Genomic DNA, 71,921 nt, shown 5'->3' on the forward strand with positions numbered 1-71,921 from the left:
AAGATATGGCTTGCCCGGAATGGTAGTTTGCAAGTTTTTACTTAGCTCACCTGTGATATAGCGAAATTGCGAATATCTGTCGGACTAAAATATTTTCCACTGCACTCCACTGCAGCTGTTTGTGATGTCAACATGTAGTCGCTGTAAACAACAGCAAGGAATGCTGCATTTATGCCATGCTGCAGAGAATTCCACCCACTTATCCACACCAGCCCTCCTGCATTGAGAATATGATGATACAGTGAAACTATGCACAACAGCACAAGTGTAACACATATTACAATAAACATATTATGACATTCTCTATGCCGATAGCGAACATGAAGTGCACTCATAGTGCATAATGCATAAAACATCCCTACATGGACTCATAAAACCAAATCAAACCAACAGAAATTTCAACATACCGCTAGTCCTACTACCAGTGGCTGACGGAGAATCTGGTAGAAGCCCGCAAATGACAGCCTCAGCAGTGTCTCTGTACATTTTGAGTCCACTGTTTTCAGCATTAGATATCTCTTTGGATCCAAAGAAATTTACTCTTGACAAAAGGATCTGCACAGAATAGACAAGAGCACTTAAGGTACTTACTTATCCTTGTAAGAAAGAGCGAATTCTAAAGAAACCATGCTGAGGTAATAATTCACATGGTTTAGTTCATGCAAACCTGTGTCCCTGGGAGCTTGTCATCCCAGCTGAACCATGTTGGCCTTCCCCAATCAGCATAATCTTTCCCGTTCTGCACAGTCACATAACTGAGATATGTCTGATCTCCTGTAGCATGATAGAGCCAACTCGCTGCCCAGAGGAGCTCATCAACATAGCCAGTAGAATTATAGTACTTCTGAAGCTTTGGATAGGTGTCGCTGGCGATGCCTTTATAAGTATCAGCAAAAGTAAATAACTTCTGGGCATGTTGAAGAAGTGAATCAGAATATGTAGTGTCACTGGATTTGAAAACCATTGATGCTGCGGCCATGGCTGCAGCTGCCTCAGCGGCGATATCTGACCCAGGGTTCTTTGGGTTAATCTGTGTGAGCGGCCTTTTCTCAGTCATCGTTTCTGGCCTTTGCCAGCAGTCGTGATCTAGATCAGGATCACCAACCTACAAGGCAACAACTTTTCAAATGCTGGTTCCAGTGGTTAAACGAAAAGACAGTCGTGCATCCATTGCTGTTCTAAAGTTACACGAATTTATCAATGCCTGAAGCTGAAACTGGCTACCCAAATGATGGTTCCTTGTTAGATGGACAAACAGGAATGAAGTGATTCAGTTGCCTAATTTATTAATGAGATCTGATTTCACTGAATTGTCGCTTAAGCTGAATGATTTACCTTAGCCTACAGCCTGTAGTATACAAAGCATTATACTTCACGGAAGAGATTGTTTGATATTGTATTCTATGCTTCAGTATGACATGCAGTTTACACCCTGTCCAGTATTTCTGACTAAACTCAGTTGACTGAAACACTTGAGATCCCCTAATCAAGGGCCTCTTAACTTTATATGGTTTTAAGGTTAACTGGATAAAGTACAACTCAAATTTAGCTTTAAAAACATATGTCTACCACATAATGAAGGAATGCAGCTATAAAGACAAAAAGAAAAACGCAAGGACGGGAAGGAAAGGAACATTTGGTTTGCCAAGGATCACAACAAATGTGTCATTTTGAACGTATGAAGCAGACAACTAAAGTGGCTCCTAAACATTAGGTGTCCTGAACATGACATCTCACCTGGACTCTTGTTTTCCTACCTACCGAACTCTCACCTCTACTGAACTGCCATCAGATAGATCCAATGAAAATATCCCCACAATTAAATCCCATTAACCAAACAGTCGTCCTAATTCCCAAAATTTTGCCTCAAACCATTTACCTACAGGCAAACAAGTACAGAACATTTCTAACCTGAATGTAGAACACGTTGTCGGTAGGATGTGCCGCGATGAGGAAATCGGTGACCCACCGGAGCGCGTCAAGCGCGGGGTCTAGCTGCTTAGCGGCGGTCATCTGATCCCCGTACTCGAGCACGGACCACGCGAGCACGGTCGCCGTGAACGCCATGGGGAAGGTGAACTTCATATGATCCCCGGCGTCGTACAGCCCCTTGGAGAGATCCAGCTTGGCTTCTTTCCCATCGTTGAGCGCAGAGTCCCCCCGCCACGGGATCTGGTTGTCAACCAACTTCCCCGCTGCAGAACAGAACAGGGATTAACAAGATTTTCTGGGATGGATCAGAGGTACTGAAGCAGCAACGATTGGTGATTTTGCTCAGCCGACATCTCCGGCATAGCATCAGAGCATGGGATTGCCAGAGTAGCAATTTCCAGCAGCTAAAGGAGCAGCACTGATATCAGAAGCAACTGATTTCACAGCTGGATGAGAAAATTTGAGTGGAATCTGCGAGGCAGCCCGCATTACCAGCAACATCAACTGATAAGAAAAGCATACAGCTTTTCACAGTAAGTGGAGAGGCCACCCAAATTAGCAAAGAAAATCTAGACCGGCACCAATTTCGGAGGCAACAGCCAGCACGCAATTCCTCAGCTTATAGTCCACCAAAGCACACCAGAGGCAAGCGGAGCCCGACGCACCGACCAAAAACATGGATGCCTGGAGCAATGCCTCGGCACGGGATCACGGCGGCGGCAATGCAGGGACGGCGCAGCGGAACTCACCCTTCTGGACCTGGAAGAACTGGAGCGCGACCCCGAGCGCGTCGCCGTACTTGGAGTCGATGTCCCCGGGCGGGCCCGGGACGGGGAGCGGCTTGGGCGGGCGGCTCCGGCCCCCTCCGCCTCCCCCGGGCTTGCGCTTCATGATGGCCACCACGGCCGCCGTGGCGACGAGCGCCAGCACCAGCGCCACGATCAGCCAGCCGCAGCACCCCTTGGTCCTCGACCCCATCTCGCCCTCCCTCCCTTCCTCCTATCGCATTCGCCGCCCGCTCAAACCTCCTCCGGCTGCTCGCGCGCGTCGAGAGAAAGGGCCGCTGCTCTCGGCGTGGCGTACGTCCGCGCGGGAGGAGAGGGGAGGGAGCTAGCCCGTTTGCCGGTGCTGGAGCTGCGGTTAACTAGGCTCGCTCGCCGCGCGGCGGATGGGGGCGGGGCGGGTTGGTGGGGTGAGGTGAGGTGGGGTGGGGTGGCAGGGACCGGGAGGTGGGGGGTGGGGCGCCCGGTCGCTGGCGGCGGGGCCGGGAGGGTTTGGTTGGGTGTGTGGGCCGCTGCTGGCAGTGGGGGCGCCGGAGGGTGGTGATGGACGGCACGGGGGACGCGTCGGGTGGTGGTGAGGGGTCGAGCACCGACAGGGGACCTCACTCGTCCGGTAACGACTGGTGACGAGTCCGGCGTGTGGCGTGTCTGTACACCAGCCCAGCACAGTACATGACACGCTAAGAAATGGGAAAACGAAAGTGCGCATTAGAGCAACTCCAACGCGCGTCCACCGTCGGTTTGGGTCGGCCGACCGCTCGGCGTCATGTCCGTTTGAGATTTGAATCGACGGTGCGTCCAACGCGCTCATGTCCGCACGTAAATTTTGAAAAAAAAGCCCGCAGCCATAGTTCATGCAAGCGGACATGTCGTCGCCCGAAAGTCCAGCCGGCATACAATGTCTGCTTCAGAAAAATACCACACAGTTCGGTTGGCGCACTTGCCAGCGGCCGGCACATATGTCAGCACACAACAAAGGGCGGGAGTTCGACAACACCGTCACGGCCTGTATTCATGCCAGCACACTTGCCATCATACAAAAAGGATGACGCTCGCCATCACAGGTCACTTGTCGTCGAACTTGAGCAAGTCGGCATGCATCTTCTCGAACCACAACCTCTTCCTTGGCGACATGGTCTTGAGATCCATCTTCAGGATCTCCACCCCGGTCATCATGCTCGCAAAAGCCACTTCTTTCGCCTTAATCTTGGCGTTGGCGGCATCGGTCTCTAGCATCTTGGCTTGCTTCTCCGCCTTCGTCTCTAGCATCTTGGCATTCCGTCGAACAAGTTGCGTCTGCACCGCAGCACGTCGGCTGGCATGTGTCGCGCACGTTTCCTCACGCCTCCGAATGACGAGCCACCGGCCACCAGTGTGGCGCTGAGGTCGATAGGCGCGGGCGCGGGCGCGGGCGTGGAAGGCACCACCACGCTCACCTCGGGCGAGCACTCCCCAGAGAGGCGGGAGGCCTGCGGGTAGACGTGGAAGCCAGGTATCCGCTGCGTCGCCGACGCGCGGGGCGAGTCAAGCAGCACCATCCGAGGAAACGCGGATGAGCCAGTGCTGGCCGCGGCGACGGTGTCGTTGACGAGGCAGTGCTGGCTAGGGTTTGAGCCTAGCATATATAGCGCCTCCCTCGTTGTCGCCGCGACGCGGGCATTGGTGACCTCCTGCTGCGCGGCGGCGACAACGGCGCCGCCGCGATGGCTTCGTCCCTCGCGTACGCCGCTTGCCTCCGTCCCTTTCTCTTCGCCGACTCCCTTGCCCGTTGTTCGGGCGTCAACGTCTTCTTCGGCTTGGGCGCGTCGGCGGTCTTGCGGGGGGCGCGAGGCTTGCCTTTGCCGGAGGGGGCGGTCGTCATGCCGGACGAGGCGAGGGAGGCGAGGCCGGCGGCGGCGTCGAGATCGTCGTCCATGGCGGGCGGCGGGAGCGCATGCGGGCAGGAGGGTTTTGGGGGGAAATGGTGGAGGCTGCCACCGACCAACGGACCAGGGGAGGAGAAGACGAGCGCGCGCGCGTCCGTCTGGTGTCTGCGCCGAAGCAAATCCGGCTCAAAAATGGGTTGAAAATGGGTAGGCAGGCGGACGAAAACCGGATCGCGTCCGTTTGGTCAGCGCATTGGGCCGACTTTTCAGTCTGCGCCGACCCAAACGGACGCCCGCAGACAAAATGGGTCGCCCCGTTGGAGTTGCTCTAAAGTGTAAATACGAAAAATAGCATATCTTTCTAAAACAAATTAGTAGTGTTATGTTTTTGTGTGTCATGTTCTTAGAGCAACTCCAATGCGCTGAACTATTTCATCTGCGCGCGTCCGTTTGGGTAGGCGCTGACAAAAAAGTCGGCCCTACGCGCCGACCCAAACAGACATGCGTCCGCTTTTCGTCCGCCTGCCGACCTATTCCCAGCCCAAATTTGGATCTCATTTGTGTCGGCGCGGACACGCGGCTCGCGCACATACTCCTCCCCATGGCCTGCCAGTCGGCGATACAACCCACCCTTTTTTATCCCTTCCCCTGCATACCCTCTGCCCGTGCACAAATCCTTACCCCTCCCCCCACCACCGCCCATCTTACCCGGCCACCTTGCTCGCCAGCCCCCTCCCTTCTCCTCCCATTACATCCACCGGTTTTGTGCCTCCCTACGGCCGGTGCAGGGCGCGGAGCCCTAGATCTGCTATGGCGGGATTTGGCGCATCTTGCTTGCCGGATTTGCCGATTCCAGCCGCCGGCGAGTGCGTCTTGCCATGGATTGGCCGTGTACCAGACCACACAACCTCGGCAGTTCCTCTACGCCGCATGCAGGTGTTGAGGCCTCCTCTAGCCGCTCGGATCTACCCCCGTCGTCGGTTCGCCTCCAAAGCCACGACCGACATTCGCCCTAGTTCGGTGCTGGCCCAGAGGCTTGCCGGGTCAACGTTGCCGCTCATAAAAGTGTGATGATTGCCCGCGGCAGGTCGTGCGCCGAGTCTCTTCGACGCCGGAACATCCCCAATGGGTGTTCATCAAGTGCAAAAATGATGGGGCACGTGCTTATGTTGGTTCGATTTTGTTCTCGGTTTCGCATAGTTTAGGTAGCTTTATATTTGCTTAAATTTGTGTGGAGGAGAAATGCAAGTTTTGATTTTGGGAGGAAGAGTACATCAATCTTTTGATGGAAAGGAATTTGCTAGATGTCCGTGAACTTGTAGCTAGAACTGAAGCTAGAATCGAAGAAGAAAGAAGTTGTGAAGCTCAAGAATCCCCAGATCAACAATGAAAATATAGAGAAGATATTAGTCCAACTAGTAGAAGTAGTTATGAAAGTTGAACATCTTTTAAAATGTCTAATTGTGGTTTTTGTTTTCTTTGGTCTTGCTCCCGTAGCAAAGAATTGGTATAATGCATATATCAAAAATGTGTTTGATGAAATAAAAAAATGTTGAATGGCAATCAAACATACGTGTACTGGATATAAACAGGAGGCATGCATGCCGTGAGGACGAGAAATGCGTTGGCGCGTTGGGCGCACCGCCGATACAAACGCAAAAGGGGCGGACATGCCAACCCAAACAGACAAAAGGTAGACAAAATCACCGTCCGTTTGGGTCGGCGTATTGGAGTTGCTTTTTTGTAATTACTCCCTCTGTAACTTAATATAAGACGTATCATCGCCGAAAGGCCTGAAATAAATATTAAAAATAAGAGCATCAATATCATTTTAACTCGGTGAGATGAAGATACCACTATCCTCCTATAACCATCCAATCAGGTTGGTTCGCGTGAAGGGAGGCCTTTTGATGGAGTTGGGTGCTCTACTGATTGTATTGAATCAACAAGATATAATATAAAGGATGTATTCTATTCACTCAAAATGAAGCATCAAGTGAATGCAAAACATCATACCCGCCCTTTCATATAGTTAGGATGCGCACAGCCAACATAAACGCAGAGACATAAAAACACGCCAACAAATAGCAAAGCCATACAAGACCAAAGCTATGTTAAGCGATGAAAAAAGGACTCAAGCAATCAAAACAATGACCAACAAACTACATCGACGACCATATCCGCACCAACCGTTTCTTGAAACCACAAGGGCAGATGAAGTTTTTCAACAATAACGCCTTCAAGAAGGGAACGCCGCTCAAGCACCGCCGTCACTAGACAGATTCTAGGTTTGGATTTGGTGGCGCTTCTTGAGTAATCATGTGGCGATTTCGTGGGACTACTATCTTTGCTCTACACTCTGCTCAATAATAATTAATAAAAGATGAATGTGTACATCGTAACGATTAGAGGCCGAGGTTCTAACCCCCTTTTTGAAATTCTTTTGATGAAAACGGAAACCATAGTAGTCCCACGTTTAATAGCCAACTCCCAATGACGAGTGTGATGTGTAATCTGCATTCACCAGAAAATAGTTGCAGAGCAGGCGATGCCCAAAATAACAGTGTAAACTTTTTCTGAAAAAGAAGTATGTGTACATACACTGACAAAGAGACATTCCTTCATGATGTATTTTGTACCGTATTTGATTTCCAGCCGTCTCATCCATATACCACCCCTCCTACACGTTCCCGAATACTACTACATGCGGCTGGACCGTGGCGCCATCATGCTCGGCCTGCGTTAGCTGCAACATCCATCACGAGGTACATGATTGCTATCTCATGGCGCGCGTGAGCGTAATCGCGGTTACGGGGCTGGGCAGGCTGTAACACTCGTTGCTTCCGATCCAATCCAGCATTAGGTGGCGATGGAGTGCCATGATGGTGCTTGTCTGGCTGAGGAGGCACAGGAAACCAGTGAAATTATCTGCGCCGATAACGTTTAACGAACGGGAGAACATGTGACCCAGAGACGATCCCCGGTGAGCCCGGACGCAGGTCTCCGGGTGTGCTGCCACTTGGGGTATCTCGTGGCGACTTACACCCAAATTAAAAAATGATGGCGCGTGCAGCGTCAGATAGTTTGCTTAAAGCAGGCGGCAGTACTAGCACTAAATATTATTTTTCCACGCGAGTAGAGAGCATCGATCTGATCCATCACCCCGTTCAAAAAAAAATCTGATCCATCATCCTAATAAACTAAGCCTAAGCTGGTCTTCCAAGCCAATAGTAAACTGAGGCCGATCGACGACGGGTTGAACAACCAAGGGTCGATCTTGCCGTTGTGTATGTGCAGACGCCTACCATATGGCGTGTTTTAGCACAGAAAAGTTTAGCATCTGGAGATGGTGGTGCAGCCTGCAGACCCGGGAATTCTCTTCATCTCCTTGCCACCCTCTCTGAAAGCTACCATTAGCGATCCCGGATACGTGCAAGCAACCACCATTAGTCCATTACCATACCTGCTGCCGCGCAGTGCAGGCCGCACCGAACCCATGCATTACTGGCTGTGGTACGAGCAGGGTTGGACGGAAAGAGGCTGCTGCTGGGTTTCTTCTTCTCCTCACCCTTGGTGATGCGATACGATGCCCTTACTGGTGAGGTGTGTGAGTGTGAGCAATGATGTCTCACCTCACCTCGTCCTCGTGGTTGTTGGCCTGGACGACGCCCTAGCTAGGTGGCTTGGCTTCACCAAGGATCATTATCTTTTTCCGTACAAACAGAATGCTGCGTACCACCGTTGATGAGGGAACCAACCCAAGAATAATCCGCGCGCGTACGCATTCCGTGCGCGACAATGGTGTCAAGGGAGCCAACTGTATGGACCAAGGGGGGTTTATGACTCATCCGTAAAAAAAACACTTATGCACCAGTGTTCAACAGCTCATAATTTCTTACCTGGATTTTTTTTTTGCACTCTCTGTGTGTCACTTGAGCATCGGTGCAGCACAACTGCTCATAGTTACCTGTCCCTGGCATCTTCTTGCACGGCTGCACCTGCACCTCTGGATGGTTCACGTCCCAATCTAGAGAAATATTCTCTGTGTGGTAATCAGCAAAAGCAAATTCCGCAGACCAACAAACGTGTGTTAGAATAACTTGTACGTATATATGGTGTAAGTCTAAACCGTATATACATCATAGGGATATAGATGGTGTGCGTTGTATCTTGGTTAGTTAGGTTGTTGTGATCGATCCTTATCCCTGTATAGATGACTTGAGGATCAATCCACGACCTAACTACCGAATCTTGTAACCCTAGTCTATGGCTATATAAACACGCAATGCGTTCTTGCTAGGCATATGCTTAACCGCATCTTTATATGGTATTCAGAGCCTACCTCCTCTAAAAGCACATCCTCGCAAGCATGTCTTCCTCGAGCTCTGTCGCCGCCACCGCAACCACGCTCATCTCGATCGCCGATAGGCTCCATCGCTCCAACTTCCTTGCATGGCGTGCGCAGGCTCTTGCGGCCATTCGCGGCGCGCAACTCATCTCCTACCTCGACCCATATCGACAGGAGCCAGCACCCAAGCTTGCCGATAAGGACGGCAAGCCCACTGATGCACCGAACCCAGCATATGAGATCGCCAAGGCCCAGGACTCCCAGGTTTTAAGTTTTCTCTTCAGTTCCATCTCACCTCATGTGATGGTTCAGGTCGCGCATTGTACCTCGGCAGCAGCAGCAGCATGGACTGCGATCAGGGAGATGTTCATCTCCCAAACTCAAGCACAGGTCGTGAACACAAGGCTTGCCTTGTCCATGACCAAGAAGGGCAACTCCACCTTACAGAATATATCGGGCGCATGAAAGCGCTCGGTGATGAGATGGCCTCAGCCGGGAAACCTCTCGGCGACGACGACGACATGGTCTCCTACATCCTCGCCGGGCTTGACTACGACTACATGTCATTTGTCTCCTCGATCTGTGCCAGAGCTGATCCCATCAAGGTCAGCGAGTGAGGGAGTCCTGGATTAGGGGGTATCCGGACAGCCGGACTATATACTTTGTCTGGACTGTTGGAGCGTGAAGATACAAGACTCAAGACTCCGTCCCGTGTCCGGATGGGACTCTCCTTTGCGTGGAAGGAAAGCTTGGTGATCCGGATATTACATTTCCTTCTTTGTAACCGACTCCATGTAAACCCTAGCCCTCTCTGGTGTCTATATAAACCGGAGAGTTTGGTCCTTAGAGGGACGATCACAATCATAATCATCATAGGCTAGCTTCTAGGGTTTAGCCTCTACGATCTCATGGTAGATCAACTCTTGTACTACTCGTATCATCAATATCAATCAAGCAGGAAGTAGGGTTTTACCTCCATCGAGAGGGCCTGAACCTGGGTAAACATTGCGTTCCTTGCCTCTTGTTACCATTAGCCTAAGACGCACAGATCGGGACCCCCTACCCGAGATCCGCCGATTTTGACACCGACATTGGTGCTTTCATTGAGAGTTCCTCTGTGTCGTCGCTACAAGGCTCGATGGCTCCTTCAGTCGTCAACAACACGTTCCAGGGTGAGACTTTTCTCCCCAGACAGATCTTCGTGTTCGGCGGCTTCGCACTGCGTGCCAATTCGCTTGGCCAACTGGAGCAGATCGACAGCTACGCCCCTGGCCACCAGGTCAGGTTCGGAAGCCTGAACTACATGGCTGATATCCGTGGAGACTTGATCTTCAACGGATTCGGACCTGTGCCAGGAGCGCCGGATAGTCACGATGAGCACGGCTTAGACCTGCTGTCGGACAATGCTCGGGATATCACCCCTACAGGAGCCCCGGACCTAAATCCGGAGCAGATCGCACCGCCCGAGGATGGGTGGATGGACCCCGCCCCGCGGGCCGCACACTCATCGGCGGTAGAGCCGAACATAGGCCTTACCCCCAAAGAAGCCTGTGACACCGGACCCCCGGACTCATATCCGGCTGTAGGTTCCAGCCCGCGCACTCCTGAGCCCGCCGAACCTGGTTGGGCTCCGACAATGGAGTTCACCGCCATGGATATCTTCCAGCACTCGCCCTTTGGCGACGTGCTGAACTCGTTAAAGTCTCTCTCTTTGTCAGGAGACTCTTGGCCGAACTATGTCCGGCTCGAGTGGGAAGCAGGCGACGAAGGAATTCGTTGCCCACCCACCACCCACTTCATTGCCACGGTCGATGACTTAACCGACGTGCTTGACTTCGACTCCGAAGACATCGACGGTATGGACGACGATGCAGGAGAAGAACAGGAACCATCGTTCACGGGGCGGTGGACAGCCACCTCCTCATATGATATATATATGGTGGACAATCCGAAGAAAACCAATGGCGACGAGGCAATGGAGGATAACCCCTCAGGGAGGAAAGCTAAGCATGGACGTCGTCAATGCCGCTCCAAGCCTCGCCACAACAATACTGGCACAGGAGACGAAAACAATCCGGATGGTGCCCAAGATGAATACAACCCTGATCAGCCTGCCTTTAAGCAGGCCGGAGTAGCCACAGTGGGATACTTGGAGAGGAACAACTATATGCCCTCTTCCGAGGACGAGGTAAGCCTCGGCGATGCCGAATTAGGCGTGCCTGAAGACCCCGTGGAACAAGTCCGCTTCAAGCGACGGCTCATGGCCACTGCGAGGAGCCTGTGAAGGAAGCAACAACAACTCAAATCCGACCAAGATTTGCTCGTGGACAGATGGACCAAGGTCCTGGCCACAGAAGAATACGGACTTGACTGCCCCGACAAAGGGCACACATGGCATAATTTGCTACCTCAACCTAAGAAAGAGAACCCAAGGCACATACCCCGATGTCAACATACCACCACGGTCCAAGACAATACGAAGGATACACGAGGAGGCACCCTCAAGCCTCGGCGCAATCATCATAAACGTCAAGTCAGGGAAGTTGGTGCCGAATTCAGCGGTCCCCAGTCTGGTTAGCAGAAAAAGAAAAGCTCAGGCCCATCCGGCCCAGGCGGCATACTCGATCAACCATGTGAAATTCATGGTACCCCCAGAAGGGCGGCCAAGCATACCAATAGAGAATGCAGGATCTTCCAAACAAAACGGCCGATCTTGTGCCGGAAACAATAAAGGGAGGTCTCGAAAAACAAAGGACCAGTCAAACATGGTGCAGACGATCCCCTCACAGTACAAAAATACGACCGATCGTCTCTAATCACATCGACCGTCCGGACAACACCAGCCATAGCAATTCTATTGCACTCACTATCTACCCAGTAGCTTGGGGGCTCCATTTTACAAGAGCCCCCACAGGCATACAACTATCAATAACATCTCCTCAAAGATGCAAGGTGCAAAGGCCAAGTTTTAACTGACCCACTATACTAACGGTTGTCTTCGGATCACCAAACAAATACCACACCAAAGAATAAGTCTTCGGCATTATCCCTTTATATAGTAATTACCACATACTACCGGGACGAACCACGTTGGCTAGATTCAACGAGGCAGAACATCAGGCCAGTCCCGCGTGACATAGTCACAGTTATGGGCAAGGTCGAGGTCCACCCTTAGAGTGGAAATCATATCGCCGCTGGAATAGCGAGTCGTGCCTATTTATCACATTTTGATTTGGCAGCCAAACACCCGGACACGAATTGAGGAATCCGCACTACTTTACGGCATGGTTCAGCTACGCTCCGCTCAGGCACCCGCGGTCCAACCACAACGGTATATGCAGCCGCCCTTAAGCATTTTTCTTTAGGGACTAACTTTGGCGCAGAACAGGACTGGCGATGTGGAATCATCTCGGACGCACAAGGCAGGCAGTCCGGATACACCTCAGATCCACCCACAGCCTCCTCCAGTCCGGCCATGACAGGTTCTGCCAAAAATACTCCTTTTCATAAGCATACACCGAACTCATATGCATAGACATGTCATTTTACTACAATGCGTAGACTTAAATAACACTTACCGGCCGTCGTTTCTCATCGACGCCTCTTTGTCAAAAACGGCACCCCCGCCTTGTGTTATGCCCAATTATGCCAGGGGCTTCATAGTACGGCAATAAAGTCCGACCACCTTTCTCGGTCGCTCGGCACCCCGAACTTATAGCACTATATGCATCAGCTCTGAATCATGTCTTGGGTCATTGGTTGGGTTTGCCCGGCTCCCATGTTTTGGTACCTTATGTTCCGCCCCATCGGCTAAGGTAGTGCTGGGAGAACTACTGCGATTGTGTCCCGGTTCTTCCGGATGAGCACCTCAGTAGAGAAAGCCAAAAACTGACTATCATGATACAGCGAGAGCTGGTCAGCTGTTCGAGAGGTTGTAAAATCCTTAAAGCTTTATTCCGCATAATGCCATTATAAATGCAGAGTGCGACGGATCGGTCTTCCGACCAGGCGCCGATAGAGCCCCTAGTTCGGCCTTCCGAACACTAGGGGCTGCACCGACCATACTCGAATTCCTATGGCTAAGTGAGAGTGATAAAGCCCTATAGTCCGATTGCCTGGTTCATGGTGAGGAACACCTCCTTAAAAGGACCCAACCATGGGATAAAGAGTGTTCAGGTATGTCCCGAACACCCCCGTACTTTTCACGTGGGGGCAGAAGCCGACGACTGGCCAACTCTCAGGATGTACATACACTAAACAACCGCACAGGAAGAACAAAAGTTCAAACAAAACAGGCAATATATAATAAAAGTACCATTATCCCACATTACAAAGAACGACACGACTGCCTTCAGGGAAATATAATGTCTTTGGTACACTTATCCGCCACAAGATGAGCTCCTTTTAGTACACCTTCATAGTACAACTTGGGCTTGCGGTTCTCCTTACCCTCCGGCGGCCCCTCAGTCATCAACTTCTCCACATAAGGCTTCCCCCAATGCACCTTTGCACGGGCAAACGCCATGCGCGCACCCTCTATACATACTGATCGCTTAATGACATCAAGCCGAGGGCAGGCGCCAACAATCCACTTCACGAGTCCGAAGTAACTGCTTGGAATTGGCTCCGCGGGCCACAGCCGGACAACCAAGTTTTTCATGGCTAGTTCGGCCGCCTGGTGCAGTTCGACCAACTGCTTCAGCTGATCGATAAAGGGCACTGGATAATTCGGCGCCAAATACTGCGACCAGAAATCCCTCTCCGCAGACTTCTTCTCCTCGGTCCGGTAGAATTGGGCAGCATCTGATATGCTGTGAGGCAGATCCGCAAACGCCCCTGGAAAAATAAGAATTCAGTTCATCGCTTAGAGTTCCTCCCATTATCATGTAAAAATGGCCATGAATACAAAAGGCCTTACCAGCCGCAACCTTTCGGACCTCCTGAATGTCCCGCAAAGCACCTCGAGCTTCTTTCTGAGCATCCTCCGCGGCTTGGAGAGCTCGGGCGAGTTCGGATTCTTTCCCTACTAGACTCTGCTCCAAGCCCTCGCTTTTCTTCACGGCCTCCAAGAGCTCTCGCTCAGCTTCAAGGACCCTGGCCTCGTGCTTCTCACGAAGAACCTGTTCGGCGACGGCCTTATTGTCGGCTTCAGCCACAGCCTTTTTCAGTGCCTCAATTTCGGCACTCGCCCCTAGAGCATACAATGCAAATATCTTAATTAGGCACAACTTCTACTTTGTGCTCTACTTAGCACAGGGTTCCGGCATACCTTGCTTGTCCTCCAACTGCTTCTTCATGTGGCCAAGTTCCCCTTCGGCCCGTTCCAGACGCTGCTTTAGTTCGGACACCTCCGCACTATGAGCGGCAGACGTTCCTGCGGACGCCTGTTTTCAAACAAAGGGATACACGTCATTAGCTGAGTCTCCTGCAAAAATGGAAAATTTTGATCCCCTGTTCGACTCTCTTCCGTCGGACAGTGTATCAGGGGCTACTACTCATATTATGACAATTCCTCAAAGGTTTCTTAGAAAACATACCTCAAAGCCCTTTATAAGACTAAGGCAGGATTCGTTCAGTCCGCTCGCAGCGGACTGAATCTTTTCAATCACCGTGCCCATGAGGGCACGATGTTCATCGACGATAGACGCGCTTCTTAGCACTGTCGATAGGCCGCCCGGCTGCCCTGCTTGGGCACAGGCCACTGGCGGAATAGGCAAGTCCCCCGAAGGCGGCTGCTTACCCAATCCCGGAGCTTTAAAAGTCTCCAGGACTATGTCCGGCTGGGGTCCGGACTGAAGATCACCCCCGCCATCGACATGCATAGGAGTCGGTGCTCCCGTGTGTCCGGCCCCAGTGATATGCCCCCGTGGTCCAGGTCCCGCTGAGACGACACCTCGGTGTCGCACCTAGGCTTCGGGGAAGGGGCCTCCGGAGGCGTCTCGCTCGCCAGGGCATCTGAGCTCAGCGAATCCTCCGATGAGGATCGTCCGGTGTGGGACCTCGCCGGGCTGTACGAAATATGGCAACAGTTAAAAATACTATACCCGAACAACCCCAGACGCATATGCATGTTCGGATTTCGTATACTTATGACTTTTCCAGGGGCTGGACCCTGGGATCCCACTCCGGGCTGCTATCAGCAGCCGTGGTGGATGCCTCCAGGAGGGAGCCTTTCCCCTCTTCGGTGATTCGGCCTCCAGGGATGAGGAAGTCGTCCTCTTCTTCCCACCCCCTGCGGGAGGTTCGTCCTCCTCCGCCTCCTCCTCTTCGTCTTCAGAAGAAGGATGGTCGCTGGAGTCTTCGGATTTTGTGTCCAAAGCATCGCAGCGACGGAGGCCGCTCCGGGTCTTTTTGACCTTCTTGGAGGCCTCTTTCTTTGGTGCCTCGTAAGACGCTAGGACCAGCATCTTCGTCAGAAGAGGTCCGGCCGGTTCTTCTGGCAGAGGGGCAGGACAATGTATCCTCTCCACCTTTTTTATCCATCCCTGGGGTTATGATAAAGCATGATAAAAGTTTCCCCCTCAGGACATGCCAACTGAAGCATGAATGGACAAGAGCATAGCAGTAACTTACCGAACTTGCAGAATGGGATAATTGATACCCACGATCCTCGGTGGAGCCCGGCCATGATTTGCCGGACTTAAAGAGCACCTTCCAGATATCCTTATGGGAGGAATCATAGAGCTCCCGAAGGGTCTGGTGCTCAGTTGGGTTGTATTTCCACAAATTGCAGGCTCGACGCTGGCAAGGGAGAACCAAGCGAACTAACATCACTTGGACTACATCAACGAGTTTGACGTCCTTGTCGACCACACTCTGGACGCGCGTCTGGAGCAATGACAGCTCATCGGACGAGGACCAGTTCAGGCCCTTCTTGGGCCAAGACGTGAGCTGCAGTGGGGCTCCGGATCTGAACTCAGGAGCTGCAACCCACTTTTTGCCGCGCGGTTCGGTGATATAGAACCACTGCTGCTGCCACTCCTTGACGGAGTCATTGAAGGTGCCCGTCGGCCATATAACTTTGGGCATCTTGCTCACCATGGCGCCGCCGCACTCGGCGTGCTCGCCACTCACCACCTTGGGCTTCACATTGAAAATCTTCAGCCATAGGTCGAAGTGAGGCAAAATTCGGAGAAAAGCCTCACACACGACGATGAACGTCGATATGTTGAGGAAAGAATTGGGAGACCGATCATGAAAGTCAATCATGTAATAATACATAATACCGCGAACGAATGGGTGGAGGGGAAACCCGAGCCCGCGGACAAAATGAGGAAGAAACACGACCCTCTCGTGGGACTCCGGAGTACGGACAATCTGTCCAGCCGGTGGAGGATGGTGACCGATCTTCTTGGCCAGGTACCCGGCCTCTCGGAGCCTCTTGATATCCTTCTCCTGGACGGTAGAGGCCATCCATTTGCCTCCTGCTCCAGATCCGGACATCTTCGGAGAACCTCTCTTCGGTGGAGAAGAAGAGTGCTTGGGCGCTAGGGCTCGAGCAGAGTGGAATGGACTAGCAGGGGGAAAAGGCGTGGGTAGAGAAGGAGAGATCTTATCTCTTTTATAGGGGTGGTGAAGCTTTTTTGCGCCTCCCCACTTGCCTAGTGGAACCCGCTCGTTCTCCACTCGCCGTAATTAGCGGTGCGTTTGGGTTACCCGTACCCGTATTGATGATAATCCTGTAATAAGGGGACACGATCTCTGCTCCGGCAAGACATGCAGAGGAAACCGCCTCGCGATATGCGCTGAGGCTGGTTGTGGAAAAATGGTTTGAATAATGACTCGACCGTAGTATCATGTCGCTTTGTCTAAAGTTGTCAGCAGGTTATATTTTGTTAAATATCATCCTCTCTACAGTGGTATGTGAAGATCATCTTGCAGATCCGGACACGGTCTAAGTGTTCGATAAATACTTTGGAGTATTCGGAGATGGAACCCGCCTTGCAATGCCGACGACAAAACTGCGCGCCGGACTCATCGCCATTGAAGCCTGGTTCAGGGGCTACTGAGGGAGTCCTGGATTAGGGGTATCCGGACAGCTGGACTATATACTTTGTCCGGATCGTTGGAGCGTGAAGACACAAGACTCAAGACTCCGTCCCGTGTCCGGATGGGACTCTCCTTTGCATGAAAGGCAAGCTTGGAGATCCGGATATTATATTTCCTTCTTTGTAACCGACTCCATGTAAACCCTAGCCCTCTCCGGTGTCTATATAAACCGGAGAGTTTGGTCCTTAGAGGGACGATCACAATCATAATCATCATAGGCTAGCTTCTAGGGTTTAGCCTCTACGATCTCGTGGTAGATCAACTCTTGTACTACTCGTATCATCAATATCAATCAAGCAGGAAGTAGGGTTTTACCTCCATCGAGAGGGCCCGAACCTGGGTAAACATTGTGTTCCTTGCCTCCTGTTACCATTAGCCTAAGACGCACTGATCGGGACCCCCTACCCGAGATCCGCCGGTTTTGACACCGACAGCGAGCTCTACTCCCAGCTAATAAGCTTCTAAAGCAGGCAACTCATCCTCCCACTCCTATGCAAATGCTGCTACTCGCGGTGGTTGCAGTGGACCTGGTCATGGCGGCGGCTCGGTGGTGTCCGTAATGGAGGAGGCCGCAATGGAGGTGTCCGTGGCAATGGCGGCGGCGGGCGTGGCCAAGGCCGTGGCGGCCGTGGCATTGGATGGGACACAATGACCTCCTTGAAGTCTTCTGTCAGATCTGCTCCAAGCCCAACCACACCGACATGGAGCGAGTGCTACCGTCGCTTCAACATCGCCTTCACCAAGGACAAATCTGCAGGCGCAATCACCAACTCATCTTCATATGGCGTTGACACCAACTGGTACGTCGACACTGGAGCTACAGAATACATCACCGGTGAACTAGACAAGCTGACGATGAGGGAGAAGTACACTGGCCACGATGAAATAGCTGTGCCAAACGGTGCAGGTATGAAAATCAGCCATATTGGTCAAGCCTATATTCGTACTCCTACTCGCAATCTTCATCTAAAAAATGTCTTGCATGTACCACACGCCACCAAAAACTTGATCTCTGCTCATCGTTCATCTCGTATAATGAAACCTTCCTTGAAACTCATCCTTATTTCTTTTTTATTAAGGACAAGGAAACGAATAAAAATCTTCTTCACGACAGATGTATGGGTGGCCTCTATCCCCTCTCATCATCATCATCATCTCCTTTGAGTGCGGGCATGTAAGCTTTTGGCGTCACCAAGATTTTTTCATCAAGGTGGCACAACCGATTAGGTCATCCAGCGTCGACAATCGTTCAGCATGTCCTTAGGAAGAATAAAATTCCGTTTTCAAGTAGTGAGTTGAATAAAGAGGGAGTATGTGATGCTTGCCAAATGGGCAAGAGTCATCAACTTCCCCATCCAAATTCCAATAGTGTTTCGAATGCTCCTTTGGAGCTAGTATTTTCTGATGTATGGGGGCCTACCCATGATTCCATTAATAGGAAAAACTATTATGTGAGTTTCATTGATGATTTTAGTAAATTTACTTGGATTTATATTCTTAAGCACAAGTCTGAAGTCTTTAATGTGTTCCATGAATATCAAGCACTTGTTGAAAGACTCCTTGATCGTAAAATCATCACCATGCAAACCGACTAGGGTGGTGAATATGAACGATTAGATTCTTTTTTTTGTCAAATAGGCATCATGCACCATGTTTTATGCCCCCAGCCCATCAACAAAATGGGTCTACCGAAAGAAAGCATCATCACATTGTCGAAGTTGGTCTCTCACTTTTGGCTCATGCTTCAATGCCCTTAAAATTCTGGCATGGAGCATTTATAGCTGCCACATATCTCATAAAACGTACTCCTAGCAAAGTCATCAATCTTGAAACTCCTCTAGAGAGATTGTTTCATGAACAAACAAATTATCATGCTCAACGCACTTTTGGTTGCGCCTGTTGGCCGAATCGCTGACCCTTTAATGCTAGGAAGCTTGAGTTTCAATCCAAACAATGCGTATTTCTTGGATATATTAATCTTCATAAAGGGTTCAAGTGCCTTGACATCGCTGCGGGACGCGTTTATATCTCTCGTGACGTTGTTTTTGATGAAACCGTGTTTCCTTTTGCCTCCTTAAATCCAAATGCCGGAGCCCTCCTTAGATCTAAAGTTCTTCTTCTTTATGAAAATTCTGCTTCTGATCATGGGGGTGAAAGTATGGCTGATCCATTGGTTGATTTTCATGCATTAAATCCTGCTATAAATTTTGATGGAAATCCTATTTTTGGCCATGATTTTATGCAGCAAGAGACAGGCATAGAGCACGAAAATGATCCAGGGGCTACAACTGACACTGCCGGCGGAGATCTCGATGATGATTTGTCCTCTAACGCGCCGAATAATGAGGCCGGTGGCTCCTGGAGGCGACAACGCGTCGCCCAATCGCGCAATCGCGTCAGGGCTCGCAGGTGCCAGCGGGACAACGCACTCAGCTGTAGGAGGGCCCAGCAGCAGCGCGGCGGCGTCCCCAAGCCGCTAGATGGCGCGGCCCTCTCCACATACCAGCGGGCCAACGGAGGAGGGCCAGGTGGCCCAACAAGCGCCACGGGCCGAAACCGAGGCGCACAGGATCTACATGGGATCAGGTGCACCCACCTCGGCTGTAGCTGCCCCCGGCAACATCCGCCTCGGATCTGGTGCGGCTGCTGCATCCTCACCAGGATCTTCTGTGCAGCATGCAAATACAGCAGTCCCTGTTGTACCTCAATGCACGAGATCTCAACACGGTATTGCAAAACCAAAAATACATAAAGATGGTACGGTCAGGTATGATAATGGTCAGTTTGTTGGACTTGCTGTCTCTGGAGAACCAAATAATTTGCATGATGCTCTTGAAAGTAAAAATTGGAAAATGCCATGGATGAGGAATATAATGCTCTCATCAGAAATAAAACTTGGTTGTTCTTCCCGCTAAAGGTAGAAATATCATTGACTGTAAATGGGTTTATAGAATAAAAGGAAAGCTAGTGGAGAAATATATAGATACAAGGCTAGACTAGTTGCTAAGGGATTTAAACAAAGATATGTCATAGATTATGAGGTCACCTTTAGTCCAGTTGTGAAAGCAACTACTGTCAGACTTGTTCTATCTATTGCAGTGTCAAACAATTGGAGCCTCCGTCAGCTGGATGTGCAGAATGCATTTCTTCATGGCGTTCTAAAGGAGGAAGTATACATGAGGCAACCTCCTGGATATGAAGTCAGAGGAAAACATCATCATGTGTGTAAGCTTGATAAGGCTTTGTATGGATTGAAACAAGCACCTAGAGCATGGTACTCCAGGTTGAGTGAGAAACTACAAAGGCTTGGTTTCAAGCCTTCAAAGGCTGACACTTCACTTTTCTTTTATAAAAAAGGAAAAATCACTATATTCATGTTAGTCTATGTTGATGATATTGTTGTGGCTAGTTCTTCACAGTCACAGGAAGCAACTATGGCATTGCTTGAAGATCTTAAGAAGGATTTCGCCTTGAAGGATCTTGGTGGCTTACATTATTTCTTGGGAATAGAGGTAAAGAAAGTTAATGATGGCATACTCTTGAGCAAGAAAAATATGTAGCACAAGTGCTAAAACGAGCAGGTATGATGAACTGTAAGATGTCAAACATGCCTCTCTCAACTTCGGAAACACTCTCAAAGGGAAATGATGAACCATTGGGAACCGAAGATTCTACAAATTATAGAATTGTGGTAGGTGTACTGCAATACTTGACATTGACAAGACCTGGCATATCCTTCCAGCCCTGTGAATAAAGTATGACAATTCTTGCACTCTCCTACATTTCAACATTGGACTGCCGTTAAGAGGATTCTTAGATATCTCAGGGGTACTATGAGTACGGGACTGGAGTTTATAAAGTCAACCTCAACGTTGGTAAGTGCATTTTCTGATGCAGATTGGGTAGGTTGTCCAGATGATAGAAGATCAACTGGTGGATTTGTTGTCTTCTTTGGACCCAACCTAGTCTCATGGAGTGCACGTAAGCAAGCTACAGTCTCAAGATCTAGCACAGAAAACTGAATATAAAGCTTTGACCAATGCTACAGCTGAATTGATATGGGTTCAACTCGTACTTGATGAACTTGGCATGAATTCCTCTCCAGTTGCTCGCTTATGCTGTCACAATATTGGAGCTACATATCTTTATGCAAATCCCGTGTTTCATGCAAGAACAAAACACATTGAAGTTGACTATCACTTTGTGCGTGAAAGAGTAGCTAAGAGATTACTTGACATTCGCTTCATTCCCACCGATGATCAAGTTGCCGATGGTTTTACCAAAGCCTTATCATGGCGCTAGTTGGAAGACTTCAAAGGCAATCTCAACTTAGCGAAGTTATGATTGAGAGGAAGTGTTAGAATAACTTGTACGTATATACGGCGTAAGTATAGGGATATGGATGGCGTGCGTTGTATCCTGGTTAGTTAGGTTGTTGTGATCGATCCTTATCCCTGTATAGATGATTTGGGGATCAATCCACGACGTAACTACCGAATCTTGTAACCTAGCCTATGGCTATATAAACACACAACACGTCCCTACTAGGCATACACTTAACCACATCTTTATAATGTGCACAAGTTCAAAGGGGCAGAAGCATACTACCAAAATTCCCACCGCTCGATTCAGTCGAAAATAATAATCCACTGATATCCTAATCAAAGGGACAGCAGAGTGATGATTTCCGTTCCTTCGTGGAATGTCAGCGTTTTGGTAAAGTTGTCCGTTTATGTTGGCAGTACGAGGCGGGGCAAGGTGAGAGCTGTGTGGCCGGGGCATGAAAGCTCGCGCGGCGGCAACCATGGCTAGCTCGGCCGCCCGCGCGAAGGATAGCTCGGTCAAGGGCAGGGCCAGCTTGCCCACGCCGACGACCACACATACAAACTGCTCGAAGAAATGTCCCAGTGAAAATGTTTGAAGAAAGAAGACGATTGATGCTTCAGGGGTTGGTTGGAATGTGGCAGCTGCTTTTTCTGTTCAATACTCACGCCTGAAAGAAGTATCCATCCGTCTTGCAACAAAAGACATCGGTTCTGCTTGCAGGCCCTTCATGGACTCTAATGTGGATATCTGAAATCCTTCCTCACGCTAAGAGCATATTTAGAGTACGGCATGAATAGACGATCAAACATTTTCCCATCATAATTGGCGTTGTCGGTCACCCCCCTCCCCCAGCCTCCCTCGCCGCCGCCTGGCAAGCCGGGGGGCGTTGTTACTCACGATGGAGTTGTGGGATTTTTTTATGTTTTAAACGCATATATTTTAAAATAAATAAAACAATTTAATTAATAAATTTAAAACCATAATTTTTTAAATTTTTTAACATAGTATAAAAAACTGTTACCACAGTTTAAATAGAATATTGATGGACTTTCAAAACAATGTTTGTGCCAATGAAAAAATGTTGCCGTGTTTCAAGCAAATGTATGAAAATTTTTGAAAAATGTTCATACAATTGGAAAAATGTTTGTTTTGTTTTAAAAAACAATTATTGTCATTAAGAAATGTTCAAAGTGTACTTGGAAGATGTTACCGTGTATTTGGAAAAGTGTTTAAAAAAAGATTTTAAAAATGTGCAACATGTATTTGAAAAATGGCCAACGTGTGTCAGAATTGTTTTTCTGGTGTGCTCTAATGTACATGGTGTACTGGGAAAAAAGTAGATATGTGTTGAACAAAATAATATGGATAAAATCCGACAAAGAATCAAAAAGTAAAGCAAAAAAAAGAGAGAAACAAAGAAAACCATAGTACAAAGAAAGAAACCACAAAAATCAATAAGGAAACAAAGAAACCCAGAGTAAATGAATAAAAAATAAATACAGAAAAACCCGGTGAAAAAACAAAAGAAAACAAAAACGAAAAAAAAACCGACACTGGAGCAAACCTACAGCGTACAGCGAGCAACCGTGCTAATGGGCCGGCCCGCTACTCGTCGTCCTTGAGCGATTCCTATTAGGAATCGGTACCGGAGACATATAGCCCTGCCGAGGAGTTAATTGCTCAAAACCACCACATTTGTGGCTAGGGTACTCCAAAATTACCGCTTTTGTCGAAAATCACAAAAGACCACCACTTCTGCGCCAAGTGGATAACAAATCACACTGAATTAATATTGAGTCGTGTCTAACAGCAAAACTGACAGGTGGGACCCATCTGTCTGGGCTGATGTGGCGAAGACTAGCCCTAGTCAAAGTTCGACTGCTGAGGTGGACGGGGGTCCCACTTGTCCGCCTCACACCTCCTTCCTCAAATTACTCACTCCCTCCCCTTCTAACCAGCTCCACCAACGGCTGAGGCCGAGCTGAAGGAGGGGTGCCCTCCGGCAAGCGTCGCCGCTTCGCGCTCGCCTCTTCAGCAAGCCCCGTCCCGTGCCCGCCTCATCCCGTGGCTGAGTGCCCGGATCTCGACGCGAGGATCAAGCCCACCCCATGCCTGCCGGCCTCCCCCGCGCTTGAAGTGTCGCCTCCCTTGCGCTCGACCTTCCTCCGGCGTCGGCCTACAAGCTCCCGCCGGCACCAGCTACCGGATCCACGCCGCAAGGCGTCGTCGCGGTGACTGACCACCTGACACACCTGTCAGGGAGGGCGGGCGGGCTGTGCCTCGACCTTGATGGAGCGGGCGCGCGGGGGCACGGCCTCGCCGGAGCTGGCAGGGGCGCGTGCGTGCGGGGGCTCGGCCTCGCCGCAGGGAGGAAGGGGCACGGGCACGCGGGGGCTTGGCGTCGCGAAGCGGGCAGGGGCACGGGCGCGCAAGGGTTCGGCCTCGCCGGAGCGGGCATGGGAGGGGTGGGGGTGGAGGAGAGGGGGCTCGGCCTCGTCGGAGCTAGCAGGGCCAGCCGCCGCTGCTATTCCTCCACGGCTCTTGTTGGAAGGAAGGAGGAGAGAAGACAAGAGAAGGAGAGGAGAGCTGACAGGTGGGACCCCCGTCCACCTCAGCTGGTCAAAGATCGACTAGGATTAGTCTTTGCCACACCAACGGTCCCACCCGTCAGGTTTGCTGTTAGACGTGCTCAATTTCGAATCAGTGCGATTTGTTATCCACTTGGGGCAGAAGTGGTGGTCTTTCGTGATTTTTGACTAAAGCGGTAGTTTTGGAGTATCCTAGCCACAAATGTGATGGTTTCCAGCAATTAACTCGCTGCCGAGCGCCTCCGGTCCTCAATTTTGCCCCCGCTCTCCCAGGCACATGCAGCTCCCCCAGTGTCGGTCACCGGAGCAATGCCGCCGCCGCGCCGCTCCTACAGGCCGCATCCGGTGATTGAGTTCGCCATGGCGGAGGCGGACTCCATGATCTCCCTGCCAACGGACGTCCTCGACGACATCCTCAGCCGCGTCGGCCCCCGCGATGCCGTCCGCACGTCGGCGCTCTCCTGCGCGTGGCGACGCCGATGGGAGGCTCTTGCATGGCTAGATCTCGACTTCGAGGACGGCCTCGAGCACAAGAGGGCCGTCGACAGCATCCTCCTTTGTTGCCCCGGCCGCGTCCGGCTCTTCCGTGCCTTCATCGACGAGTCCAGCCGCATCCACGACTGGCTCCTCGTCCTCTCCCGCCGGGCCATTGAGATCCTCGACATCTCCGGTTCCCTGACCCTCCCCTCCTCCGTCTTCACCTGCGGCCGGCTCACCTCCCTCCATCTCTCGTACTGCGCCATCCCGCTGCTACCCCGGGGATTCAAAGGTTTGCCAGAGCTAAGGAACCTTAGTCTGCGTAGGGTCGACCTGCTGGAAAATGGCCAGTACCAACTGGAGGAGATCATTGCAATTGCAACCTCACCGCTGCTCGAGGAGCCGACACTTCAGCATGTGGACATCTCTGGTGACTTCAAAAAGTGGATGATTCAGGGGCCTAATCTGCGGTTCCTCCTGAAAGTGCAATCATGCCCTTAATCATATTTTGATGTTGATGACAACATGTATGTTAGGGTCTAATCATGTTTATCAAGTATATCTCAGGATTATGTCCCAAAGACCGTGTGTATGGATCATGACTAGGGACAAAAAGGGTATAATTCAAGAATGAAGATACAAGACATGGACTTTGTTTATGGTTTGTTCTTGAGTATAGGGATCCCACACTATTAAGAGGGGACCGTTGGATCTAGTGAAAGACTTGCTCAAAATGCACAGCTCCTATTTTTTGTCTCCGGACGTCCGATGCTCTACGGACATCCGGTCTCTCTTAGATGTTCGAACGTTCGGCTCCCTCCGGTCGTCCGGTGTTCCTTTAACAGAACCGTATTTACGGATTTCCGGACTCTCCGGTCGTCCGGGCTCCGGATGTCCGGCCCGTCTCGGACGTCCGTGTCCTGTGTACTGGTACGTAGCTCACATATTCACAGTGGTCGGACGTCCGATGACTGTCGGACGTCCGGACTTATTTGTACGACCGGACGTCCGATGTTGTCCGGACGTCCGACCTATCTTGTGCACTTATGTGTCCCAAACGGTCACCTTTTCACATCCACTATATATATTCCTTTCCCTTCCATGGGATAGGTTGACCATTTCACTTTGAGCTTGCCAAGAACACTCTTCACACTCTCTCTCAATCACCTACATCAAAAGCTAGATCCCCAAGTGATTTAGGAGCCTTTGAGAGAAGTTCTCCGATCAAGTGATAGATCCACTCCTTCCCATTCTTTGCACCAAAGGAATTTGTGATTTGAGCAAGTCTTGAGATTTCCCCCAACGTTCTTATTACTCTTGGAGGTTGGAGACTCCTAGGCGGTAGGAGTCTTTCAAAGAGGAATCAACCTTTGTGATTACCCCCGGAAAGTTTGTAAGGGTTTGGAGATCACCCCAAGGTCTACCATTAGTGGTTGAGAAACACCTCTGTGGTGTCTCAAAGGGAGAATAGGGTGAGCCTTCGTGGCATTGGTGTGCCTTCATGGTAACATCCACCTCTCTAATGGTGACTAGCTTCCCTCCAAGGAAGTGAACATCGGCATACATCCTCGTCTCCCGGAGTTGCGGTTATTCCTAACCCTAACTCTCTACTTGTGGTTACTTGTCTCTTTGCACTTACTTACATCATATTGAGGTTGCTTACTCGTGTACTTGTGTTACTTTCTTAGTACTTAGTACTCACTTGCAATTGTTAGGCTCACCTTCATATTCTGCATCATTGCCTAAAATTGCTAAGGAATAATTAGAATTTGTAATTGTACCTATTCACCCCCCTCTAGGTCCATCTCGATCCTTTCAATTGGTATCAGAGCCTCGTGCTCTATTCTTGTGGCTTAACCACCCTAGAGCGAGATGAACCCGGATGGGACTCCCCTGGTTGCAGATCCTATGGATAAAGGCGAGGCTTCTTATGAAGTCAAGTCCTTTACATCTGAGGATCTGGAACGGGCCCTTGCTAAGCAAAAAGAGGAGTATGAGGCTTCTCTTGAGGCCTTGGTCCAACTGAGATTAGCCACGTTATCCACAATGCTTGCACCACTCTCGGGTGGTGCGACTTCGAGGCCAACTGTGCCTACTCCGTCACTTGGTCAACAACCTCCTAGCAATGAACACACCAGTGTTCCTTGGCTTTATGCAAGACCTCAGGTTGAGAAACCAAGATATAATCCTCAAGGCAAACCTCCTTTACTTAGTGCCACTTCCGATTTTGCTTTGTGGAGAGTTGCTATGCAGGATCATCTTCGACATGGAAACGATGAGATGCTGGAGATCTTGGAGTATGGCTATCATGTGGTTGATCCAAAGAACCCTACACCAAGAGAAATTTATTACAAGAATCTCAATGACACTGCAATCATGTGTATAAGGAGAGGTATGGATGAAAAGCAAAGGAGACCGTTCATACGCATCACAAGTGCCAAGGAACTATGGGAAAGTGTTATAAGATCCAAGACTGGCACCTCTACCCTCCGGAGTGCTCAATATGAAATTGCCAAGGGGCAATTGCAAAAATTTTGTATGGAGAAAGGTGAAACCCCCAATCAACTCCATGAGCGCCTCATGACACTCATTGCCGACATTGAGTCATGTGAGTGTGACAAGACACAAGATGGATTCAACATGACTAAGCGATTCCTTGTCGATAAGTTACTTCATGCTCTCGCCCCATATCATCATCAAATGGTGTGGGACATAAGACAACACCATACCTTCAAGGAAATGACTACAAATGACATCATATCCACCTTCCAACTATTTGAAGAGTCAAAGGCAAATGCCACAAAACATGTTGCCATGCATGGTACCCCATCATCAAAGATCAATCTCGCATTGAAGGCCAAGCTTGTATGTGAAGATGAGCAAAATGAGGAAGAAGAAGAAGATGATGATGATGAAGATGGTGATGAGATTGAATCCGATGAGGGTCCTTCATATGAAGACATGGCTCTCTTTGTCAAGAAGTATAGCGCGGGAAAATTCAAGGGAAGATTTCAAAAGAAGAAAGTAAGAAAACGCTACAACTATGAGGAAACCAACCACTTCTCCAATGAGTGCCCTTATGAGAGGAGAGAAGATAAACCAAGGTTTCCCAAGACCTTTCCTAAGAAGAAGTTGCCAAATCCGTTGAACTCCAAGCTCAAGAAGAGAGATGGGAAAGCAATGGTTTCTCAAGAAGAATCCGATCCGGATGATGTTAGTGGTGTTGTTGGAGTTGCTCAAGACTCTCAAAACACCTTGAGGTTAGTAAACAAGAGTGGTGATGTGGTCACCTACAACTACATGAAGGATTACAAGGGCAACGCTCACAAGTGTCTAATGGCAAAGGCCGTGATAGAAGATGGAGAGGACCAAAGCTCTCCTGACAAGGTCAAGGTAACTCCATGATCAACTCCTCCTCTTTTCACTCCTTCTACTCCTAGTGATGAGTATCTTGATGCGCAGGATAGCTATGAGGATGATAATCTAGATGATCCTATGCTTGCTAAACTTAATAAGTTCATGTGTTCCCTCAAAGGAAAGAAGCTCACTATGTTTCGCATGCTTATGGAGATGGTGAGTAAGCACACCATCACCATTAAGGAACTTGAAACCCTCGTCACCGAGGAAAAGGAAAAATGTGAAATCCTTGAGCGGAAAGTCCAATATGAGGAAGCACGAAATGATGAACTATGCTTAAAAATTGGTGCAAATATTGATGTTCATACTAATGATCTTGCCTCCTTGAAAAAGGCTATTGACTCTTGCGGAGAGTTGATGAATGATAAAAGTAAGCTTGTGAAGTCTCATGCTTCTCTCTCTAAGGATTGTGAGCTTCTATCCGTGTCTCTCAAGACTAAGGAAGGAGAGCTCACAGTTCTTACAAAGAGTTTTTAAATGCTCAAACTTACTTATCTTGAGACTCTAGCCAAGGCTTACTCTTCTCCTATTATCAATGTTGATGCTTGTACTACTAACTCTAGTAGTGATCTAGCATGTATTCTTGAGGAAAATCGCTTTCTCAAGGCTCAAATCGAGAAAGGTCTCATGACATGTGCTCAAGGGCAAAAGAATCTTGATGAGATATTGAGTCAACACAATGAGGTGTTTGCCAAAGAGGGACTTGGGTTTAACCCAAGCACAACCAAGAAGAAGACATCCTCTCAAAAGTGCACAACCCCTCTAAAGGAAACATTTGTACGAGAAGGGCACAAGGAGAAAGGTAAGGTTGTGAGTGGGAAGGCCACAAGGGGCATGCCCACTCTAAACAAGCCTAAAGAGTTCATGCCTCCATCCTATGTACTTTGTAAGACCAAGGATGGAGAAGTTTATGCAAAATTTGTTGGTCCTCGAAATGCATTATGGTTCTATGCTATTTGGGTCCCTAAGACCCTTGTGACTAACTTGAGAGGTCCCATTGCAAAATGGGTGCCTCTAACCAAGTCTTAATTGGGTGTAGGTTGACTTCTCCGGTGGAGTAAAATGGGTGATTGATAGTGGATGTACAAATCACATGACCGAAGATAGAAAATTACTCTACGATTTCATGGAAGCTATTCAACCTTTCATGAGCATTATGTTTGGTGGAGGTTCAAAAGGACAGGTACTCAGGTTGGGCAAGGTGGCTATCACAAATGACATGTCTCTTGCAAATGTCATGCTTGTCCAATCCCTTAAATACCATTTACTTTCTGTTTGCCAATTGGCATCTGTTGGTTATGATACACTCTTTGGACTAACGGATGTGAAAGTCTTTAAGAGAGATACTCTTGAAGTGGCCTTTGTTGGAGAGTTGGATGGCAACCTTTACACGGTTGATTTCTCGAAAGAGAGCACATTCCATGCAACTTGTCTAATGGCCAAGGACGACAAGGGGTGGCTATGGCATCGCCGGCTAGCCCATGTCGGCATGAGAAATCTTCAAGATCTCTTAAAAGGGAATCACATCCTTGGACTAACCAATGTCTCTTTTGAGAAAGATCGTGTGTGTAGTGCATGCATAGCCGGGAAGCAACATCAATCGAAGCACCCACCCAAGAACAGTGTGTCTACTTCAAGGCCCCTGGAGCTCCTTCATGTGAATCTCTTTGGGCCTTCATCATGGGATAGTCTTGGTGGGAAAAATTATGGACTTGTCATTGTTGATGATTACTCAAGATATACATGGGTGTTCTTCCTCAAGTCCAAGGATGAGATGAAGATCACCTTCATTGATTTTGCCAAGCAATCACAACGTAAATTTGACAAAGAAATGTTAGCAATAAGAAGTGACAATGGCTCAGAATTCAAGAACTATACCTTGGAAGAATTCCTTAGTGATGAAGGGATTGAGCATCAATACTCAGCTCCATACACTCCTCAGCAAAATGGTGTAGCCGAAAGGAAAAACCATACACTTGTAGAGATGGCAAGATCCATGTTGGATGAATACAAGTCACCGCATAGTTTTTGGGCCGAAGCTGTCAACACGGCATGCCATGCATCAAACCGGCTTTTCCTCCGCACTATATTGGAAAAGACTCCATATGAGCTTCTAACTGTGAACAAGCCAAATGTCAAGTACTTTCGTGTATTTGGCTGCAAATGTTTCATCCTTAAAAAAAAGAGAACGGTTAGGAAAATTTCAATCCAAAATGATCGAGGGCATATTTGTTGGCTATGGATCAAACTCTCACGCCTATAGAGTCTACAACAAATCCAATGGATGTGTTGTAGAAACTTGTGACGTGGTGTTTGATGAATTTAATGGCTCCCATGGGGAGCAAGTTGATCTAAGTGATGCAGGTGAAGAAGATTCATCTCAAGATATTTTGACCATGGGTGTTGGTGCACTTCTTCCTATGGAACAAGAACCTCATGATGATGAAGAAGAAGATGGAAGTCTCACACATCATCAAACTACTTCAACACCCATACCTTCACAAGTTCCTATTGCTCAACCGATGCCCTGAGCCCAAGTAGAAGAAGATGATCAAGTTTCTCTTCATGATAATCTTTAAGAACAAGATCATCATGAAGGGCAAGAACAAGAAAGTCCAATCATTGATGATGAACCTCACCAAATGCAATATGAACAAGAAGATCTTCCTCCACACATTAATGATCTATATGTTGAGGACATGGATGATGGACATGAAGTTGAACCTCGTGAAACCCTTACCTCCATCATGCCTCGAGTGGCCGGTCGTGTTGATGTTGACAAGATTCTCACCGGCATATCGGAAGGTAGAGTCACTCGTAAACATTTGACAAACTCTTGTGCTCACTTCTCGTTTGTGTCTAGTGTTGAGCCCCTCAAGGTACAAGATGCATTGATGGACAACGATTGGCTCGTTGCTATGCAAGAAGAGTTGAACAGTTTTGAACGCAACCAAGTGTGGTCATTAGTCAAGAGGCCACCTACCGAGCAGAACGTCATTGGAACAAAATGGATTTTCAAGAACAAACAAGATGAGAATGGTGTAATCATCTGCAACAAGGCAAGGTTAGTGGCGCAAGGGTACTCACAATTTGAAGGTTTGGACTTTGGTGAGACCTTTGCCCCAGTTGCCCGTCTTGAATCCATTCGCATCTTACTTGCTTATGCCGCTTTCAATGGTTTTACATGGATGTGAAGAGTGCTTTCCTTAACGGTCCTCTACAAGAAGAAGTATATGTGTCACAACCACCTGGGTTCGTTGACCCCAATCACAAAGACTATGTGTACAAACTTCATAAGGCTTTGTATGGCCTCAAACAAGCACCTCGTGCTTGGTATGATCATTTAAAGAAGTTTCTACTTGATGATGGTTTTGTGAGAGGGGTGATCGATCCCACTCTTTTTACTAAGAGGGATAAGGGTGATTTGATCTTATGCCAAATCTATGTAGATGATATCATTTTTGGTTCTCCTAACATTCATTTGTGCAAGAAGTTTGCGGCTTCAGTGACCAAGAATTTTGAAATGTCACTCAATGCGGATTTGAAGTTCTTGCTCGGATTTCAAATTCAACAATTTCAAGAAGGAATTTTCTTGTCTCAAGCAAAATACCTCAAGGATATCCTAGAGAAGTTTGGTATGTCTGATGCTAGTCCATGCAAGACACCCATGTCAACCAAAATAACACTCATTGAAGACACAAACGATATCCCCTTTGACCCATCTAAATACCGCTCTATGATTGGTTCGTTGCTTTATCTTTGTGCATCTAGACCAGACGTTATGTTTAGTGTATGCATGTGTGCTAGATTTCAAGCTTCCCCTAGGGAAAGTCATCATAAGGCGGTTAAGCATATTCTTAAATACCTTGTTCACACCCCAAAGTTGGGTCTATGGTACCCCAAGGATGCTAAGTTTGATCTCATTGGGTACACGGATGCGGATTGGGATGGAGACAAAGTGGATCGTAAGTCCACATCCGGTGCATGTCAGTTTCTTGGACGCTCCTTGGTAAGTTGGTCTTCGAAGAAACAAAATTGTATTGCCCTCTCTACCGCAGAAGCTGAATACATTGCGCAGCCAGTTGTGCAACTCAGTTATTATGGATGAGGCAAACTTTGAAGGATTACGGTATCACCTACAAACATGTGCCTCTTCTGTGTGATAATGAAAGTGCCATCAACATTGCTGAGAACCCCAAGGATCATCTCCGCACCAAGCACATTGATATTAGGTATCACTTCTTGAGAGATCATGTTGAGAAGGGTGATATTCACATTGATCACATTGGTACAGATTTGCAATTGGCGGATATTTTCACCAAACCATTGGATGAAGCAAGGTTTTGTCGACTTAGGCGTGAACTTGGTATCTTGGAGCTTGACAATATTATGTGAAATATAGTACCCATTCATGCATAAAATTAATGTCTTGTCTTGATGTAGGCATATATGTAGGGGGAGACACTCAACTCATGAGTATCCTCATCCTATGAAATGCATAAAAAGAACAAACACTCTCAAAGCTACCATAACATCTAAATATGGTGCTTTCCATGATGGAGTAGTGATTATGCACTCAAAGTTCAAATCTTTCTGTGTCATGTCACGTCTACTCATACATGGTGGCAGTAGCCACCACTCATATTATTAGAACTATATTGGAGTAGTATATGGTTATTATTAATTGAGATAGGGTACTAGTTACTTAATAAGAAATTCTTACTATGGACGCTAATCGTCTTCTCCTCATCCTGATCAGCAGCACATACACTTGCACCTTGACCTCTTAACAATTCTGGCGTCGGGCGTCCGTGGTTTACCGGACGTCCGTAGAATTCTCTGTGGTCTCTTTCGCTGGCCTTGGCGCCGGAACGCCGAACGTCCGTAAGCCTCCGAACGCCCGTAAATTCTTCTCTGTTGAACTTAGCCTGGTCGTCCGGCCTCTCCGGACGTCCGTAAAATACTTTCTGGTCTCTTGGCCCCGGACGTCCGAGGCGTTCGGTCGTCCAAAAATCATCTCTGTCATATTTTTTCCCTGGCTCAGGCCCCGGTCGTCCGTGCCCCCCCCCGGTCGTCCGGACTCCTATTCGACTTCGGTCGTCCATAGGCTCCGGTCGCCCGGCCATTTTCACCAACTACTATATATAGTGCGCGGTAGGTTTTCGGAACTGTTACCCTCATCCACTTCCTCCCTGTTCCCCACTACCGCCACTTCAGTCCTATGGTTTCTCGCTGCAGCCACACGCCGCCGTGCCCCTCGCCGGAGAGCCTCTCTACTCGGGATCCGCAACATGGCCTCGTCCCTCGCCGCGGTCCCTCTCTCCAGCTCGTCTTCGCTCAAGCCCCGGCAGCCACTCTCAGCCTGTTGCCTGATTTGTTCCGGTCGCCAGCTTCCTCCGTGTTCCTCACTTCAAGGTAGGCCATATCATTTCTCCCTCATACATCGATTCCTCGATCTATGGTGGGGTATTGATTTGAGTCTTCCTTCTCCCCTAGGTCATGATGCCTCGAACCAAGCACTCCGCTCGCAAGCAAGTCACCGGTGGGCCGGCTCATTCGTCTCGTCGTGGTGGCTCCGATGACTCCTAGGAGCAGGCTTGTCCTCGGAAGCGTGCTGCCCGTCCACCCAGCTCGTCTAGCGACTCCTCCTCGGAGGGGTCGGACTTTGAGGATGAACTTGAGGAGGTGGAACCGGCCCCGTTTGTTGGTGTTCGCATCTCTGCACCCAAGCCGGGCACTCGTCGTCCAACCTTTCAGCCTCCTCCTCCTCCGGTACAACCCCATGGTGATGCTCGTCATATCTCACTTGAGCCTCCATTACCACTCGGCCGCCATATTAAGCGTTTCAACATGGTTCCCACTGGTTCTTATCTTAAATTGCGTTGCGATGTTAATCAGTTTACTGTTGTTAGGGATTCTCAGGATAGTCGTTTTCGCACTAATGTCCAAGCCGACATCTTTACCACTATTGTCATTCCTAAAGGCTTGTCACTCCATGTCTGCATTGATTTAGAACATATTCGCACTCATCCGGAGAAATATCCGGGAGCCATTGAGCTCATTGAGTCATCCAATCTAGCTGCTCCATTTGCATTTCAACATGATTTCAATCATGCTGCCATTCATCAATTCTATACCACATGCTATTTTGGTCCGGATAACACTGTCACATGGATGAGCTCAGACACCGCACTCACAGTATCTTATGCTCAATTTGTCACTGCCCTTGGATTTCCTGACACCGGATTCAAAATCCACAAGGATGATCCCAACCATAGGCCCAAGGGCATTGAGGTCTGTGCGGATCTTCTTAAACCTATACCAACTTTGTCTGACATTGAAAAACAAAAGGGTCTGAACCAAATCTCCATTTGGCGCTTCCCTTTCAACATCATATATCAGTGTGTCATACACACCATCTATCCCAAGATGGGTGACAAAGGCTCTTGCAGCAGCTATTGCATTGATCTCATGCATCGCCTCTTTGCATCTCCCAAAGGGAAGATAAATGTTCCACACTTTCTATGGCATGAGATCCGTCTTGCTAGCTTCCAGCACAAGAGGGCTTTTCCTCATGCCCCCTTTATTCAGGCTTTTATCGAGAGCGTAGCTCCTTTTCCCATTATCCGCACTCACGTGCATGAGCGATGGGTCATTCCAGCTCACATGGCGGCTGATCATGTTCCTCCTCCTACTGCTACTGCTCGTCGCACCACAACTAGTGTTCCATCTCATACTGCTCATTCCCCTTCCAGTTCTGCACCCTTTGGGCGCATTGCTCGCTTTCTTGGGAAGGCTCACTCTACAATGATGAAGATGTTCACCTTTCATTGCTCCCAACATCACGATGTTGTCACTCGCATGGTCACTTCCAAGAACGCTCTGAAGGCTCATTTGAGAGACTCTGGAGTGTATGATGTGAGTGACGATGGACGCCTTCCTAACGAGCCTCCTTCTGATTTTGGTTTCCCTTCGGGTCCTGAGTGGGCCGATTTCTTTGACGAGGCGGGCGGCAGTGGTGCTCATGATGATGATGATGATGAGGATGATCTTTGATGTTGTTCTGTTTCCCCCTTGTTTTCTTAGTTTTTGGATATTTGATGCCAAGGGGAAGTAGGCTCTATGCATGTATGAGAAGCTCTATGCATGTAATCGAACTCATTGCTATGATTGTGGATTAGCTTGTATGAACTTATGTATGAGATTGTCGAAACTTGTGTTCTATGCTATGAGTTATAAGTCTATATTGAGCTTACTTCTTGAGTATTTACTTCTTGAGTATCTTGTGTATGAGATTTAATTGCATTGGTATCATTTTGAGGGGGAGCCCTCTTCATGTTTAGTCTCTATGGTATCATATTGAGGGGGAGCTCGTTCCTTGATTATTCTTGATTATTGAGCTCCACAACAAATCCTTTCGATTACTATTTTTTATGTGTGTGCATATATGTTGTCATCAACTACCAAAAAGGGGGAGATTGAAAGTGCAATCATGCCCTTAATCATATTTTGATGTTGATGACAACATGTATGTTAGGGTCTAATCATGTTTATCAAGTATATCTCAGGATTATGTCCCAAAGACCGTGTGTATGGATCATGACTAGGGACAAAAAGCGTATAACTCAAGAATGAAGATACAAGACATGGACTTCGTTTATGGTTTGTTCTTGAGTATAGGGATCCCGCACTATTAAGAGGGGATCGTTGGATCTAGCGAAAGACTTGCTCAAAATAAACAGCTCCTATTTTTTGCCTCTGGACGTCCGATGCTCTACGGACGTCTGGTCTCTCTTAGATGTCCGGACGTCCGGCTGCCTCCGGTCGTCCGGTGTTCCTTTAACAGAACCGTATTTACGGATTTCCGGACTCTCTGGTCATCCGAGCTCCGGATGTCCGGCCCGTCTCGGACGTCCGTGTCCTGTGTACTGGTACATAGCTCACATATTCACAGTGGCCGGACGTCCGATGACTGTCGGACGTCTGGACTTATTTGTACCACCAGACATCTGATGTTGTCCGGACGTCCGACCTATCCTGTGCACTTATGTGTCCCAAACGGTCACCTTTTCACATCCACTATATATATTCCTTTCCCTTCCACGGGATAGGTTGACCATTTCACTTTGAGCTTGCCAAGAACACTCTTCACTCTCTCTCTCAATCACCTACATCAAAACCTAGATCCCCAAGTGATTTAGGAGCCTTTGAGAGAAGTTCTTCGATCAAGTGATAGATCCACTCCTTCCCCTTCTTTGCACCAAAGGAATTTGTGATTTGAGCAAGTCTTGAGCTTTTCCCCAACGTTCTTATTACTATTGTAGGTTGGAGACTCCTAGGCGGTAGGAGTCTTTTGGAGAGGAATCAACCTTTGTGATTACTGATAACCCACAAGTATAGGGGATCGCAACAGCTTTCGAGGGTAGAGTATTCAACCCAAATTTATTGATTCGACACAAGGGGAGCCAAAGAATATTCTTGAGTATTAGCAAGTGAGTTGTCAATTCAACCACACCTGGATAACTTCGTATCTACAGCAAAATGTTTAGTAGCAAAAGTGGTATGATAATAAAGGTAACGGTAGCAAAAGTAAAGATAGATGTTTTGGGGTTTTTGTAGTAGTTGTAACAGTAGCAACGGAAAAGTAAATAAGCGAAGAACAATATATGAAAAGCTCGTAGGCAATGGATCAGTGATGGATAATTATGCCGGATGCGATTCCTCATGCAATAGTTATAACATAGGGTGATATAGAACTAGCTCCAATTCATCAATGTAATGTAGGCATGTATTCCGTAAATTGTCATACATGCTTATGGAAAAGAACTTGCATGACATCTTTTGTCCTACCCTCCCGTGGCAGCGGGGTCCTTACGGAAACTAAGGGATATTAAGGCCTCCTTTTAATAGAGAACTGGAACAAAGCATTAACACATAGTGAATACACGAACTCCTCAAACTACGGTCATCACCGAGAAGTATCCCGATTATTGTCACTTCGGGGTTGTCGGATCATAACACATAATAGGTGACTATAGACTTGCAAGATAGGATCAAGAACACACATATATTCATGAAAACATAATAGGTTCAGATCTGAAATCATGGCACTCGGGCCCTAGTGACAAGCATTAAGCATAGCAAAGTCATAGCAACATCAATCTCAGAACATAGTGGATACTAGGGATCAAACCCTAACAAAACTAACTTGATTACATGGTAAATCTCATCCAACCCATCACCGTCCAACAAGGCTACGATGGAATTACTCACGCACGGCGGTGAGCATCATGAAATTGGTGATGGAGGATGGTTGATGATGACGACGACGACGAATCCCCCTCTCCGGAGCCCCGAACGGACTCCAGATCAGCCCTCCCGAGAGAGATTAGGGCTTGGCGGCGGCTCCGTGTCGTAAAACACGATGAAACTTTCTCCTTGATTTTTTCTCCCCGAGACGGTATATATGGAGTTGGAGTTGAGGTGAGAGGAGGTCCAGGGGGGCCACGAGATAGGAGGGCGCGCCCTGGGGGGGCACCCCCCTGTCTTGTGGACAGCCCGTGGGCCCCCTGGCCTTGATTCTTTCGCCAGAAATTCTTATTAATTCTGAAAAGTGCCTCCGTGGATTTCCAGGACATTTCGAGAACTTTTATTTTCTACACATAAAACAACATCATGGCAGTTCTGCTGAAAACAGCGTCAGTCCGGGTTAGTTTCATTCAAATCATGCAAGTTAGAGTCCAAAACAAGGGCAAAAGTGTTTGGAAAAGTAGATACGTTGGAGACGTATCAACTCCCACAAGCTTAAACCTTTGCTTGTCCTGAAGCAATTCAGTTGATAAACTGAAAGTGATAAAGAAAAACTTTTACAAACTCTGTTGCTCTTGTTGTTGTAAACATGAAAAGCCAGCATTCAAGTTTCAGCAAATATTATGAACTAACCATACTCACAGTAACACATAGGTCTCACAATTATTCATATCAATAACATAATCAGCTAGCGAGCCATAATAATAAAACTCGGATGACAACACTTTCTCAAAATAATCATAACATGATATAACAAAATGGTATCTTGCTAGCCCTTTCTGAGACCGCAAAACATAAATGCAGAGCACCTTTAAAGATCAAGGACAGACTAAACTTTGTAATTCATGGTAAAAGAGATCCAGTCAAGGCATACCCAATATAAACCAATAATAATGAATGCAAATGACAGTGTGCTCTCCAGCGGGTGCTTTTAATAAGAAGGGTGATGACTCAACATAAAAGTAAATAGATAGGCCCTTCGCAGAGGGAAGCAGGGATTTGTAGAGGTGCCAGAGCTTGATTTTAAAATAGAGATTAAATAACATTTTGAGCGGCATACTTTCGCTGTCAACACAACAGCTATGAGATGGCTGTATCTTCCATACTACATGCATTATAGGCAGTTCCCAAATAGAATGGTAAAGGTTTATACTCCCCCAACCACCAACAAGCATCAATCCATGGCTTGCTCGAAACAAGTGCCTCCAACATACAACAGCCCTGGGGGAGTTTTGTTTAATTATTTTGATTTGCTTTGATCTTTTTGAATCATGGGACCGGGCATCCCGGTTACCGGCCCTTTCTCGTGAATGAGGAGCGGAGTCCACTCCTCTTGAGAATAACCCACCTAGCATGGAAGATGTAGGAAGCCCTAGTTGAAACATGAGCTGCTCGAGCATACAAATAGAATTTCATTTCAAGGTTTGGAGTTTGGCACATACAAATTTACTTGGAACGGCAGGTAAATACCGCATATAGGAAGGTATGGTGGACTCATATGGAACAACTTTGGGGTTTAAGGAGTTTGGATGCACAAGCAGTATTCCCGCTTAGTACAGGTGAAAGCTAGCAAAAGACTGGGAAGCGACCAACCGAGAGAGCGACAACAGTCGTAAGCATGCATTAAAATTAATTCGCACCGAATACAAGCATGAGTAGGATATAATCCACCATGAACATAAATATCATGAAGGCTATGTTGATTTGATTCAACTACATGTGTGAACATGTGTCAAGTCGAGTCACTTAATACATTCAAAGGAGGATACCATCCCATCATACCACATCATAATCATTCTAATAGCATGTTGGCACGCAAGGTAAACCATTATAGCTCATAGCTAATCAAGCATGGCACAAGTAACTATAATCTCTAAATGTCATTGCAAATATGTTTACTTCATAATAGCTGACTCAGGAACGATGAATCATCATATTTACAAAAACAAAAGAGGTCGAGTTCATACCAGCTTTTCTCGTCCCAATAAGTCCATCATAAATCACAATTATTGCCTTTCACTTGCACAACCGAACGATGTGTATAATAATAAGAGTGCATGTGCATTGGACTAAGCTGGAATCTGCAAGCATTCAACTCAAGAGAGAAGACAAGTAATATGGGCTCTAAATATAAATAAACAATCATGCATAAAAAACCACTAAGCATTTTCAATATGGTCTTCTCGACCCCCAAAAGAAAGAAAAGAAAATAAAACTATTTACATGGGAAAGCTCCCAACAAGTAAAAGAAGAACAAGAAATCTTTTTGGGTTTTCATTTTAATTTCTACTACAAGCAAGGAAATTAAACTAACTAATTTTTTTTGTTTTTTCTTAAGGTTTAACAAACACACAAGAAGAAAGCTAGAAAAATAAATTTAAACTAACATGGATAATACAATGAAAGAGTATGAGCACCGACGACTAGTGTGTGAACATGAATGTAAAGTCGGTGAGAAATACGTACTCCCCCAAGCCTAGGCTTTTGGCCTAAGTTTGTCTAATACCAAGGACCGCTGCTACTCTCCCCGGTGTAGTGGGAGGTGTAATCAGGATACCACTGGCTGGTCATCTTCGGATCCCACTGGACAGATGATGCACGATAAGGGTCCAGCTCAGGTTCCGGCTCAGGTTCAGGTTCCGGAGTAAAAGCTTGGGCTAGATGGTTGTTCACCGCCTCCGGCGTGACAAGACGACTTTCTGCAAGCAAATCAAATAACACAGGTGCAGGCAAAATAATGAACTCAAAGTGTTTCTTATTGAATCTAAGTCTATATAGGAGCATCTTTTCTTCGTTGTCAACAATAAACTTGTGTGCTACCATGCTCTTGTAATCTAAAATGTGAGGAGGTAATTTTGTCTCCTCCTCCTCAAGGTGCCTAATGGGTATCTGAAAATGTTCAGCAAGACGTGCAACATAGATACCTCCAAATATGGGGCCTTTTGTACGATTAAGGGCTAGCCGTTTAGCAACAACGGCACCCATACTAAAAGTATTGTCTCCCAGCAAAGCATGTTGAAGAATAATAATATCTGGAACGCTCAAATTTCCACTATTCCCATGACCAATCAAGCATCTACTAGCAAATATGGCAAAGTAGCGTAAAACAGGAAAGTGTATGCTAGAGACTTTTGCCTCAGAGCCCTTCTTTGGCTCTTCTACAACAATAGTTTTAACGAAGCCATCCACATCTTCACGATGGGGTTCCTCTAATTCTCCCTCATAAGGTATCCTACATACCACGCAAAAATGACGTAAAGACATTTCTTTGAATTCATCATATAAATGAAATGATACTGCAGGCGGTGACTTCTTAGGATAATAATAAAAGTTTTGCACGAAAGTATTGGTAAGTAAGAGATACTGATCGATTCGGTCGTTCATGAAACCGATGAGGCCTGCAGTCCCGATTAAAGCATAAAAGTCTTCATGAATTCCGGCTTCCTTCAAGAAATCCTCACATGGCCATTCACATGACCGTACTTCCGCTAAGCGAGGAAGATTATACTTGGGGTTTTCCTTCTCTTTGTCTTGTTTTTCCTTAGAGCTTTGGCTAGAAGAGCCTTTAAAGAACCTCCTTAACATTTTCTGAAAATGTATGAAATTTTAGTAACTTCAAAATAAAAGTGAATAAAACTAAACAAGATTGATAGCAACTACTCCTACAAGTGCCTAGAGCCTATATCATGCATTGGAATTGCTTGGGACCTCAAAAATTTAACATGTAAGCTCAAGAACAGGGTCACCTATGCAGCAAAAATTTGCAATGAATAAAGCACTAGAACAAAAACTAATTGGACCAACAGAGGAGTCACATACCAAGCAACAATCTCCCAAAGCAGTTTTGCGAATGGAGCTTTGAGCTAAGAGATTGAAAATCGCAGCAAAACGAGCTAGAACTCGGGCTTGAGCTGGATGGGGATTTTTTGGGGTAGAAGATGAAGTGTGTGGGTGCTGGCATAAGTGGAGGAGAGCCACCAGGGGCCCACGAGACAGGGGGCGCGCCCTACAGGGGGGGTGCCCTCCTCTCTCGTGGCCTGGTGCTTGGCCCTCCTGCAGTGTTTTCAGTGCCTAAAATCCTCAAATATTCCAGAAAAAATCACACTAAATTTGCAGGGCATTTGGAGCACTTTTGTTTTCGGACTATTTTTTAATGCACGGATAATTCAGAAAACAGACAGATAATACTATTTTTGCTTTATTTATTCTAAATAATAGAAAGTAAAAGGAGGGTACAGAAGGTTGTGCCTTCTAGTTTCATCCATCTCGTGATCATCAAAATGAACCCACTAACAAGGTTGATCAAGTCTTGTTAACAAACTCATTCCGAATAACACGGAACCGAAGAAATTTCGAATAACACTAAGTTACCTCAACGGGGATTTGGAAATCCCCAACAATAAGAATATCATACTTTTTCTTGACAGTAGGGAGAGGAAATTCAAAACCTCCAAAAAGATAGTTGGAACTTTTTCAATAGAGTTGATGCTATGAACTTGAGATTGCTTCCTCGGAAGGTGTACCATATGCTCATTACCATTAACATGAAAAGTGACATTGCCTTTGTTGCAATCAATAACAGCCCCTGCGTATTAAGAAAAGGTCTACCAAGGATAATAGACATACTATCATCCTCAGGAATATCAAGAATATCAAAGTCCGTTAAGATAGTGACATTTGCAACCACAACAGGCACATCCTCACAAATACCGACAGGTATAGCAGTTGATTTATCAGCCATTTGCAAAGATATTTCAGTAGGTGTCAACTTATTCAATTCAAGTCTACGATATAAAGAGATAGGCATAACACTAACACCGGCTCCAAGATCACATAAAGCAGTTCTAACATAATTTCTTTTAATAGAGCATGGTATAGTTGGTACACCCGGATCTCCAAGTTTCTTTGGTATTCCACCCTTAAAAGTGTAATTAGCAAGCATGGTGGAAATTTCAGCTTCCGGTATCTTTCTTTTATTTGTGATGATATCATTCATATATTTAGCATAAGGATTTACTTTAAGCATATCAGTTAAGCACATACGTAAGAAAATAGGTCTAATCATTTCAGCAAAGCGCTCAAAATCCTCATCATCCTTTGACTTGGATGGTTTAGGAGGAAAGGGCATAGGTTTCTGAACCCATGGTTCTCTTTCTTTACCGTGCTTCCTAGCAACAAAATCTCTCTTATCATAATGTTGATTCTCTGATTGTGGGTTATCAAGATCAACAGCAGGTTCAATCTCTACATCATTGTCTTTTCTAGGTTGAGCATCAATATGAACATTATCATTAACATTATCACTAGGTTCATGTTCATCACCTGATTGAGTTTCAACAGAAATAGAAATATCATTGGGATTCTCAGGTGTGTCAACAGTAGGTTCACTAGAAGCATGCAAAGTCCTGTCATTTTTCTTTTTCTTCTTTTTAAAAGAACTAGGTGCCTCTAAATTATTTCTCTGAGAATCTTGCTCGATTCTCTTAGGGTGTCCTTCAGGATACAAAGGTTCCTGAGTCATTCTACCAGTTCTAGTAGCCACTCTAACCGCAAAGTCATTTTTATTATTCAGTTCATCAAGCAAATCATTTTGAGCTTTAAGTACTTGCTCAGCTTGAGTAGCAACCATAGAAGCATATTTGCTAATGCGGTGAAGTTCATCTTTAACTCTAGCCAGATTATCACCTACGCGTCCTATCTCGAAAGCATTATTATTTAACTCTCTACCAACATAAGCATTAAAAATTTCTTGTCTAGCCATAAAGTCATCAAATTCATCTAAGCATGGGCTATGAAATTTAGTAGAGGGTATTTCAACTTTATCATATCTATAGAGAGAATTTACCTTCACTACCTGTGTCGGGTTATCAAGACAATGTGGTTCTTCATGCGGTATATTCAGACCATGTATTTCTTCAATAGGAGGTAAATTCTTAACATCTTCAGCTTTAATACCTTTTTCTTTCATTGATTTCTTTGCTTCTTGCATATCTTCAGGACTGAGAAATAAAACACCTCTCTTCTTCGGAGTGGGTTTAGGAATAGGCTCAGGAGTTGGCTCAATTGGTTCAGGAATTACTTCAGGAACTGGCTCGGGAAGAGTCCAATTATTTTCATTAGTCAACATATTATTCAATAGTATTTCAGCTTCGTCGACTGTTCTTTCCCTGAAAACACAACTAGCACAACTATCCAAGTAGTCCTTGGAAGCATCGGTTAGTCCATTATAAAAGATATCAAGTATTTCATTTTTCTTAAGAGGATGATCAGGCAAAGCATTAAGTAACCGGAGAAGCCTCCCCCAAGCTTGTGGGAGACTCTCTTCTTTGATTTGCACAAAATTATATATTTCCCGCACGGCAGCTTGTTTCTTATGAACAGGGAAATATTTAGCAGAGAAGTAATAAATCATATCCTAGGGACTACGCACACAACCAGGAGCAAGAGAATTATACCAAGTCTTAGCATCGCCCTTTAATGAGAAAGGAAATATCTTAAGGATATATAAATAGCGAGACTTATCTTCATTAGTAAACAGGGTGGCTATATCATTCAACTTGGTAAGATGTGCCACAACAGTTTCAGATTCAAGGCCATAAAAAGGTTCAGATTCAACTAAAGTAATAATATCAGGATCAACAGAAAATTCATAATCCTTATCAGTAACACAGATAGGTGAAGTAGCAAAAGCAGGATCAGGTTTCATTCTAGCATTAAGAGACTGCTGCTTCCATTTAGCTAATAATTTCTTAAGATCATTTCTATCATTGCAAGCAAGAATTTCCATAGCAGCTGTTTCATTCATAACATAACCCTTAGGAACAACAGGTAAAACATAATCATTGGGGGGACCTTCATCATCACTATCATCAGTAATAGGATCTTTAGTAATTTCATTCCCCCTAAATCTAGCAAGTTGTTCATCTAGAAATTCACCTAATGGCAAAGTAGTATCACGCACAGAAGTAGTTTCATCATGCATAGCAGAAGTGGCATCATCAATAACATGCAACATATCAGAATTCATAGCAGTAGTAGGTTTAGGTGTCGCAAGCTTACTAATAACGGAAGTAGAATCTAGTGCAAGGCTAGATGGCAGTTCCTTACCTCCCCTCGTAGTTGAGGGCAAAATAGTAGTTCGATCGTCTTTCAAGTTCTTCATAGTGATCAACAGATATAAATCCCAAGTGACTCAGAGAATAGAGCTATGCTCCCCGGCAACGGCGCCAGAAATTAGTCTTGATAACCCACAAGTATAGGGGATCGCAACAGCTTTCGAGGGTAGAGTATTCAACCCAAATTTATTGATTCGACACAGGGGAGCCAAAGAATATTCTTGAGTATTAGCAGTTGAGTTGTCAATTCAACCACACCTGGATAACTTAGTATCTGCAGCAAAGTGTTTAGTAGCAAAAGTGGTATGATAATAAAGGTAACGGTAGCAAAAGTAAAGATAGATGTTTTTGGGTTTTTGTAGTAGTTGTAACAATAGCAACGGAAAAGTAAATAAGCAAAGAACAATATATGAAAAGCTCGTAGGCAATGGATCAGTGATGGATAATTATGCCGGATGCGATTCCTCATGCAATAGTTATAACATAGGGTGATATAGAACTAGCTCCAATTCATCAATGTAATGTATGCATGTATTCCGTAAATTGTCATACGTGCTTATGGAAAAGAACTTGCATGACATCTTTTGTCCTACCCTCCCGTGGCAGCGGGGTCCTTACGGAAACTAAGGGATATTAAGGCCTCCTTTTAATACAGAACCAGAACAAAGCATTAACACATAGTGAATACACGAACTCCTCAAACTATTGTCATCACCGAGAAGTATCCCGATTATTGTCACTTCGGGGTTGTCGGATCATAACACATAATAGGTGACTATAGACTTGCAAGATAGGATCAAGAACACACATATATTCATGAAAACATAATAGGTTCAGATCTGAAATCATGACAGTCGGGCCCTAGTGACAAGCATTAAGCATAGAAAAGTCATAGCAACATCAATCTCAGAACATAGTGGATACTAGGGATCAAACCCTAACAAAACTAACTTGATTACATGGTAAATCTCATCCAACCCATCACCGTCCAGCAAGCCTACGATGGAATTACTCACGCACGGCGGTGAGCATCATGAAATTGGTGATGGAGGATGGTTGATGACGATGACGGCGATGAATCCCCCTCTCCGGAGCCCCGAACGGACTCTAGATCAGCCCTCCCGAGAAAGATTAGGGCTTGGCGGCGGCTCTGTATCGTAAAACGCGATGAAACTTTCTCCTTGATTTTTTTCTCCCCGAGACGGTACATATGGAGTTGGAGTTGAGGTCGGAGGAGGTCCAGGGGGCCCACGAGATAGGAGGACGCGCCCTAGGGGGGGCGCCCCCTGTCTCGTGGACAGCCCGTGGGCCCCCTGGCCTTGATTCTTTTGCCAAAAATTCTTATTAATTCTGAAAAGTGCCTCCGTGGATTTCCAGGACATTCCGAGAACTTTTCTTTTCTACACATAAAACAACATCATGGCAGTTCTGCTGAAAACAACGTCAGTCCGGGTTAGTTTCATTCAAATCATGCAAGTTAGAGTCCAAAACAAGGGCAAAAGTGTTTGGAAAAGTAGATACGTTGGAGACGTATCAATTACCCCCGGAAAGTTTGTAAGGGTTTGGAGATCACCCCAAGGTCTACCATTAGTGGTTGAGAAACGCCTCCGTGGTATTGTCTCAAAGGGAGAATAGGGTGAGTCTTCGTGGCGTTGGTGTGCCTTCGTGGTAACATCCACCTCTCTAACAGTGACTAGCTTCCCTCCAAGGAAGTGAACATCGGCATACATCCTCGTCTCCCGGAGTTGCGGTTATTCCTAACCCTATCTCTCTACTTGTGGTTACTTGTCTCTTTGCACTTACTTACATCATATTGAGGTTGCTTACTTGTGTACTTGTGTTACTTGCTTAGTACTTAGTACTCACTTGCAATTGTTAGGCTCACCTTCATATTCCGCATCATTGCCTAAAATTGCTAAGGAATAATTAGAATTTGTAATTGTACCTATTCACCCCCCCCCTCTAGGTCCATCTTGATCCTTTCACCTCCATATTCATTCGGCTAATGATTATGGTTGGGATCTTGGGGGTCTTCCACGCCTGGATTCTGTCGTCATTGATATATGTGAATCTTTACGGAATCGCGATTTCTCTAAATTTCTCTCCAGCCTTGCCAGCCTTACCGAGCTTCGGATATCTACTTATCATCAACCGGTACACCCTCTCTGCTTACCCTTCCTTACCATTGAAATTAAATTCGGCACTCAGAGACATTATTAAAGGATGCTTGTCAACTAAACTTGTCATCATCGCGTCGACTAAAGTTACGATAAAAATGTTCGATTTTCTATGGGCAAATCCTGAACGTACGGGGTTCATCATTTCCGTCACTAAATTTCCTTTAGAAAACATCGAGGACTAGGTCATGAAGTGTTGTGCCTCATCCTCCTAGTGCATTGGTGGACTTTGTCGATCTCATCTGCTTGTTAATTCATGATATTTTGCAATGATATGGTTTTTGTCAAGCATTTGATCAGCTAGGGACAATCAGGATCCAAACTCAAAGTGGTGTTGTGTCCCAAACCCCAACTTAATGATAAACCACCTTGTTTGGAATGTAACATGGAAATTACCTCCTCATAATGTTCTTTCTGTAGCCACAGAGTTGTAGTATATATTTGTAATCCTGTAGTGATTTCCTAGAAAAATTACTAGTTTACTTGAACTGACTTTTTTGTTTCTAGTGGGTTGAGAGCCTCTATAAATTGTAACATCCTAAAACCCTATAGTTCTTCTAGAACTGGGTTCAAGCCTTTGTGAGCTGTGGATGTGACTTTACTTACATGAGTAAATAACGTAATATTTGTTCAACTGCTACAACCTAGACCCGGCCCATGTGTGTGTGTGTGTGTGTGTGTGTGTGTGTGTGTGTGTGTGTGTGTGTGTGAGTGTGCTTAGCGGACCGGCTTGGCCCATGTGGCTTGTAATGGTAGTACATATAGACAGCGTGTGCGTGAGTGAGAGGTATCGAATTGACTTTGTAAACACTACTCCCCATCTGAAGCTTTCCTCTCTGCTCTTTCCCCTTCTCCAAGCCTTTCTCTCTGAGATATTTTCCTGGTTCGAGTTCCACACCCCCGCGAGACGCAGGGAAGTGCTGCGGGATCGTAGCATCAACGATTCTCGATATGCTTTGAGTTTAACTGACTGTAATATTTGTTCAATGATTCTGGATATGCGTCGAGTTTCATTTTTTACAATTCTCTTTTGCCTGTTTCAGTTAAATGGGGATAATATTCTAGAGTCACTTCCATGCACCTTTATCAACTTAAAGAGCTTGACACTGCTGACACATTTCTGTAAACTTCCCTCCATTTTGTCAACCTTTTGCTTTCCGAGGAATGCTCCAAGCCTTGAAAGCCTCAAAATACAGGTAATGTTTAGTGCTACAGATCATCTATATTTACATTACATGAAGGCCGTCATTATTGCTTCCAATGAATGACTGTTTACCTATATTTGGTAAGGTTGTTTATGGTTATGGCATGGGGAAGAAATTTGAGGCAAATGGAGAGTTTCAAAATGCACGGTTTACTGATGGCATGTGTGCCAACCTTCAGTTTGTGGATATGACTGGTATCCGCTTGTTTTCAAATGAAATGTCCTTCATAGAGGTTATTCTCTCTAAAGCAAGGCTTATGCACACATTATCCATTAGTCTCAGTCATGTTGTGGAATTGGCAATATCTAAAGAGGATGGACTTAAGAAGTTACTAAACTACAAAAAAGCTTCAACTGATGCTGAGGTTATATTTGAAGGTAACGAATCGTACCAGCGTTATTGCATACCAGCAATGCATTGATGCATAGTAGCATTGTTTAGGAAGTTTGATACCATGCATACCAGCATAACAATGATACATAATGGCAAAGGACAGAGTAGCCGTGCGTAATTCCTTCCAACTTTATTATTCTGTTTTCACTTATGTATTATTCAAGATAAGCAAAGACAATTTTGTGGCTAGAAGAGAGGGTGTTTAGCAGTAGTTGGCAGGAAGAGAACAATCACATTCACAGGTGAATGTGAACGAGGCTTAGTGCATTCAGGAATTTTTCCATGCTCGTGCTTCATCTTTTCTTTTCTTAACAGTTTTACATTACATTATAATATATTATATGGTTGTCAGTCTGCACGACATATTTTGTTCCATCTGCTTCATGGCTGTTGGGATGCGCTGCATAAACGGTGTTCTTCTTGTGCTGGCAGGTTGTACTATTACCAGATTATTTTCACCCTCGGAGCCTGGAAATGCGTGAAAGATGTTGCGCTGGAATGGAATGACGCAGTACTCTCTGATGACCAAGGTTGCCTTTTGAAGATCAGACGCGCCACATCCACGAAATCTTCGTCCCAAGGCACTGCCGTAGTTATGTTGTTCTGAAAGAAATCTGGCACTGTTTGTAGTTTGATGAAAAGTTTGTGATGGAATTCATCAGGGCATTAGCGTGTCCTGTTGGTACTTTTGCTGTTGCGCAGAATTCCTTTGCTTGAAGTTCCCGGATTGCTCTCTTTCAGAAATGAAAACTTTGCAGACTTGGCTTTGCTTGATTGTTAAATGCTGTTTTACATGCACCCTGCCCACGCATCCACTTCCAGCCCGGTGCTGCTATGGAGCGCTCGCCGGCGGGTAGATGCAGCGTTCGGTGCTGCTATGGAGCGCTCGCCGGCGGGTAGATGCAGCGTTCGGTGCTGCTATGGAGCGCTTGGAGGCAGCAATGAAACATCACCGGACCACCGGATCATTGCTGGATGCTGCAATGGAGCGCGCTGCAGCAGCTCGTCGGAGCTACGTGTGAATTGCGTGGAGTCGGGGGGACGGTGCGTTTGCAGCACACCTGATGGCTGGAGGCGCCGCGCACCTGATGGCTGGAGACACCGCACAGAGACATTGGCAGGTTTGGGATGAACGCGATGGTGTGGTAGTTCGTGTAATCTTGTCATCAGGGATCAGCTAATCAACGGCTGATCAGGCGGCTTAGGTTTGGCTGTTATCAGCCGGATGATTGGTAGCAGCCCGCTGAGGTTGAATCCTGACGAAGTTGCGTGACACGTGGACCGGGTGCAATTATATGTCCACTATACACGGTCAAATGTCTGTACAAATGACTACGTTGACGCCACGTAACAATCACATGCAAATTCTGCTCAAATTTGGACCTGGTGCAAGTCCGAGCCGGTACGGTAATTCCGAAACTTGATGGGTTCGTCTCAAACCCGGTCAGAGCACCTGCATACCATCGATATACACTACCGGACTCGCGGCCTATGCCTACGGCCCAGGGCCGTCAGCATAGGTCCTCTGCCGTCGGCATAGATCTATGCCTACGGCTGCCGTCGGCATAGGCCCGTCGGCGTAGATCACGTCAGCGTAGTCTTGTCAGACCGTCGACGTAGAATAGCCGTCGGCATAGGGGCCTATGCCGACGGCCGGGCATCAGCCGTCGGCATAGTTTAGCCGTCGGCAGTGTTTTTCGCCTGACGGCAACGGACGGCGCCGTCAAAAGCGCTGACGATTCACGGGAAGCCACGTGGCAGAGGTATGCCGACGGCTTGGCCGTCAGCATATCTCTGCCACGTGGCATTCCCTGGTGCCTCCTGGTGGCAGGGCTATGCCTACGGCACAGCCGTAGGCATAGATGGAATCTATGCCGACGGCTTTGCCGTAGGCATAGCCATGCCCACGTGTCGTCCCCTGGTTCCTTCTGGCGGCAGGGCTGGGACGACATGTGGCACAGCTATGCCTACGGCAAAGCCGTTGGCATAGATATTTATGCCGTCGGCTTTGCCGTCGGCTTTGCCGTAGGCATAGCCCTGCCACGTGGCGCGCGCCCCTGGTGTCACGACAGCCATCTATGCCTACAGCATTGCCGTCAGCATAGTTGCTGACCAGAACCAAAAAAAAGATTAGCCAACAAGGCTAGCTATTTACCAATGCTTATACAAACATGATTCAACAGCCATGGATTTGCAAACACAGACCATAGTATATTTTTTATGTACATAACATTTCCATTCTAAGAATCCACAACAACATTATAGGAGGCCGAGGGGCGGTGGTGGGGGAGACAAGGCTGCAACGATGGAGGTGGCATACAGTCAGTACAACAAACAAAAGATCCTACATATGAGGATGAATATGTAATCTATACATTAAATTTACCAAAAGAAAATCACCTAGAACTAAAAAGGCAGAAAATTATTGCTTTTGTTATAGATAACTTGTCATGTTGGTGCTTGAACCGAACAATACTACTAATACATACAGTACAGAGATGCTCCAGTTTCGGTTGTATCTATCAAGCATCAGTTCTTGTTCAAGGCAAGCTTCAAAGAGAAAAAGAGTGGTGCTGATTCATATGTATATATGTATATACAGAAGATGCAAGTGTCATCAAGTTCGCTTTAGTCAAAGTAAAAACAAATGGACACATACAAAACTGAACCAAGGGTGGTGCTGATTCATGTGTATGTACAGATTGAGGTGCCAGCCAGTTGGTTTCACTCAAAGTTCAACCAAAAAAATTGACACATACAAATTGAAGAAAAGTGTGGTCCTGATTCATATGTATGTATGTACAGGAGATGCAAGTGCCACCAAGATAGATAGTTTCAGTCAAAAGTAAAAAACAATTGGATACATACAAACTGAAGCAAACCGTCGTGCTTTTTCATGTGTACATACAAAAGATGCAAGTGGTATCCATAATTTGGATATAGGTAGTACGCTCATGTGGTGAATTTTGTGAATCTATACTCTGCATCTACCAAAAGGATCACCCCCCTCACATGCAAATATAATTCAGTCCAATGGCTTTCTTCTCCCCTCACATGCATAAGACGAGAGCAGACCATCTAAACAGGCGGACCAGACCTTCACCTTGGGAGAGAGGCGAGTGCTACCTGTTGCCATGTCGTCGTCGAGCTCGGGTGGTCCTCCTCCTCCTCCTCGAGCAAGACAAGGTTGTTTCTCCCCTACACTCCAATGGCCATCTTCTCCAAGGACATCTACAAGGCCAGAACACACCATTGATGCAAGTGTCACCAAGATAGTTTCAGTCAAAGTTAAAGCAAATGTAAATATGCAAACTGAACCAAACCGAGGTGCATGTTCATATGTGTGTGTATGTAGAGATGCAAGTGCAATCTGAATTTTGGGGAACCAAAGCATGGTTGTTGTCGTTGTTGTTGCTACTTTAGCAGCAACAACATCCTTGAAACCAAACAAGGGGCAAGTTGTTTTAGCAGCAGCGCATACTAGTAATTAGCTAGGACCATTATTATTGAACAACCATTCGAGGACGGTGGCAGACACATCAATCTCATAAGGCTCTACTGGAGAAACAAAAGCATAGGATATGTGATGCTGGCAATCTTAGCACAAGAAGAAAAAAACACAGCCTCTCCGATAGAATGGATGGATGCATCATGCACAATCATCGGTTCCATCATTGCAGCACTAGTTGAGCAACAAATCAAATATAACAGTAGTTCCATTCGTTCAGCCAACAAGTTAACAAAAGTTTACTTCCCACTACTAATTTTGCAACTTGTCATAATAAAGAAAACAGAGCTCAAAATCACAGCAACAAAAGCAGTAGACTGGGAGCCTGGAACCATGCAAACCAAATCGCAGAGCAGAAAAATAACAGTACTACCTGGAGCAATAAGAAACTCAACGGCCTAGGGCAACATTTGGAAGGAGACAAGCAAGTACTACAACAGCTAGCTGGGCTGAATTGAAGATTAACCAAAATCATATCAAGTATTTGTTGAGCATGATTATACACGGGAAGGGGAAGGGGTTCACGGCAGGGACCTTTAGGTCATGACCTGGCTTGCATCTCTCCTCCTCATGTGCATTGGTTTGCATCCAATCCTTGCAGTCCAATCCATGGAAGTCCCTCCCTCCCTGCATCTCTAGAACACGACACTTAAATTTCATCAACTTCCATTGCTACTGATAAAAGAGGAGCAAGATGTATATGCTGCATAAATCATACATGGAGAAGCAAGTTGCTTGAAAACAGAGGAGGTCCATGATGGTTGTTCTCATTCGCAACAGAAGAACTCAGAAAAATGCACAAGTGCATGCTATCTATGGATACACCAACTCTATCAGTACCTAGCACCCAAACTAAGAAAAAATCATTCATATGCAGCAACCTAAACTCAACTTGAGAGAGCGGACTGATTAACATTTTTTTGTTGGGTCGAATTTTTCACAAATATAGATAGTGTAACGCCCGTGAAATTAAATTATGCAAAGTAGTATAGTAGTAATATTTTAAGCCAATTATAGAGATTATCGGATGGATTGATAGCTTGCACTAATAATATATATGATGGATGCCACTGTTTAAGAATTAGCAGTAGTTGCTTAGAACCCAAATGCATGTACACGTATTGGTCTAGGCAGACTTTTTTTTCTTTCCCTTAATTTGTGAGAAGAGTTAGACCAGATATTTTGCTCAACAAGTAGCTGGCTGTAGGAAGGGTCGAGGAGGCAACTGAAAATAAAATGTTTAGTAAATGGAAATGATTATGCTGCTGACTCAGGTACAGGCCAGCAAGCTTATCTATTCCTGTTGTCAGACATACGTGTCAATTAGAGCAATTTTACTTACTGTCTATTCCTGCACGCCTATATAAAGGGCCAAGGGCCGGGTAGCTGGACCTCACACCACAACCATTGTCTCTCTTCACTAGAGGTAGTAGTAGTAGAGCCGTAGCTGCTGGTGCAGAGCAGGCGTTAGAAATCTTGCTGCTGTGTCAAGAGAATCGGGAGAAGGCAAGCATGCGTTCCATCTAGCTTCTCCAGATGTCCTGTTCCTTCTCTTTCTTTACTCATGCCATGCCGCTGTTGCTAGTACTTCTCTATATGGCTAGTCTGTAGCACTATTCTTGTTGTTAATTCTTTCACCTCAGCTAGTGTGTCCTTGTACAGTACGCATGGTGGTTTGGTTCTGCATGCTAGTTGTGAAAGATGCATGCGTCCTATCTCCCAAGAACTCCTCTAGATTAATTTGTCTTTTCTCTCTTTCTATCTTGTACCACATGCCTTGTTCTAACTAAGTACGCCTCACTTTTACTTGTTGGACCTGTACACTCGTTATGCTAAGAATAGCACATGCAAGACTAGCTAATCTTGTGCAGAAGCTAGGGATGATATATTGGTGATCTTTTGAGATAATATTTCCTCTTCTAATGTTCCAGTCCTAATGAAAAATCTAACACTAAGGCATCACGATGGCAAAAACATTGTACCGGTCACAGTTTTTCCCTGCTACATGTGTGCTTGCTGAGTATGTTATCATACTCATTCTTGCTATCTTTTTTTTTTGCAGAGATGAGCAATGGAAATGATGGTGAACAGTAGAAGTAGTACTACGGGAGGGGATGAAATAAAGAAACTTGCATGCATGTACTAGCAAGAACACTTGTAGTCGTTCCTATGATAATGAATAAAAATGATTCCAGTGTACTACCTTGGTTAACCTGATGGCCTAACATGCTTATAAATTTGAATTGAATTTATAAGCATGTGGCAATTGTCACTGCTATGTTTTGGGGCGTGACAGATAGAAGCACTCCAAAAGCTACATAATAAATCATAGAGGCTGGCCGAACTAATTGGCGCACTCAAACGATACAAGAGAGCGGCCCGATGGACAACTAAGCAAGCATACACAGCAAGTAAAACTACATCACCAATATTATGTAATTAACTGGAAGCTCTTGTTCATCATACCAGTACAAATATACTATCTATATCTATACTTTAATCATGCAGTCAATTGAAGTAAAAGCTGGCTCGGCCAGGAATCAAGCCTAGGATGTGAATTTGTCACATGATTTGTCACAGGATCCAACTAGGCCACTGTACTTTACTTGTCAATTGGAGTAAACCGATTCTTCATGTACATTGTAAAGTAGTGCTAAAGTTCCCTTGAACGTGATTCCACGCGTACGTGCAGAATACATGTGAATATGTGTGTCCGAGTAGGACTGGAAGTAGACATGGCTAGGGGCTATATACTTATACACTGGTAAATTATGGAATTGATTGTAAGCATCAACAAAGAAAAAAAGAGATTGTCACGAGCCTATGGCCAATAACAAATTAGAGGACAAACTAAAAAAAGCTAACTAGAGATTTCCTCTCTGTGTGTATGTGTTCGTTGTGCTCTGGCCGGTGGGGGGATGATAAAAAAGCAACTACTGCTATGTATGTTAGCTTGTCCATCAGGTTAGATCAAACTAGCTACCGGTGAAGGATATAGCCAGCTTCGTGTGGTGCAGTGCATCACATATTCCTCTACTTAGCAGCAGCAGTAGTGAGCAGAGGAAGGAGGCGGAGGAGATGGAGGTGCTACCTGCCGAGGTGGGTCGTCGTGGCCGTGCTTGAGCTCGGCAGCGCCCGCCTCCTCGAGCAGGACAAGGCCGCCAGCTAGGTGCGCCCCTCGTCCTCCGCCTCCTCGAGTAGGAAGGACGGCGCCCTCCTGCCGTCGCCGCCGTCCAGACCGCACCAAGGTGACCTGCAGCAAGGGAAGGAAAGGAGAAGGTGAGGTGGGGAGGGTGGATCCGGGCGAGGAAAGAGGGGAAGGACGTACCTGCGCCACGCCCGTAACGGATCTGTCGAGCTCTGGCCTCGCCGTCGCCGGATCTGGCTGATCCCGGCGATGTTAGGGGTGGCGGTCGAAACCCTAGCTAGCCACGGGGTCGGTGGAGGACGGGAGCGCTGATTCTGGACGGAGGGGAGGGTGGAGCGGACCTAGGGGAGCTCGGGGTGTGCTGCGCGCCGCCGGAGCTCGCCGGAACCAGCCGGCGTCGGTGGTGGCGGCGGCGAGGGAGAGGGGTTCGTGGGGGAGAGAGGATTCGCGAGAGACAGAGAGGTTCGTGGGGAGAGAGCGAGGTGCGAGAGACAGAGGGGTGGGCTCTTTTTTCTTTTTCTTTTTTTCTCCTTTTCTCTAGATGGATGGATGGATGGTTGTGGGGTGGACAGCTAGATGGATGGATTTGCGCCACGTCATCGATCCGTGGCACAAACGTTTCCACCAATAGAAACCAAGCTCATACAATTGTGTTCTCCCTTTTGTTTTTCTTCTATTTTTTTCTACCCTCTTGGACCTACCGTCGACGATCCGTGACGGGAGAGGAGGGCGGCGAGGAGGAGATGGTGAGGTGAGGTGGGGGGAATGGATCGGGAATGGATCGGGGAATGGTGCGTCCGGTATGACGACTATGAGTCCGGACGGGGACCTACGGACAGTCGCACGGAACATCTCTTCGGCTTTCCCCGTCACCGTCGACGAAGATACGTGCGACGTCCCTCAGCATCGAACGACAGCACCAAAGGAGGGGTAGGCGCCACCATCGGGGGGGCGAATGTACCTCGACGGTATGCCGGATCCAGCGGTTAAAATCTACCGAAAATCATACGATGCCGGAAATCCTCGGGACCTGGCACGGTGTCGTCATATGGCCCTTGTAGGGTGTTCTGAAAGTTTTAGCGTGTTTCGTAGAAGCCTGACCGGAAGTCGCTTGTAAACTGCACCATCTCCGAGGTACTATCTGGCTATCGAGAGAGAACGTGTCCAGTTTGTGAAGGAAGTGCGTTGCCCGTTGCTCCGTTGACCTCAAAACTTCTCGTGCTCTCAAAGGGGGCAATTGCATGACATGTGTCAGTACATGGCATTTTTCGGGCCCGCCTGCAATATTTGAGACATTTAATGCATCCGTAGGGTTTCAATGCGGGAATGGCAGATCTGCACGGCGGCCACCTGAAATAATGTCCAGAAGTGGTTTTTCAAATCATATATGATGTCTTTGCGGTATGTGTAGGCCTAGTGCAACCCAAGGGGGGCATGCCCCACCACCGAGAGGCGAATGTACCTCGGCGGCATGCCGGATCCAGCCGTTAAAATCGACCAAAAATCATATGATGCCATAAATCCTCAGGACCTGGCATGGTGTCATCATATGGCCCTTATAGGGTGCGGTGAAAGTTTTAGCGTGTTTCGTAGAAGCTTGACCGGAGGTTGCATGTAAACTGCACTATCTCCGAGGTAGTATCTGGCTATCGAGAGAGAACGTGTCCGGTTTGTGAAGGAAGTGCGTTGCCCGTTGCTCCGTTGACCTCGAAACTTCTCGTGCTCTCAAAGGGGGCAATTGCATGACACGTGCTAGTACATGGCATTTTTCGGGCCCGCCTGCAATATTTGAGACATTTACTGCATCCGTAGGGTTTCAACGCGGAAATTGCAGATCTGCACGGCGACCACCTGAAATGATGTCCAAAAGTGTTTTGTTAAATCACATATGATGTCTTTGCGGTATGTGTAGGCCTAGTGCAACCAAAGGAGAGGTAGGCCCACCACCATAGGGTGAATGTACCTCGGCAGCATGCCGGATCTAGCCGTTAAAATCCACGGGAAATCATGCGATGCCGGAAATCCTCGGGACCTGGCACGGTTTAGTCATATGGACCTTGTAAAAGTTTGAGCATATTTCATAGAAGCCTGACAGGAGGCCGCTTGTAAACTACACCATCTCCAAGGTAGTATCTGGTTATCAAGAAAGAACGCGTGTGATTTTGTGAAGGAAGTATGCTGCCTGTTGCTCTGTTGGCTATTTCAACCCTCCATCACACTTGTATATATATGTTAAGACACAATGCAAGTTTTGGTGGCATTGCTACCCCCGAAGGCCCCCGACCGGCCTTACCTAGCCCCGTTGACCCGGAGATCTAGGCCTTTGACTTGCACCGGACGGCCTTTGACCAGCGGACTTTTCCACCTGATTGTGATAGGTCAGCCCATAGGAACATTTCATAAAACAAGGTCTGGGCCCAACCCACCATCGGATCCCCCTCGTGTCGACCCGGCACGGCTGTTTCCCCTGTCCAAGTGCTGGCGGCAGCGCCTTCCGTGAAATGGGTCACACTCCGGAGCTGCATGACGGGTGTTTGCACCTGACAGCACACTTCCAGACATGTAAGAGGAGCCAACGCAAGATTTGGTGGCATGGCTAGCCCCCGAAGGCCCCTGGCCACACTCGTAGACACGCGAAGAACAATCCGTAGTGGGGGGTTTTTCACATACTCTTGCATCTTTAAAAAATATAAGAAATTGCCACACCTATTATATCACATGTGTTTGCACTGTGTAAAAATCTCATGAATTGGTCACACTCCGAGTGTTCAGAACTATTTCATGCAACGCCAAAACCGTAGAGGGATTACTTCGATTTCATTGCCGTCCGTGAGGGGGAGGACCTCACACCGGAGCCGCGTATTGCCTCTTTATACGTGCCACCACACCTTAAGACATGTATGAGGACCCGACGCGATGCTCTGGTGGCATTGCTACCCCCCGAAGGGTTTTTCTCAAAATATACAAAAAAAATCAAAACAAAATGGTGTTTCCTGTAAATTTGAAGCAAACATGATTTAAGTTAGTTCAAATTTGAAACATAGTATAGCAACATAATCCTTTCAAGATTCTGATAAAAAACTATATAAAATTTGTCAAAATCGATCCAAGTATCAATTACTTATGTTTTTAACAAAGTATAAGGACATATATGCAAAAGTACACGAGGTCACATTTCTAACATACTCAAAAATAAAAATAAACTGGATATTAATAATCTATGGAAAATTCTACCCCAAGTCGATGTATAATTTGTGTATGTTTAAGTTTAGATAAGTTAGATTTAAATTATTCAAATTTTAACTTTAAAAATAAATAAAAATAATATAAAATAAAAAACAGATGATATCTATGCCTAGGGCCATGCCTAGGCATAGTTCTCGGGGCTACCAGGAGGCGCCACGTGGCGGGGCTATGCCTACGGCCTTGCTGTAGGCAAAGATGGATAACTATGCCTACGGCTTTGCTGTCGGCATAGCTCTGCCGCGTGGCAGCTCCTAATAAAAAAACAGATGATATTTATGCCGACGGCCGCCGTCAGGGCCGTCGGCATAGATTTGACGGCGTCAGCCCGCCGTCTGTCCCCGAGCCACCAGGGCCACCTCTATGCCGACGGCCTAACTATGCCTACGACTGCCGTAGGCATAGATCGATGTATGCCGACGGCCTTACTATGCCTATGGCTGCCGTAGGCATAGATGAAGCTATGCCGACGGCTTTTCTATGCCGATGGTATTCGCCAGGCCGTCGGCATAGCTCCATCTATGCCTACGGCAGCCGTTGGCATAGATATGGCCGTAGGCATACATGGCGCAATGCGATCGCCAAAGCCCCGCTTCTCAGACAGACACCGCTCCTCCTACACGTTCCGATCGCCGACGACTCGACTGCCATCTCCCAAGTCGCCGGCGGCCCTCGCACTCGCAGCGTAGCCAATGCTGCTCCAGCCGATGAACGACCTGCGACAAGCCGCCGTCCCGGCCGTTCATCCCGTCTCTTGGGTCATGGGCGCCCGACGAGGAAACCTGGGGCTCAAGTGCGCGGATCCCTACGAGCCCGACGTCGACGCCAACCTCCGGGCCAAGGAGAGGAACCCCAGGGAGCACCCTGATGCCGACTACATGTCCAAGATGCAGCAGGGCCACATAAGCCCGTCCATGCGCGCCGAGCTCGTGCTCTGGATGGACGCCTTCGCCCGCACCTCGGCGGCCTCCCGGAGGGCACGCTCTGCCGCGCCGTCGCCTACCTCGACCGCGTCCTGTCCGTGCGCCCCGTGCCGGCCCACGACGAGGCGCTCCAACTCGTGGCCGCCGCCGCCGTCTCCCTCGGGGCCAAGCACGAGCAGTCCTCCAGCGGGCGGAGGCTCGACGCCCAAGTCGTCGAGGCGTTCCTGGGGACCACCGTGCACGTGGTGGAGGAGATGGAGTGGGAGCTCTTCATGGATCTCGGCTGCGCCATGGACGGCCTGACCGCGTACACCTTCGTCGACCACTTCACGAGGTTCTTCCAGCGGGAGGATGAGCTCCTGGTGAGGTCCCTGGCGGTTCGGCTGGTCAACCTAATGTTGGCGTCTTTCGGGTTCGTCGGACGGATCCTGCCGTCCGCCATGGCTGCATCAGCGCTGTTCCTCGCCAAGCAGATCCTCGGCGTGCCGTTGAGCCACGATCTGGAGGAGGTGACGGGGTACAAGGCGGTGGACTTGATGGGTTGCATATGCGCCATAGAGTAGCTGCTTCCTAGGGGAAAACCCTAATCTGTAACTGTAAATGACGTGCTACAAGGCCATGCAAGGAGTAGATGGATTGTGTATGCGATGCGCCTTGCAGATGTTTCCACACAGTGTAATTGGATGCGCTCAATGTATATATCATGAACTTAAACCCTATTCCTTACATGATGAAACTCAAAATTACGTTTGACCTCCGTTGTCATTCTGCTGCCTGTGATGGCATGGACTGTGCTTGAGTTTTTTTTTCCGAGAAACTTTCAATCTATTTGTCTTTGAGAGAGGTTGTTGATGAGTTGTGTATGAATGGGCATATTGTATTGTGATATTATGTACTCGTATATAATTACAAACTGATCTTTTTCTGAGAGAAAATTACAAACTGGTCTAATATGGTATGGGTGAATTTCTGAATCTTTTTGTGTATATAAAATAGTTTTGGACAACAGTATGATAATCTAACATCTCGATTGCGTACAGTTTTCTCCCGATAAATAGTACTCCCTCTGTCCCATAATGTAAGACGTTTTTCGACACTAGTGTAGTGCTAAAAAAATGTCTTATATTATGGGACAGAGGGAGTAGTATATTAGTATCAGGCGAATATCAATTACACCGGCCTCTGCAACAACACAATGTTGAGAACAAGTCTAAACGTCGAGTATGCACACAACAACGAATAATAAAAACAACGAAAAGAAAAAACAAAGGCATCACCCCAAAAGTCATGTCGAGCCCAATTAACGGCACACAACAATGAGCAACAACACCTAACACTACCCTTGAAAACACATAGACTACGAAAGTTCTCCAAAAGTGAAGCCTCCAGCAAAGGAACGACATACAGAAGCCACCATCGCCGGATATGTCATCCACTAAAAGCAAATCAAGAGTCTTCACCCCTGGAGAGTGAGTCCGAGCAATCTCCAAGAACAAAGCGTTCATCTCGATTTCGTACATGATTTCTAATCGTACATTCTTTGTTCATGAGACCAAAGCATTGATTCATGCATGCAGGAGAATAGGATATGCTCATCAACTAAGTGCAAATCCTAACTCATATCCCAAGCCTAACTTGACATATAGCAACAGTTAGTAGTTAAAATAAAAGAAGGCTTTGGCTAATTGTTTTTGTAGATTTCAGGAAGGGGTTAGTCAAATTTTTAAATACCTCCATTCAAACTCTCTTTCTCCTTTAAACTCCACCTCTTCCTCTCTACTTCTACTGCCTTCAACGACCTTGACATAAATAAGACTACATTGGCAACTCAGACATCTTAGGCAAAAAAGAAAGTGAGGTATACAATATTTTTCCTTCGGTAGTGTACAGTGCAGAACCAGGGGTATGCACCTGTATTCAGATGAATACCAATGATTAAGTGAAGCACATATATTTCTCTAAGACCTATATATATTGTTTACTGGACTACTATTGTGCAATTTTCTTCTAAAACGAATACCAAGGAGTAAATTTTTGGCTCCGCCGCTGATGACGCCCCTTGTTTCAAAGAGAGGAGGGCAGGTTATTTGCATTTAATTTGATGATCGGAGACAAATTGAAAGCTAAGCAGTGGTAATTAAGACTCTAGGGGGTATGGAAATTCACTTTTATCAGCTCCCTAGTGTTTCTGTACAAGTTAGACGGACAAGGGAGAAAATGTCCTAGCAGCCAACAATGCTACGGTCAGCAACATGTAGTTGTACCGGTGGCAGAGTTTGGGCCAAATCACTTGCCCAACTCCTATTTGGTGCCTGCAGGGCCCGTTACCGTGCCTTTTGCAACTTGGAGCACCCCCTCCCCCCTCCCCTACTTTTTCTTCTTCTTTCTAAACTTCAAAAAAATAAGAGGTATTGTGGGAGATTCGAATTCCAGCCCTCCACGATCAGTGCCGGCGGCATTAACAACTTTGATAGCATACTTCGTTGTGCCAATCTTACTTCTTTTTCTCTTCTTGTGGCAAATGTAATGTTAAATAAAAAAGCGGCGCGTTTCCTGTATGGTTTTTCTTTTTTGTTTGGCCATTTTTTCTATGATTTTCTTGTTTCTTAATTTCTTTTCTTAGTTTCTTATTTCGCCAATTTTATTAAAATTCATGAACTTTTTTCAAATTTATATTAACTTTTTCTGAAAATTTGTAATAATGACGTTTTGGCTGTTTTTGCTGCATTTGTGGCCCAAATACTAAGGAGTTGTAAGTAATTTCTTCATGGGCTAGGGGGGCGGTGGCCCAGGTTGGCCCTTATAAAGCTCCATCACTGTTGGTACGTGACGTTGTTGCTGGAAAATCCTACTTGCCGCTCGTTGCGGCAAGTTGTCGACGCTCCGCACAGGGAGGTGCGAGCGAGCGACCGAGTGGGTCGGCCCGCTTTAGCACCGGTTTTGGGAATGTTTCCAGCCGGTTTTTTCCCGGTTTTGGGAACCTTCTAGAAGGTTCCTGAACTGGCTTTTTCTTTTTCAGTTTCTTTTTCGTTTTTCTTTTTTTCTTTTTTTTTCTTTTTTTCTATTTATTTTCTGTTTCCTTTTTCTGTTTCCTTTTTTCTTTTCAAGTTTATTTTCAAAAAAAAAAATCCGAATTTCAAATTTTTTTCCTGTTTTTCAGATTTTGTTCACAAATTCAAAAAATGTCCCCATTTTACAAAAATTGTTCACAAATTCAAAAAATGGTCCTACTTTACAAAATTTGTTCACAAATTCAAAAAATGTTTCTGCTTTCAATTTTTGTTCCGATTTTTTAGAAAATGTTCCTTTTTTCAGAAATTGTTTGAATTATTTTTGTTCATTTTTTGAGAAATTTGAAAGTAATGGCATGGATTTCAAAAAATGCCTGTTGTCAAAAATTGTTCAAAAATTTCAAAAAATGTTCTTATTTTTCAAATTTTTGTTCATGTATTAAAAATGCCTTCATTTTTATTATTTTCATTTTTTTTGTTCACATATACTGAAAAAATAGCATTTACAAAATTGTTTTCCGTTTCAAAATTTTGTTCTGAATTTTCAAGAATTGTTTCTGTTGGAAATTTTTGTTCACCAACTAAAAAAATCACATTCTCAGAAAATGTTATGGATTTCAAAATTTGTTCATAAATTCAAGAAATGCTCCTGTTTTTAACTTTTGTTTGCAAGTTAAAAAATGTTCAAAGAATTCAAAAAATGTTCATATTTATTAACTTTTTGTTCACCAATTCAAAAAATGGGAATTTCCAAAAAAATGTTCCCGCTTTCCAAATTTGTTCACATCATCAAAATGGTCATGCTTTTTCAAAATTTGACCCAAAATTACAGAAATGTTCTGGGGAATTCAAAAAACTGTTCACGTTTTGAAAATTTTGTTCGTAATTTTGAAAAATGTTTGCACTTTCAGTTTTCTGTTCCTGTTTTTCAGAAAATGTTTTCATTTTCGAGAAATTCTTCTTTATTTCAGGAAAAAAAATGGTGTTTTCATGTTGTTCCTTTATTTTGAATTTTTTTTGAGATTCCAAAAAAAATTCAAGTTTAGTTTTTCTCTCTCTATGAAATATGAAAATGTTTGCACCTTATGTTCATATAAGGCAGACTGCCATTTTATGTAAGAAATCCCTGGAATTATGGTGGCTATTAGCGTTGCTCACTTGTAGTAGGTTATTATTCGATCCCTGGCGCTGTTGTATGTTTCTTAAGTCTGGCGCTTCAATCTTAACATGAGAAGTTGATTGTCGCAGTGGCTAGCATGGCGGCACTTTGCCGCAACTAGCGGCAAATAGGAAGTCCCGTTGTTGCTGGCCGCGTAATATATGAATCTATTCCTCAGTGAGGGTTTATTGAGTCCCTTGTATATTTTGGAACCAAAACTGTGAATCATGACTAAACTCTGACCATTTAGTGTCTCATAATCACCTGTTCTTGTTGCATATCGCACGACTGTTGTACCTCTCCAGCAACAACTTGTAACCAAAATCTTGCCATTCATGTCATCATAACCTAGAGAAAATAAGGTTGGCTTAGGGGTTAGGAGTGGCTCAACAGGTACTCCATAGCTGATCACGAGCACAGATTTTGCACATCAAAGTTAAAAAAATCAAAGATAGACAAGTTTTCTAATCTAAGTGTGTGCAGAATTTCATGGTGATTTGACATCAGGGGAGCTCAGGGCAGAAAAAGGAAAATCATTGCTCCAAAATCAAAAATAAATAAATTTAAATCTCTGTCAAATCGCCGACTTTTGTTCATTTTGACTACAGCTCTTCATCTTTGATGCAAACAAAGGTAACCATATATTTTTCTGGATTTTACTGTTCATCCTGGGGAGCTAGCACCAAAACATTGTCCTCATGGTTCGACCTGTTACCAAAAATTTACCATTCAAAACCAGAACAAAAATATCACAGCTTCAACCTAAAGAAGAAGCTGAAAGCAGCTTATCTGAAAACTACGACTATGCACTGTGCCAAGCAGCGCCTGATGATGAACAAAAATTCCAGCATTTTGGTGATGTTGACAGCGAAAAAAATAAGGGGCGCAACTTGGCCTGGAAGGATCTTCATGCTACCTACCAAAAAAAAAATCTGACTTCTGGCTATAGCAGCAACCACGGAAACAAAACGTGAAGAAAAAGATTTAACTTGCCTACTCACAGAGAATGGCAAGCTCCATGACAGAGATGGCAAAAAAGGGCATATGTAGCATCATCAGCATGGTTAGTAAGCAGTCAGTCTATCATGACACAGTGGCACCCCCTTGTACATTTATTTTCAAGTGTACATTACATGAGTTACCCTGAGGAGCTACACCGCATTACGTCAACTCCTGGGAAATATACAGGGTCTACAACAAACAACGGCGAGCAACAGTTCGAAGACAAAGACCGCCATGCTGCTCCACACAAACATGGTCCATCTCCAGTGCCAGAGTATTCTCTTGAGTAGAGGGAGCTCGGCCTCGAGCTTTATCGACGCGGCATAGATCTCTGGGATGCCTGCACCCGTGGCAAACTCGGCTCGTTGCTCGAGCACTATCCTTACTCCTGTTATTGGCTTGAAAGCCTCCCTGATGCCTGTCATTTTTAGTTTGATAACCTGAGATTCAGATGAATAGCCGGACAAAAGAGAAACACTTTGGAAAAAGGTTTCTATGAAATGCATGTGGACGCTCTTGAACTTTAGCATGCATGGTTGACTCGAAGCCGTGACCACTTTCCCATCTGCAGATAGAAGCTCTGCCCTCACCTGAACTCAGAGGAAGAAGGCAAAATCAGATGGAGAGGATATTAGTGTAACTAGTACCTAGTGTAACCAGTGTTGTGCATATAATTTTGGACAGATACAGTTAGACACTGAGAGCTCTGCGACAGGAACTATCTATATTGCGTATGCATACATACTATGAATTCTAAACTCATAAGTTTGACGAAAACAGGAATTGGGTATATAATCCTTTCACATCCTTCAAAAGTATGGCACATTCAGTTGGAAAGAAGGACAGTTCGTCATGAAAATGAACCGTGGAGCAAGAAACAGCAAGTTGACTTAACTCTCTTATTGATATGCATATGGTTATATCTGGTTGAAAGCCATATGCACAGGCATACTCGGTTGTAGCATGTTTTGTTAGATCTTTGAGAAAATGTAATGACTTCATAGCTTAGTCGAACAAATAACATAGGCTGCCTGACACCGCATGCACTGCATCTATCCCACCAAACATGTTTTAGATTCACTAATTGACCTATCCGGCCTGGTTTTGCATGTCAACAATCTATACTTTCTAGTCTCATATCCATTTGACGTTGTCATGGATTATATATCTCATTCCGTTGAGCCGCTTATAAATATTTGGATGTTTGGCTAGCTGTTCTTTTCATAATCAAGTTACATACAGATGTATTATTGTGTTCCTGAACATATGATGTGAAATGTGAGAGCAAAACAATTGGATAACAGAACCTATCTAGCTTTGTTCAACTTTACAAAACAATGTTGGTACCCAACTTCCTTATCACACAGCTTTACAAGTAAGCACAGTAAAGAACTGCAACTACAAACTAAGTCTTGGACCATCAATTTATATCACATATACATTAATTTTCTTCACATTCAGAACTATGCCTTCTAAGCTTGGTAGCTTTTCCTAATCAAAATTCTTGCTGACATCTCAATGCACAAGTTAATAACTTGTTCTTTATCATGTATTGTCCAAAGTTACATGATGAAAGACATAAATGGGCAGGAATCTAATTTGTAATCATCAGTTCATTTAGCCCAACTTCAATCCATTATACTCTGTTCCCTTGATAGCTAAGGCATTTTTCAAGGAAATTATCATGTCAAACTACTTTGACAAGGACCAGCAAGAAAGGTACCTGGAAAACCCCAAGCCTCCTGTTGTAATCCGACTCGGGCAGCGTCAGCAACACCTCGAGCTGCATCCGCTGTTGCGGCGGTACCAGCCGCCCCACCGGCACAAACGCCACGGGGCTCGGCTTGGTGTAATCGAAATTCAGGTTCTCCGTCACCTGAACGGGCTCCTCCACCACTTTCCCCACCAAGACCCCCCCTGCCGTAAACGCCATAGCGAGCATCGCGCACAGAAGCACGCAGACGTACATGGCCCAGAGCGCCCCCCACAGCAGCCTCGCCACCACGCGCGCCACCCCGTCCCCCGCTCCGAGCCACGCGCTCACCGCGCCGGTGGCCTGCCCCGCCACCCCGAGAGCCCAATCCCTCGCCCGCTGCACCGAGCCGAGCGGGTCGGTCACGAAGAGGAACCACCATTGCAGCAGCCGGAAGGGGAACGTGAGGCAGGCGACGAGCGCGCTGACCTGGAACACCACGGCTTTGATGACGAACACGGCGAGGGACTCGACAAAGGCCGGCGGCGCCGGCGGCGGCCTGTAATCCGGCGCCGCGGCCTCCGACTCCGCGTCCTTCTCGTCCACTTCCTCCTCGGGGACCGCCGACTCCGCATCCTTCTCGTCTACCTCCGCCTCGGGGGCTGCCGGCTCCGAATCCTTCTTGTCCACATTCGCCTCGGGGGCCGCCGGCTCCGAATCCTTCTCGTCCACATTCGCCTCGGGGGCCGCCGGCTCCGCATCCTTCTGGTCCACCTCCTCCTCGAGGGGAGGGGGGGAACGGGGCGCGCTGGTGGCCTCGGAGGAATCGGAATCGGAATCGGAATCGGGCTTGGCCTTGGCCTTGTCGGGCTCATCGGCCGCGGTGACGGTGACGGTGACGGAGGAATCGGAATCAGGCTTGGCCTTGGCCCTGTCCTTGTCCTTGTCGGGCTCATCGACCGCGGTGACGATGGATGCGGCGGAAGCCGAGGGGGAGACGGGGTCGTCGGGCTGCATCAGGATTTTGGCGCGGCGCGGGCGGCGGCGGAGGGTGGAGGAGGACGGGGTGTGGGGTGAGGGAGGGGGAGGGGGAGTGGGGAGGGCATCTGGGACGTCGAAGAAGTCGGCTTCGGAGGTGGGCGGTTCGGAGGACGTGGCGGCGGGGTCGTCGGCGTCCATCGGAGGGGAACCGGATGCGTGGCCGGGGAAGGGGACGAGGAGGCACTCGGCGGTGCGGGGGCATGGACAGGTGGAGGATTTCCTTGGAAGGAAGGGGAAGGAATCGCGGGCATGAGCGGTGGGAGAAGTCGGGCGAGCATTTTGCAGTTACACCCTTCTAGATTGCACTTTTCTCCCTTGTAACATAAGTGTTTTTCAGATGGCTTTACTCCCTTTGCCCCTAACCATTTTATTTACTGCATACTCCCTCCATCCGGAAATATTTGTCATCAAAATGGATAAAAAGGGATGTACCCGGACGGAGGGAGTATTAATTATGCTTTTCACCTTGTTAAATTTACGCACTTACCACTTTTGGTAGAAAAATTATACTTACCGCTTTGTTTTAACTAGCCCTAACAAAGTATTGCGAGTATCGAAAGCCACCTTAATCGAGGGATCGAGGACATTGCCCGACAAGGACACCACCGGCCATGATTGAACCAAAAACTTTGAAAAGAATGAGTTACCGGCGCGGGCACACATATATTGGTGCGGCACAAAAAGAGGACACTTCATCAAGATGTCTTCGAGGGCGTTGTCTCGAGATTGCATCAATGCTCGAAAGTTGTGCCAACATTCGACGTTGTAGAGCATGAGTAAGACGGATGGAAGGGAAAACAACCGGAGCTTAAAGTCATGGAATAAATTGGCACAATATTAATCTATAAGAAAGATCTCATATGTGATATGTGGGAGTAATGTAAACGGGCTCCTGGATCCCCCCGCTCCTCCTTCGTGTCGCCCTCCAAGGGCGACTCGGGGCGACCAGATATCGTCCGTCGCCACCCCCCTCCTCCGCATATTCCCCTTGACGCTGCCGGAGGCATTCGTCGGCATCCCCACGCGGCCGCCGATGAGGGTGGCGGCAAGGTTCTCGGTCGCTTTCCCCCTTGGGATTGAACCAAAAACTTTGAAAAGATTGCGCTACCGGTGCAGGCACACATGTATTGGTGCGGCAAGAAAAGGAGGACACTTCATCAAGATGGCTTCGAGGGCGGTTGGCTCGAAATTCCATCATCGCTCAAGAGTTGTGCCAACATTCGATGTTGTGGAGCATGTGTATGACGAATGGAAGGGAAAACAACCGGAGCTTGAAGTCATGGAATAAATTGGCATAATATTAATCTATAAGAAAGATCTCACATGTGACATGTGAAGGTAATGTAAACTTATACATTGATGTTGTATGACAGATTATAGGTACAAGGAAGTAAACATGCAAACGAATTAATCATGGAAAATCTAAGACCATGGTATGCAATTAAACTATCACATTTATGACCACCTTTTTTTTGCTACTTCGGCCACCTACCAATGTAACATAGATTAACCATAATTGCACAAATATCAATTTAGGTTACATGTACACCAAGTACCAACTTAAAAGAATTCAATATTAAGGATAACTAGCCAAATGTATGTGTGTTGCCATAGAATATTAAAAAAATATGCACATAAACACAATTTTGGGAGGGGAGTGGTGACATGAACGCATAAACGTCAAAGATGGGCGACAAATCGGGTGTCAACCTAGTTACACAGGGCTTCACCTCTAGCCCACACATCATTCTCCATTGGAGTGACTACTTTGCATTTAGGAATGATTTGAGCTGAATGATTCCACAAGAATCTGATAGGAAATGCTTGGGCTTTAATCAAAAGAGTGTCACGACCAAGATTCATATGAGCTACATTTACAACAAAGTTTCATAGGATTTTTCACATCCACTATAAAATATTTCTCACATTCATTTTGAGTCAATTTATAGTTTTGAATAACAACAACAACATGAATACAAATTATCAAAGTATAAGATATCTCTTGCATAAAAGTACATGCACAAGATGATCTTAATTCCTCACTGCGGAAAATAATTTGGAAGGGTCCGAGAAACTCAAACAACACCCCATAAATTAGCATGGCATTCTTATACGAAGCATTATAAACATTGAATCAAGTCAAACAAGACATTCAAATTTATTTCGATAATACGTAGAGTCTTCTGTTTCTCTGAATCATCAGGCGTATGAGGCACTTGCTCGATTTTGGTGAGCCTTTACGTTTTACAAGGTTTTCTAGACCGCGGTCATCTAGGAGAAAAAATAAGTTAGGTCAATTTCCTTGATCGTTAGACCTGTTTAGGTCAATGTTCGTGTCCTTTGAGTTATCTTGAGATGTGTGCTTGATTGCCATGTGGTGAGCATGTTGAAAATATATGCCATAGAAAAAATATAAAGTATTGTTTATTTTCATTTTTGTAATTAATGTTTATATTTCTATGTTATAGTTGCAATCATTCTTGAATGAGAGAGCTATATATAGGAAAACACAATTTATGTGGAAACATAGACACCATATAGATCCCTAGTATCGATTCTAAGACTAGCTCATGTGTTGCAGATTATCTTGCTTTGCTGATCAGGGGCATTGTTAAAGTAACAAGTATGCCAACAATAATGAGAGCACATTGTTGGTTGAACAATGGTGTTGGACAGACCGAATACTTATGATATACTGCAAGGAATCGTCACTGAGTTGTCGGTATTATCATGTTATGTGTTAACATTACTTACGTCCTTAGACCATGAGAATATCGTAAGCCTTCATACCAGATGGTTACTTTGGGGTTGCCAAATATTTCCCGTATCATGGGGATCATAGAGGTAGCTTATGAGCAAATCGAAAAAGTGTTGTGGAACGTTGCAGAAAATAAAAATTTTCCTACGGTTTCACCAAGATCCATCTATGAGTTCATCTAAGCAACGAGTGAAAGGAGAGATGCATCTACATACCACTTTGTAGATCGCGAGCGGAAGCATTCAAAAGAACGGGGTTGAGGTAGTCGTTCTCGTCGTGATCCTATCACCGGAGATCCTAGCGCCGAACGGACGGCACCTCCGCGTTCAACACACGTACGGTCAGCGTGACGTCTCCTCCGTCTTGATCCAGCAAGGGGAAAGGAGAGGTTGATGATGATCCAGTAGCACGACGGCGTAGTGGTGGATGCAGCAGAACTCCGGCAGGGCTTCGCCAAGCTGCTGCGAGAGGAGGATGAGGTGTAGCAGGGGGAGGGAGGCGCCAAGACTTAGGTTGCGGCTGCCCTACCCCCTGCCCTCCTTTATATAGGCCCCCAGGGGGGGCGACGGCCCTGGGAGATGCAATCTTCCAAGGGGGGCGGCGGCCAGGGGGGTGGAGTGCCCCCCAAGGCAAGTGGTGCGCCCCCCCACCCCCCACCCCCACCTAGGGTTTCCAACCCTAGGCGCAGGGGGCCCAAGGGGGGTGCACCAGCCCACTAGGGGCTGGTTCCCCTCCCACTTCAGCCCACGGGGCCCTCCGGGATAGGTGGCCCCACCCGGTGGACCCCCGGGACCCTTCCGGTGGTCCCGGTACAATACCGGGTGACCCCGAAACTTTCCCGATGGCCGAAACAGCACTTCATATATATAATTCTTTACCTCCGGACCATTCCGAAACTCCTCATGATGTCCGGGATCTCATCCGGGACTCCGAACAACATTTGGTTTGCTGCATACTCATATTCATACAACCCTAGCGTCACCGAACCTTAAGTGTGTAGATCCTACGAGTTCGGGAGACATGCAGACATGACCGAGACGGCTCTCCGGTCAATAACCAACAGCGGGATCTGGATACCCATGTTGGCTCCCACATACTCCTCGATGATCTCATCGGATGAACCACGATGTCGAGGATTCAAGCAACCCCGTATACTATTCCCTTTGTCAGACGGTATGTTACTTGCTCGAGACTCGATCGTCGGTATCCCAATACCTCGTTCAGTCTCGTTACCGGCAAGTCACTTTACTCGTACCGTAATGCATCATCTCGTGACCAGACACTTGGTCACTTTGAGCTCATTATGATGATGCATTACCGAGTGGGCCCAGTGATACCTCTCCGTAATACGGAGTGACAAATCCCAGTCTCGATCCGTGTCAACCCAACAGACACTTTCAGAGATACCTGTAGTGCACCTTTATAGTCACCCAGTTACGTTGTGACGTTTGGTACACCCAAAGCACTCCTACGGTATCCGAGAGTTACACGATCTCATGGTCTAAGGAAGAGATACTTGACATTGGAAAAGCTCTAGCAAAACGAACTACACGATCTTGTGCTAGGCTTAGGATTGGGTCTTGTCCATCACATCATTCTCCTAATGATGTGATCCCGTTATCAACGACATCTAATGTCCATAGTCAGGAAACCATGACTATCTGTTGATCAACGAGCTAGTCAACTAGAGGCTTACTAGGGACATATTATGGTCTATATATTCACACGTGTATTACGATTTCCGGATAATACAATTATAGCATGAATAAAGACAATTATCATGAACAAGGAAATATAATAATAATCCTTTTATTATTGCCTCTAGGGCATATTTCCAACAGTCTCCCACTTGCACTAGAGCCAATAATCTAGTTACATTGTGATGAATCGAACACCCATAGAGTTCTAGTGTTGATCATGTTTTGCTCGCGAGAGAGGTTTAGTCAACAGATCTGCAACATTCAGATCCGTCTGTACTTTGCAAATATCTATGTCTCCATCTTGAACATTTTCACGGATGGAGTTGAAGCGACGCTTGATGTGCCTGGTCTTCTTGTGAAACCTGGGCCCCTTGGCAAGGGCAATAGCTCCAGTGTTGTCACAGAAGAGTTTGATTGGCCCCGACGCATTGGGTATGACTCCTAGGTCGGTGATGAACTCCTTCATCCAAATTGCTTCATGCGCTGCCTCCGAGGCTGCCATGTACTCCGCTTCACATGTAGATCCCGCCACGACGCTCTGCTTGCAGCTGCACCAGCTTACTGCTCCACCATTCAACATATACACGTATCCGGTTTGTGACTTAGAGTCATCCAGATCTGTGTCGAAGCTAGCATCGACGTAACCCTTTACGGCGAGCTCTTCGTCACCTCCATAAACGAGAAACATGTCCTTTGTCCTTTTCAGGTACTTCAGGATATTCTTGACCGCTGTCCAGTGTTCCTTGTCGGGG

The 71,921-nt window shown here is 46.5% G+C and overlaps 3 protein-coding genes, 1 long non-coding RNA gene and 1 pseudogene across 6 annotated transcripts in view; 2 read left to right on the plus strand and 3 right to left on the minus strand.

The window, feature by feature from the left end:
- The window catches only part of LOC123112837 (endoglucanase 24), a 3,865-nt gene extending 880 nt beyond the window's left edge, over positions 1-2,985 (minus strand). The window contains exons 1-5 of the mRNA XM_044533940.1: positions 2,682-2,985; positions 1,912-2,195; positions 668-1,105; positions 408-555; positions 51-217 (exon numbers count right to left, since the gene is read on the minus strand). Coding sequence (XP_044389875.1) covers positions 51-217; positions 408-555; positions 668-1,105; positions 1,912-2,195; positions 2,682-2,910 — 1,266 coding nt within the window. The 5' untranslated portion in view covers positions 2,911-2,985. The remainder of the gene's footprint in view (positions 1-50; positions 218-407; positions 556-667; positions 1,106-1,911; positions 2,196-2,681) is intronic.
- Positions 2,986-24,199: 21,214 nt separating this feature from the next.
- On the plus strand, positions 24,200-48,011 carry LOC123114936 (F-box/FBD/LRR-repeat protein At1g13570-like). The gene is made up of 5 exons (XM_044536295.1): positions 24,200-24,837; positions 36,670-36,673; positions 46,195-46,362; positions 47,429-47,581; positions 47,676-48,011. The coding sequence occupies exons 1-5, from the start codon at positions 24,200-24,202 to the stop codon at positions 48,009-48,011; spliced, it is 1,299 nt and encodes a 432-aa protein (XP_044392230.1).
- A 2,100-nt stretch (positions 48,012-50,111) lies between these two features.
- Positions 50,112-55,078, minus strand: LOC123112838 (uncharacterized). 3 transcript variants are annotated; one of them, XR_006455731.1, is made up of 5 exons: positions 54,820-55,078; positions 54,583-54,744; positions 52,026-52,126; positions 51,110-51,214; positions 50,112-50,280 (listed from the first exon to the last, which is right to left on the minus strand). It is a non-coding gene; the product is annotated as an uncharacterized lncRNA (long non-coding RNA). The 3 variants fall into 3 exon arrangements; XR_006455733.1 differs by having other exon boundaries at positions 51,087-51,214; XR_006455732.1 differs by having other exon boundaries at positions 50,112-51,214.
- A 3,452-nt stretch (positions 55,079-58,530) lies between these two features.
- Positions 58,531-59,453, plus strand: LOC123116657 (putative cyclin-F1-1; annotated as a pseudogene).
- A 4,554-nt stretch (positions 59,454-64,007) lies between these two features.
- Positions 64,008-66,964, minus strand: LOC123112839 (seipin-2). The gene is made up of 2 exons (XM_044533941.1): positions 65,701-66,964; positions 64,008-64,567 (listed from the first exon to the last, which is right to left on the minus strand). The coding sequence occupies exons 1-2, from the start codon at positions 66,847-66,849 to the stop codon at positions 64,142-64,144; spliced, it is 1,575 nt and encodes a 524-aa protein (XP_044389876.1). The 5' UTR covers positions 66,850-66,964; the 3' UTR covers positions 64,008-64,141.
- Between the last annotated feature and the right edge of the window lie 4,957 nt (positions 66,965-71,921).

The sequence above is a fragment of the Triticum aestivum genome, chromosome 5B (genome assembly GCF_018294505.1).
Source record: "Triticum aestivum cultivar Chinese Spring chromosome 5B, IWGSC CS RefSeq v2.1, whole genome shotgun sequence".
NCBI classification, from domain to species: domain Eukaryota; kingdom Viridiplantae; phylum Streptophyta; class Magnoliopsida; order Poales; family Poaceae; genus Triticum; species Triticum aestivum.

Coding starts and splice junctions, on each gene's coding strand:
- LOC123114936 (XM_044536295.1), top strand. CDS start 24,200: ATGCCGCCGCCGCGCCGCTCCTACAGGCCGCATCCGGTGATTGAGTTC. Junction 46,363..47,428: donor TATCTACTTATCATCAACCG/GTACACCCTCTC, acceptor TGCCTGTTTCAG/TTAAATGGGGATAATATTCT. Junction 47,582..47,675: donor TTGAAAGCCTCAAAATACAG/GTAATGTTTAGT, acceptor ATATTTGGTAAG/GTTGTTTATGGTTATGGCAT.
- LOC123112839 (XM_044533941.1), bottom strand. CDS start 66,849: ATGGACGCCGACGACCCCGCCGCCACGTCCTCCGAACCGCCCACCTCC. Junction 64,568..65,700: donor GGAGGCTTGGGGTTTTCCAG/GTACCTTTCTTG, acceptor CTCTGAGTTCAG/GTGAGGGCAGAGCTTCTATC.